At 42.3% G+C, this 72,089-nt stretch overlaps 2 protein-coding genes across 4 annotated transcripts; both read left to right on the forward strand.

The window, feature by feature from the left end:
* The first annotated feature begins 6,173 nt into the window (after window positions 1–6,173).
* Window positions 6,174–11,009, forward strand: LOC126291596 (uncharacterized). Its single transcript, XM_049985133.1, has 2 exons — window positions 6,174–6,275; window positions 9,333–11,009. Exons 1-2 carry the CDS (start codon window positions 6,258–6,260, stop codon window positions 10,515–10,517), a joined length of 1,203 nt encoding a protein of 400 aa, XP_049841090.1. The 5' UTR covers window positions 6,174–6,257; the 3' UTR covers window positions 10,518–11,009.
* A 34,091-nt stretch (window positions 11,010–45,100) lies between these two features.
* Window positions 45,101–50,790, forward strand: LOC126291595 (uncharacterized). Of its 3 annotated transcripts, none has more exons than XM_049985132.1 (3): window positions 45,101–45,177; window positions 49,083–49,293; window positions 49,345–50,790. In XM_049985132.1, exons 1-3 carry the CDS (start codon window positions 45,160–45,162, stop codon window positions 50,343–50,345), a joined length of 1,230 nt encoding a protein of 409 aa, XP_049841089.1. In that variant the 5' UTR covers window positions 45,101–45,159; the 3' UTR covers window positions 50,346–50,790. The 3 variants fall into 3 exon arrangements, with proteins under 3 accessions (XP_049841089.1, XP_049841088.1, XP_049841087.1); XM_049985131.1 differs by having other exon boundaries at window positions 49,083–49,271; window positions 49,302–50,790; XM_049985130.1 differs by having other exon boundaries at window positions 49,083–50,790.
* The last annotated feature ends 21,299 nt before the right edge of the window (window positions 50,791–72,089 follow it).

The following is a 72,089-nucleotide window of genomic DNA, read 5'->3' on the forward strand; positions in this document are numbered from 1 at the left end:
TTCTTTCTACCTTTTGTTGGTTGGCTTTTGCAGGTTGTGGACGCAAGAGGTCTCTTAAGAAAATGTAATTATTTGTTAATTATTACTTGAGAACAGATTTCATTATTATTATAAATACGAGTGAATAATTACTTGAAACTTTAATTCCTCTCTCAATTAGCATTATCTGTGTTAATTATTTCTTTCCGCTGCAAGGAGCACAGCCATTGATAGCGATTTATATCGCGTTTTTGTCTGTGTTTTCCTTAGGAAAATATCAAAAGTTTGCTTGATGAAAATTTGTCTAAATAGTGCACAATATGAAAGTAAAGTTTAATAAGCATTTCAAATACTTATCCTGTCAAAAAGAAAATTTAACAATAGACAGTCTCTATCAATTGTCTGCCACCATCTTAACAATTGTCTCAGCGACAAATTCAAATTACGCAACTCTGCAGACATAAATGCCGAAGGTAATGAAATTGTGTAAAAATAAATGAGCACCGGCGGTTTGGAACTCATTTTAATGAAAATAATTCGAATCAGATTGGTTCATTAAAAACAGTGCTCATAGCACTATCAATATAACAAACTTTTCTTGTTGATGTATGGAGCCGAAATTAATTACACACGAGTTGCGAAAAATATTGTTTCAGGTAACATACGTCAGTGTTGTGCGTGGCTGATATTCGGTGGTTTTAATGATCATTTTGCTGAAGATAAATGTTTCCATCATAATCAATAGTTGTATAGAATCTGTTGTATGAACTGAGATTTAGTGACACTTACACAGCTTAAAGACAACACTTTCACACAACGTTAACTTGCATTTCTTTAGCAACTTCACCAAATCTTTAGCTGGAAAAAAATTGTTTAGTAATTACTCAATGTAATGAAATAAGATTATCATTTACATTTACAAATTAGTTAAATACCAAACCACTGAATAACACAGCGAACGCCACACCGCGGAGCCATCAGTTAAATACCAAACCACTGAATAGCACAGCGAACGCCACACCGCGTGGCCATCTTCATTGGTTCCGGAGATAAAGGCACATAAATTTGGCTAATTTAGCATTGACTTCATAGGCCCTGGAAACTCCCCTTGGAGTCAGCTGCAAAAGAAAGTAACAAAATAAAAACGTATTAAAAGTACCAGTGGCGTTACAGTAATCTATGCTGTAGGAGTCTATTGGTCTAAAATTTTCTGTATAATACTGAATTAGACGGATATGAAAGTAGCTAGGATGATTCCAGGTACTAATAGATGGGAACAATGGCAGGAGGGTGTCCACAATGACGAAATCAAAGAAAAACTGGGAATGAACTCCATAGATGTAGCAATCAGGGCGAACAGGCTTAGATGGTGGGGTCATGTTACACGCATGGGAGAAGCAAGGTTACCCAAGAGACTCATGGGTTCAGCAGTAGAGGGTAGGAGGAGTCGGGGCAGACCAAGGAGAAGGTACCTGGATTTGGTTAAGAATGATTTTGAAGTAATAGGTTTAACATCAGAAGAGACACCAATGTTAGCACTGAATTGGGGGACATGGAGGAATTTTATAAGAGGGCTATGCTCCAGACTGAACGCTGAAAGGCATAATCAGTCTTAAATGATGATGATGATAATACTGAATTAGAAAACAAAAACAGGAAGACTGCAGTAATAAAATTTGACATTTGCAGACGCCATTTCGGTGTTATTTATTATATAGCTAACAGTTTCGGTGTCACTACACCATCTTCAGGACTCAACTGATCCAGAGGGTGTGAACTTGATGTAGTGCAGTGGTTCCAATTCTTTCTTTTACACTACTACCCTTACGTAGCCCCCCCCCCCTCTACAGCACTGACAAACTAAAATTTACAATGATAGAATGAAAACACTTTTTTTGGAAAAAATTGTTTTTAAATAATAAAGGACAAACGATATTTACTTTGTGAGTGTGTTATGTGTTTGTGTGCTATAATGAATGTTGAAACTATTCCTGGTAAAGAGGGAGGGCAGTCATGGAAGCTAACTATCCACTGTGAGTGTAGACACTTGTTGCTAAACATCCTTTCTCTGCACTACTCCTCTACCTAGCGGCATATGCTTCACCCACACCATGCATCCCCATTTCAAACTCACTTAGTTAAAATTTGTGCACTATAGTTACTGTATGTAAAACACTTTGCTGCTGGACTCTTTACTTCTCAAAATGCAGACACTGCAAGAAATCAATCTATTAAAGTATTGTATCTGATCGTTCTGATAACACCAATGATGATGATAATTCTGTGTACAGCACCGTAGTGTTGTGCTGCCAGTTAATTCATATACCTGTTTCAAAGTGAGTAATGAAGCAATTTCTGGTCTGTTGCAGGAACTATCTACAACTTGCAAAATATATTTTCATGAGATATTTGTAACTTATGTCTTACTTCTTACCTTCATAGATGTAGAGTTGAAAGAACAAAGTACATTTGCAGTCGGTAGTCTATGTGAGGTACCTGACACCTCCACCGTGTGGTGTCATGCGTTAAAGCTTGTAATTGAGGAAAAAGTGATTACTGATAACTTATACACTGAAGCGCCGACTACTCTTGTATAGAAATGTATATTGAAATACAAAGATATGTGAGCAGGCAGATTACGGCGCTGCGGTCAGCAACGTCTATATAAGACAACAAGTGTCTGGCGCAGTTGTTAGGTCGGTTACTGCTGCTACAAAGACAGGTTATCAAGAGTTAAGTTAGTTTGAATCTCGTGTTCTAGTAGGCGCACGAGCGATGGACGCGGTATCTCCAAGGTAGGGATGAAGTGTGGAGTTTCCTGTACGATCATTTTATGGGGTGAATATCAGGAACCTGTTAAAACATCAAATCCCCGACATCGCTGCGGCCGGAAAAGTATCCGGCGAGAATGGGACCAACGAGGACCGAAGAGAATCGTTCAACGTGACAGAAGTGCAAGCCTTACGCAAATTGCTGAAGATTTCAATGCTGGACCATCAACAAGTGTCAGCATGCGAACCGTTCAACGGAACGTCATGGATATGGGATTTCGAAGCCGAAGACCCACTCGTGTACCCTTGTTGAATGCAGAACACAAAGCTTGTCCGCCCACGGTAGCTGAGTGATCGGGAAGATGCGATTTTTCGCCGTCACGGTAGCTGAGCGTGTTCGGTCAGGGGGTTTAGCTACCCTCTGTAATAAAGAAAACTGAGTGAACAGATCAACGAACAACCTGAACGGATGTCATTGGACGTCCGCCACGAACAAATTCAACGAACAAGATAGAACAAAATGAGATTAAAAAATAAAAAACAGTGGTTAGCGCGATGTCAGTCGTAAGGGCCCGGGTTCGATTCCCGATTGGGTCACAGATTATTTTCCGCTTAAAGACTGGGTGTTGTGTTGTCCTAATCATCATTATTTCAACCCATCGACGCGCAAGTCGCCGAAGCGGCGTCAAATCGAAAAATTTTCATCCGAGGAATGGTCTGCCAGACGAGTGGCCCTAGTCACACGACATTTACTTTTTAACACAAACCTTGACGCCTCGCCTGGGCCCGTCAACACCGACGTTGGACTGTTGATGACTGGAAACATGTTGCCTGGTCGGACGAGACTCGTTTCAAATTGTACCGAGCGGATGGACGTGTACGGGTATGGAGAAAATCTCATGAATCCATGGACCCTGCATGTCAGCAGGAGACTGTTGAAGTTGGTGGAGACTCAGTAATGGTGTGGGGCGTTTGCAGTTGGAGAGATTTGGGAAGCCTGATGCGTCTAGATACGACTCTGGCAGGTGACATACACGCAAGCATCCTGCCTGAGAACCTGCATGCATTCATGTCCACTACATTCCGACGGGCAATTCCAGACAATGCGACACGCCACAAGTCCATAATTGCTGCAGAGTGACTCGGGGAACACTCTTCTGAGCTTAAACACTTCCGCTGGCCACCAAACTCCCCAGACATGAACATTATAGAGAATATCTGGGATGCTTCTGAAACGTGCTGTTCAGATCTCCACCCCCTCGTACTCATATGGATTCATGAACAGCTCTGCAGGCTTCATGATGTCAGTTTCCTCCAGCACTACTTCAGACATTAGTCGAGTCCATGGCACGTCGTGTTGCGGCACTTCTGCCTGCTCGCGGAGGCCCTACAGGATATTAAGAGGGTGTACCAGTGCCTTTGGCTTTTCAGTGTATAATCTGTATTAAGGTCTTCAGAAAATTGTCATAGTAGTATTAATGCTCAATATGGTTCAAATGGCTCTGAGCACTGAGGTCATCAGTCCGCTAGACTTGGAACTACTTAAACCTAACTAACCTAAGGATATCACACAGATTCATGCCCGAGGCAGGATTCGAACCTGCGACCGTAGCACTCGCGCGGTTTCAGGCTGAAGCGCTTAGAACCGCTCGGCCACTGGGGCCGGCAGTACTGATGCGTCAAGGGGGGTAGGACGTCAAAAGGGCTGACTTGGAGCAGGAGAGACATTTTAATTTCCAGTGTCAAAACTGTTACACATAAAGTCATAAAACTTTTTCAGCATCACCAGGAAGGATTCAGGAGTCACACTCATGTCAAAAAAATGGTTTAAGTGGCTCTGAGCAATATGGGACTCAACTTCTGAGGTCATTAGTACCTACAATTTAGAACTAGTTAAACCTAACTAACCTAAAGACATCACACACATCCATGCCCTAGGCAGGATTCGAACCTGCGACCGTTGCCGTCTCGCGGCTCCAGACTCCAGCGCCGGAACCGCACGGCCACCTCGGCCGGCACACTCATTTCAGTGGAATTTTGAAAACGTAACAAAATAATTTTTTTGTCATGTGAAATTTCATCATTTTTTCACTTACTTTCGGCTGTATTTGTTGCTATAGGTAAACTTTTCTTCATAAGTTAGAGAGATTCTTCTATGAATTTTGCACAGCACACATACCATACTTACAGGTGTATGAAACTCTAGAATTTATTTAATTTATGAAAAAGAAAATGAATGAGCTGTTATATTTTAAACTTCACGTTTAGAAGAAAAACAATTTTATAGTTAATTACCGCAATGTTTACCACATTTTCAATAGATGTGGAAAATTCTAGATTTTCATACTCCTTTAAGTATGGTTTGTATGCTGTGCAAAATTCATCGAAGAATCTCTCTTACTTATGAAGAACCGTGTAGCTGTAGCAACAAATACTGCCATTAGTAAATGAAAAAAATGATGAAATTTCACATGTAAAGTAAATTATTTCGTTATGTTTTCGAACTTCCACTGCTATGAGTGTGTGTTCTGAATCCTTCCTGGTCGTGTTGACAAAGTTTTATGAATTTATTTGTAGAAGTATAGACAGTGGAAATTAAAATGTTCTGTGGTGACTCTCCTGCTCCAAGTCGGCCCGTTTGACGTCCTACCCGCCTTAAAAGTAAATTAGTTTCATGAGTGAAACACAATGACGCCCTTACAAAATCTCGTTTTTCCTTTCAAGAGGTAATTGCCCCAGGGTGAGAACCACTGATATAGTGAAACAACAAAAGTGAGAGTTATGTAATAAATATCGGAAGGACGGCTGCAGGTGTTCCATTTTGTTACATAAGTGAACGACCGAAGTCCCTCAAAGCTTCAGTCCGGATGGACGTGCAAAAACGTGACTGCTGAAGCTCGAGCGCTCTCCATGTGTGCAGAATCATCTTCCGCTGCGATGAAAGGCGAACGGCCCGTGTCGCAATGGAAAGCGGAAGCCGGGCCGGCGCAGCTGGGCGACTGGCCAGCCCGCGACAAGCCTGCGGAGGTTCCACTTCGCTGGCCCGAAAGGTCACCCACCACGCCTGGTCCGAGCGGCAAGTGTCCGCGCGTCGCGTCCGCTGCGGCCGAGCGAGCGAGAAAGCTCGCCGGCATCGTCTGGAGGGCCCTGGCCAGTGCGCGCTCCGGTCTGCTCCAGTGAAAGTAGTTCGCCGCCTCCTTTAGTGGCCGCTGCAGCTCGCCGGGAGGTAAGGGGGGAAAAAATGCAGTCCACGCGTGTGTGCGACCTCTTCCCCCGCCAGCGTCCGCCGGTTTCCGATTCCCCAGCCCGCGAGAAGCGCGCCGCACCTCGCTGAGGCTCACTTCGCGGGTGGGGGATGGTTTTGGCCGGCAAACTCCTCCCTTTCTCCGCGACCATCCGCTGCCCGCCCCCGGTCCCGTGGGTTTGTGCGTGTGTATATAAACTGGCGGCACTCTGGTGGAGGCATCAGTTGAGATCCTCTCGCAGCATCCACAGCATCTAAGCAGGATGAGGATAACTGCGCTGGTAAGTTCTAGTAGCACTGCAGGGCTCAGTTCTTGGGCCCTTTCCGCAGTTTCACAAACTCCATTCAAACGGAGAAAATTATAATACTTTTTCTGGTTGGTAGTCAATATCACACCTTTGATCTGTAAGGACTCACAGTCTTCTCCTAGGAAAAATCTTCCATTTCTTAACTTTGCAGTGTATTACTGATATTTAGATTCAGAGCACTGGATGAGCGCAATAGCTCTGGTAGTTTCTTGCAGTACCACAGGGTTCAGTTCAGGGACCAAATCTGACGACTTCCACAGCTTTACAACCCAGTTTCAAAAGAATAAAATAAGAATTCACCTTGCAAATCTTCTCTAAATGATGTACAGAATCCATAACAATTCGCATCCGTCAGGCAAATCTTCTATTTTCTTAATTTTTGTAGTGCATCGTCTGGTACACTCGTGCAGAAAGAAGCCTGTTGAAGAATACAGGACAGATATTGTAGTTCATTCTTGTAGTGTGACTCAGATCATTAGTGTGCAGAATTCGCTATGTTCTGTCTTTTTAAAACGTAATTCAGATTTATAGCAGCATAAATAATATGTAAAACTGGGGGAAGGTTACTACACTGGAGTGTTTCTTTACCACTACTCCGTACTGACTTTCGATCGTACATTCTGTAGACTCCTCTGGACTGGACAGGACTAAAGGAGAGCTGATTGATTTCTATAGTACCTCACGGACCAGTTCAGGGACCAAATTTTCAAAAAAGCACCTTTGGAAATCTGTTTCCAAATCGATTACATCAAAAGAGAGCTCTTAAGCTTGTTCTTTAAATCATATCCTCTGATCATTTCTCTGAACTTTATTCTTTTCTACACTTGCTACATTTAAGAGGGTGAATTTTCTGTTCTCATTCGGTAATCGGTTGGGAAGCTTGTCTGAAGAAGCAGCTAAGATTACAGTGTGTCTTAAATTCGATTATTATAACTCCTCTTCTAAATTTCTCTATCGCTGCAGCACTCAAACTTGAGGAAAATTAAAATGTGCGAATAATTTTGAGTAGGCAAGTTTGTTACATCTCTGCCGTCTTTCGCTTCTAAGTAGCCAGTCTTGTATGACTTCCCAATACACCACTTTTCTTCTTCAGTCTTCCACAGTTTCTTGAACTTTCATAATCTAGTCCCACTTTGCCCACTCTTTTCTTGCTGCATTAATATTTTGCAGCAACAGTCATTAGGTATTCTTTTAATGTGCCTGAACCAACTAAACCACTTTGTTCCAGTTTTTTTCAAATATAACCTCTAGTTCTCATTCTGTCTTTCATTTATTCATTTACTGTTCAAACCCTTCTTCTTATTACAAATTCGCCCTTCCAGTATTCCATTTTCACTGCTCTTACTTTATTTTCTTCCATGACTGTAATTTGTCACGTTTCTTATATTTTTCAACTATTGTTCTACATAACATTCTCTTCGTATTGATTAATCCACAGTATTCTTCTTACATGCTTTATGACGTGCGAGAAATATTTTTCAATGTAATTTGTAAAATCCACTATTTTTTGATATTTATTTATTAATTGCAGGCTATTCCTTGATAATATCAGCGACCTGTTACAGGCCAAATTCCATTTATATAAATTATGAAGAGGATTAATGTTTAGAGAGCTGATTATCTACACTACTCTCATGATGTTTCTCCATGGCACCATTGTCCACTCAATGGGAAAAAGTGGTTGTTTTAGCCTACAGTCCCTTTTTTAGATTTTTCTTTACAGTATTCCCTACCGATTTCGACACATAATGGCGTCCTCAGGCGATTTGCTGGCACGCGGTCAGCATTCTTGCAGCCCTAAAAGTTTCGAACGCAAACTGGACCAAAAAGATAATTATGAGCTCCGCAAGAAACATAAATTACAGTGAAATTAACACCCTTAGCTGCTTACAGGCGTTGACATACGTCAACGGGGACAGGTGAAAATATGTGCCCAGACTGGGACTCGAACCATGGATCTCCTGCTTACATGGCAGACGCTCTATTCATCTTTTTTTTCTTTAATCTCATTTTGTTCGCTTTCGTTCGTTGGATCTTCTCGGGGCGGACGTCGTAAAACATCTGTTTTTAAGTTCGTGTTGATCGATTAACTGAGTTTTTTTATTGCACAGGGCTGCTAACCCTCTGAGCGAACACGCTGAGCTACCGTGCAGGCTCCATCTGAGCCACCGAGGACACAGAGGATAGCGCGACTGCAGGGATTTATCTCTGGCACGCCTCCCACGAAACCCACATTCTCAACGTATTGTCCTGCACTACATTCGTAGTGCCCCCGCCTATTATACTCATTACTCGCGGCCGATTCCCGTAAGAGTTCGGGCACTGTTCGGGCATTCGCACAGAAGAAGAAGATGGTCAAGTGGCCGGTGAGGCTTAACTATGATTTTACAAATGTCCGGAAGAACAGATACCATCTGAGTATATATGCAGAAACATAAATGTTTGCCATTATGGCACTTGTATATTGTAATTACATGTTTGTTGGTCCAAAAATATTTCATTCATTTTCTGCCGCATTTAGGCCACTCATGATACTGAGGAGGAAATGAAACAGGCTGATGGCCAATACAAATTGCCAATATTGCCAATACAAGTCGTGAGATGATATTTTATTTATGATTTGTACGCACCACAGTGTGCAATATCTTGTAACAAACTATGGCACTGAGCTCAAATGGCTCTGAGGACTATGGGACTTAACGTCTGAGGTCATCAGTCCCTTAGAACTTAGAACTACTTAAACCTAACTAACCTAAGAACATCACAGACATCCATGTCCGAGGCAGGATTCGAACCTGCGATCGTAGCGGTCGCGCGGTTACAGACTGAAGCGCTTTAGAACCGCTCGGCCACTGTAGTCGGCGACTATGTCACATCCTTTTAAGATCAGGAATGGTTGAAATGCCTCAGAAAAACCAATAAAAAATTTTCACACATATTATTAAAATTCGAATGTGCAACTATGACACTTGCACCTCCGTCTGCGTTCTGGCAGTGTATTTTTACAGGACTGTTTGTCTGTTCAAACAGGTATGCCTCGCGGCCGTGCTTCTGGCGTCGGCCACAGCTGAGGATGCTGCAGGAAAGGGGGCAGAGGCCACTAAGAAGGACAAGCGTGGGATCCTCTACGGAGGGTACGGCCTGGGAGGTGGTCTAGGAGGCGCTAGCCTCGGGAGCTACGGAGGAAGCCTCGGAGGCAGTTACGGTGGCGGCTACGGAGGCGGCTACGGCGGCGGCTACGGCGGCGGCTACGGCGGCGGCTACGGCGGCGGCTACGGCGGCGGCTACGGATACGGGGGAGGCTACGGCTACGGTGGAGGCATCGGCCTGGCCTCCGGAGGAATCGGTCTGGGCAGTGGGTTAGGCGGTGGCCTCGGAGGAGGTCTCGGCGGCGGTCTCGGCGGTGGCCTCGGAGGAGGTCTCGGCGGTGGTCTTGGAGGTGGTCTCGGAGGAGGTGCGGGCATCGGCCTCGGCGGGGGCGTCGGGGCTGTAGCCATCGCGCCGACCAGGACCGTCGTCCAGACGGTGACCGTCCCGGAACCTCAGCCCGTGCCCGTCCCGGTGGAGCGCCCCGTGCCCGTTCCTCAGCCCGTCCCCGTCCCCGTCAGCCGGCCCGTGCCCGTCCCGGCGCCTTACCCCGTCCGCGTGCCCCACCCCGTGCCTGTCCCAGTCCCCAGGCCTGTTCCAGTTCCAGTGAGTCGCCCCGTCCCCGTGCCCGTTTCCCGTCCAGTGCCCGTCCCAGTCCCACAGCCGTACCCCGTGCGAGTGCCCCACCCCGTCCCGGTGGCTGTACCCCAGCCTTACCCCGTAACCGTGCCTGAACCCCGCCCTGTAGCTGTGCCCGTCCCGGTCTCCAGCGGAATCTCCTCTGTCGGCATCGGCGGCGGAATCGGCGCCGGTGGTATCGGCGGAGGAGCCGCACTCATCAGCTCCGGTATCGGCTCCGGCATCAGTTCCGGCATCGGTTCCGGCATCGGTTCCGGTATCTCCGGAGGCATCATCTCGTCCGGATCACTCGGCGGCGGATACGGTGGCTCCTACGGGTACGGTGGTGGATACGGTGGTGGATACGGAGGTGGTTACGGTGGTGGCTACGGGTCCGGAGCCATCATCTCCTCCGGCATCAGCAGTGGAAGCCTCTACTCTGGCGGCCTCTCGGGCAGCTACGGTGGTGGATACGGCGGTGGCTACAGAGGCCACTCCAAGATCTGGTAGAATCCTCACCACCCACATCGCACCGTGCCATTGATCGACAGTTCTGCACCGCCTCCATCCGCGCTATTGCCCCATGCACCGAGTTGTCACATCGTCGCCGCATTTTCGTAGATGGCCACAACTAGTCCCACTCCAGAAGCGAAGACAGCACCTTCCGAACAGATCTGCAGCTGTGGTTCGGCGGAATGGGCTTCAGATCTCAGTTGACAGATGGAAGCAGCTTTCCTCCCACACAGTATGGCCGCTTGTCTTACCAGCTTCATTTTCACTCTTGTGGCAACAAAATACTGGGTTCATTTTCCTTCTCTTCCTGTAACTGAACATCTCATGCGTTTCTTCAGAGTCATACATCTGCACTTCATCTGCACTTCATAATACCTGCACATTTCTCTTCATGGATATTTTGTACTGTACTGTTTTTGTACCTCTTCTGCGTGTGATATACTTTGTAATTAATTTTAATACCTGAAATACAGGATTTTTTAAAAAAGACACATAGTGACTTAATTTACAATACCATACCTAATCCCATGCAAAGTTTTATGATGTGCCTTTGACAATTTGTTGATCTGGGTTGGAGGACAATATAAAACGGCCGCTGTTCAACAAAACTGTTCTTCTAAAATACTATATATTTTTGATTTTAATTTGTACTTTTAAGTTTCGTGATATCATGAGTGCAATATCACACAGTTAATATTTTTCCGTCATCTTGTATAGTCGTATATACATCTCTAGCGGATGTTATCAGAAGAAATTACAAAAAATACAAATTTTAATTTTTATTATAATTCTGGGAGCTAAGTATCTAGCAGCACAAATAATGAAGTAATGCATTTAACGACTCTTCCCTAAAATGCACCTAGAGGGATATTCGCATTCCACTGTTCATTTAGTAGTCAGACGTTACAAAGTTGAATAATAGGGACACAAAAAATAGAAAAAAATTATTACTCGTATCCACAAACAATGATTTAAAACTTTCTTCCATTGACGTCACATAGCTGGGAAGTAGGATTACAAAAATGTCACAAAGTTGAAAAATATGGATACAAAAACAGAAAAAAATATATTTCTCGTGTCCACATACAATGCTTTAAAAATTCTTCCATTATTCTCGACTTATTTCTTAAAGATACATTTATTATGTTTGAATATAGTGAATGCCTGTTTTACGTACCTTTACTACGATGAGTAATTTTTAACGAAAACGAATTAGTTTAGATCTTCTCCATTATATTTGCTGATTTTGGAAAAACATGACGACGATACTCCTTCAATAATTTACAGATCTTTACTGCCAAATAGCTTACAAATTGGACATTAATCTAAGGTTAATGGTTTTTCATTCCTAAACTTAAAGCTGATGTGTTTCTGTGTCATTTTATTATGGCACAGAAAAGTGTATCCTCTATCAAACACAGCACCTTTCAGTTTATATGTGCAAAACCATTAACCTTAGATTACTGCCCTGTTTATAAGATATTTGGCAATAAAGACCCGTAATTATTTTATTATGGCGCGTTCGCTGAGAGAATTATTTGACACCTCTTTTATTTCTTTTGGTGTGATATCATTTCACCAAGACGGAGAAGAGCCTGGAGCTAGGACTGGTTTCTCTTAAGGTGCACAGTTTTTGCAAACTTCAACATAGCAAGAAGAAACATAACAAGGTGAAGAACAAAGAGTTGGAATTACTTAAACGGGTGACCATCGTGTGCTGATAATGACTGGGACAGAGGTCTTTGTGCTGGTGATGTGCAGGGTTGTGAAACTGCTGGTTCTGCAGCTTGGTTTGAAAGCAGTATCTGGAGGCACCAGGCCAAACTCCAGGTAGAGGAAGGCAGGTATGGTACCATGCTATGATAAACAACGCTGAAATAGGATGCCGACTGCCCGGCTGATATCTGTGGTGGGAGAATAGAATCTGTCTCGCTGTAACCCGAGATTTTGGGTAGGGGAGAGAGGAGCTACAAGTTCCGATTTTTGATTAACCTCAAAATTCTTTAAGACTACTTGATTTTAGTATTCATGCGATGCAATCAAAATTAACTTCTAAATGTAACTTCGATATTAAGACAGTTATTGTTGTCATTTGTTGTGAGATTTTTTTTAGTAATAATGTTTTAATGTCTAAAGTCGTAAAATAACAACTTACCCTGGCTTGTTAACAACTTTCCCAAGTAAAGGTAAGTTGTTACTATATTTGCTAAAACCGTTATTTATGAAATAAAAAACAATACATGATTAAACCATGTCTGTTTATTTAAGTAATAATCAACAATGTCGCACGAATCATCAGGTAAACATTTGTATGTTATATAAGAAGTAACTATATTGTACTCAAACAACTATTAACCCTTTAGTAAGTAACAGCTTCTCAACTAACTTGTAACTACTCAGCCTTGATAGTTACGTCTTCAACCACATTGGCCTTGTCTTAGGCTGAAATTGTCTATCGCCGTCACAAGCAGAAAACATATATACTTATAATTACTTAATCATCACAAGATATATCAATAACAAACACAGTTCGGGCACAGGTAGGTTAATAAGGCGTGATTCTTTCTCCATCTGGAATGGGCCCAGTTGTTACATCCTTGACACAGAAACCATTCTTCGCCAGAAAGTGAGCTAGAGTAACTGTCACAGCACACTAGACGATAATACCCTTAACTGTCCTCTCCACTCTCAGACCTTTCACTACTCGTTCGTAAAACCTGTCGTTTAACAGACTTCACTTCCGAGAATTGAATTTCAGTGCACATTGGTACGCTGACTTTTTGACTCCTGGAGGAAGACCAAAGAAAATTGAAGCACGTTGCAACAGATATTCTGCTAACTTATCTTCCTGTTCTTCAGTAAAGTCCAATTTTAAATTTTTGTAGCCAGTTGCGATATTTCCTACCCCAGATCTTAGCTTTTTGGCAGATCTGTATAACGTCATTTGACAAATATCTAATTCGTTGGAAACAGTTTTCATTTTCCTGCCATCGTTGAGAACTGCGCCTGATGCTTTTTGCATCAACTCCTGCGACACAGAACCTCGTGTTGTTTTTCGGGTATACGTCCTCATACTGCAAATGAAAAAAATAACGATACTTATATTCCATTATTGGTACAAATGAATTGGGGCAAGTTGTTCCGAGGTCGCAACGTACCCCTGAAAAACGGAACATCTAGCCCTAATCACAGGTGTTGAAATAAAAGCAAGATATTGGTTACGTTACGAAACATAGGTAATTTACGCATTGTGTAGCAAAACAGTAGATAAATCCTTACCATGAAACACTGAAACACTAAAGGCTACTCGTTGAAATCCGTGAGATAGATCAAAAATACCAAATAAGAAAATATTTACTTGCGTGAACCAGCGATGCACGTGCTGTCGTTCTGGCGTTCCGGGGGCCACTAGCCTGTTTACATTGGCTGCCGTCTTTAATGCGATTCTGTCTGTTTTAATTATTCAGGAGTTGACAGTCTGGTTTTAAACTTTCTTTGCTTTCTGCGTTTAATTTGATTGGCAAACCGTTGAGATTAAACTTAACATCTGCATGGATGGACGTGAGAAATGAAAGGTTACAATAAATTTTTCATTTGTGATTTTTACTTTACGTATGAAATATACTGTTGCAGATTAATAAAAATGAATTTCTTTGAATAGTCACAAAATAATTATTTAAGTTTTTCTTTTATTCAAGTACTAAAGCTGTTTGTACAAGAATGAAAATATTATTATCTATCGAAGTTAGCAAACATTTTTCACGTTGCAGTGCATTTTTGCTTACTGGATATACCCCGACTAGCTTTGAGGCATAAGACTATCTTTAATATATGAAAATGTTTTCTTTTATATTGCTAAGCTCTCATGAAAAATTATCCACTTTTGAATACGCTGTACAATACGTTCAGACTTTATCACTTTTTGAATGAAAATTTACAAAAGCTGCAGCTTGTATCCACCTGTGAATGCACAATATAAAATCTACTATCTCTTTTTATTCTGCGTCTTATTATTTTCGTTCACCTCTACCTGTACCCTTTTTAGGATGTGATCGTACATTTAAATCTGCCGCTGCTGCAGACTGCTCGCTCGCCAGCGATATCCAATAAAATGCTGCAATTTCTTAAATAAAATGGGTAACGTCCGGTGCGAACTTTGCAGTAACTGTTACAAACAGATTTTACTAGGTAAAGATATTTTAACAGAAACAATTAAAATCTTTACCTACCTTTTACAATCCCAGATACAAATGGCGTCGATCATCGACTTATGACAAATGAAGACTACGTAAGAGCCTAATCCAGCGTTACAGGTTCCTCTCCCATTCAGTCCGTGCAGAAGACAAGCGATTCTATTTCAAAATATTGCCTATTTATATCTTAACTAATTCTTCTACAGTCTTTGTCATTTCTCATTACATATTGTTTCTTCTGTGGCGGTTTCCGCGTCCTCCGCCACTGATAGTATTTCACACTATTTGAATAATCATTTATAATAACAAAATTCGTAATTTTACTTTTACTCACAAAATTAAGTGTCCTTTTGAAATTAAATTAACAGGAATACATATAAATTATGTGTTACAGTGAGAATTATACATCGAAATGTTCCTTTAACTTTCACTTTGGATGCGTGCTGCCAGAGATGCGTTGTGGTGTTTCATTCCACGACATGTTTACTTCATATTCATAACTTATTCCATCACGGAGTTATTTCAGTCGGAAAAACTTACCTCTGTACTTTTGCCCCGCTCTCACGTGATCGAACATGATGTGTTTATGATTGTACTGGGAGACTGAGTCCATTATGATCAGGATATGATTTACATGTACCAAATAAGGGTATTTATGACCTGCGTATTTTTTTTTTTTCGTGGGAAATGTGTGTAACAGTTTTTCTGTGTTCACTACTCGTCGTATATAAGTTCAACCAGGAGCTTTCGAAGATATTCCACTCCGCGTTCTTTTTCATTAAATGTACGAAGAAGATGGTGAATAGCTTTGGAAGCTCCTGCTGTGACTCGGACGTAACAGATCCTGAAGACCGACTAAATTTTGTGGGAGCGTGTGAAGTCGAATGAAAGTAAAATGAGACTGACTGCGAATGAAGCAAACGACTGCCAAGTGTAATGTTCAACTGACAACCAGTGTGACAACTTGCGATGGTTTGGCCAATGTTTGTGGCAAAACGAAATCTTTGAGACTGAACTGAACACTTACTAGCAAATGCGACACAGCATGTCGTTGTTAGCGGAGTGAATCTTCAAAGGTGACGCGATAAGGAAAGAATGTAAACTGAGCAGAGACGAATGAGAAATCATTTTCAGTGATGATGCGGGACCCCAGTAGATACAAGCGACTTCCACAAACAGTTGATTGGTACAGAGAGCGTGTGGGAATAAACATCTCGGAAAACGGGAAGCTGATTCGCTGTTCACGTGCCACTGGGCGCCGAACCGTACACAATAACCCTGGGTTCAGTGTGGGGCGGCGCTGGGGTGGGTGGACTGCTGTGGCCTGTTGTGGGGTTGTGACCCACTGAGGGCTACAGGGGGACGAAACCTCTCCGTCATTTCTAGGTCCCAGGTGTAAATACACAATACACAATACACACCTAATCTCAGTAACTTTCTACACTACGGTGTTGAGAACTTAAGGGAAGAAAGAAGCATGGGATCTGGAAAAGACTCCAGCTTCTTAAACAATATTGATGAAGTAGGCTCGGTGTGTCAAGGAGGTGATAACATTGTTTTATTCATCAGTGAATATTTACATGGTGACCCTGAACACCGCTGAGAAAATGTATGAGATTTTCAGCGATGTATTCGAAGTATTTCGGCAACGGGAAGACGTGATCTGAGGTGACCGGTTTGAGAGTAGTTGCATTTCACCTGGTTTCTTAACCGGATTTATTTTTGTGTCTGAAGTGTACTGAAACAGTCTGCCCAACAGTGCAAATGTCGACAGTACTCGCTGTGTGTCTTGCTTGAAATCAAACTTGTTCATTTAGACCGCTGTTCTTGGTGTTATGCCCACATTACTCCTCGCATCCACAATTGTATTCAGTACAGCTCGTATGTGGGTCGGATGTTTACTCTGCAGCGTTAGTTGCACGAGGGAATTAGTATTTAGCAGTATGATTAACTTGACTGATGAATAGGTGCCTGTACGCTCCTCATGCACTGCTTCACTAAACGCAGTGGAACAGCGTATTACATTATTACTCTTTATCGAGCCACCTCAGACCACAGGTCTCTTATACGAGGGTTGGAACTTTAATAGTGGCAACTGTTTATTTACAGCTCGTACAAAACAGATACTTGTTTAAAAGTTTTACTGACCATCAAAGTAATCACCAGCATTGTGTATAACCCATTGCCGGCGATGTGGAAGTCGTAGGATAGTCTTAGCAGTGCCAGCTGTGTTGTGTTGTGCGACTGGATTCGTGATTTCCTGTCAGGAAGGTCGCAGTTCGTAGTAATAGACGGCAAATCATCGAGTAAAACTGAAGTGATATCAGGTGTTCCCCAGGGAAGCGTCCTGGGACCTCTACTGTTCCTGATCTATATAAATGACCTGGGTGACAATCTGAGCAGTTCTCTTAGACTGTTCGCAGATGATGCTGTAATTTACCGTCTAGTAAGGTCATCCGAAGACCAGTATCAGCTGCAAAGCGATTTAGAAAAGATTGCTGTATGGTGTGTCAGGTGGCAGTTGACGCTAAATAACGAAAAGTGTGAGATGATCCACATGAGTTCCAAAAGAAATCCGTTGGAATTCGATTACTCGATAAATAGTACAATTCTCAAGGCTGTCAATTCAACTAAATACCTGGGTGTTAAAATTACGAACAACTTCAGTTGGAAGGACCACATAGATAATATTGTCGGGAAGGCGAGCCAAAGGTTGCGTTTCATTGGCAGGACACTTAGAAGATGCAACAAGTCCACTAAAGAGACAGCTTACACTACACTCGTTCGTCCTCTGTTAGAATATTGCTAGGCGGTGTGGGATCCTTACCAGGTGGGATTGACGGAGGACATCGAAAGGGTGCAAAAAAGGGCAGCTCGTTTTGTATTATCGCGTTATAGGGGAGAGAGTGTGGCAGATATGATACACGAGTTGGGATGGAAGTCATTACAGCATAGACGTTTTTCGTCGCGGCGAGACCTTTTTACGAAATTTCAGTCACCAACTTTCTCTTCCGAATGGGAAAATATTTTGTTGAGCCCAACCTACATAGGTAGGAATGATCATCAAAATAAAGTAAGAGAAGTCATAGCTCGAACAGAAAGGTTTAGATGTTCGTTTTCCCCGCTCGCTGTTCGGGAGTGGAATAGTAGAGAGATAGTATAATTGTGGTTCGATGAACCCTCTGCCAAGCACTTAAATGTGAATTGCAGAGTAGTCATGTAGATGTAGATGTAGATAGTTCGAGCGGCGCGGTCTATTGCCCGACGAATTGGTAGCAGTTCTGAAAAGAATCTCTTCAAGTGATTCCTCCAGTTTAGAAATCGAGTTGAACTCACGAGGGCTTAAGTCAGGGGTGTTCAGTAGGTGGTACAGCACTTAGCAGCCCCATCAGTCATACAAATCATTAACAGCTTGCACTATACGTGCTTGAGCATTGTCCTGCAAAATGATAGTAGGGTCCTGCAGAATGTGTGATCACTTCTATCTCTAAGCTGGTCGTAGGTTGTGTTCCAAAAATGAAGAGCATAGAGACAGAAGTGATGACACTTTCTGCAGGACCTGACCATCATTTTGCAGGAAAATGCTCGAGCGCGTTCAGTGCAAGCTGTTACTGATATGTTGCCGGCCGGAGTGGCCGAGCGGTTCTGGGCGCTACAGTCTGGGACCGCGCGACCGCTACGGTCGCAGGTTCGAATCCTGCCTCGGGCATGGACGTGTGTGATGTCCTTAGGTTTAAGTAGTTCTAAGTTCTAGGGGACTGATGATCTCAGCAGTTAAGTCCCATAATGCTCAGAGCCATTTGAACCATTGCAATCATATTTGTAAATCACTCTGTCCGTCAAAACAGACCTTTGCAAAACGAGTTTTGGATTCGAAGATGATCTGTGCACTAGGACTGTTGATATTTATAAAAATATCTCGAATCAGATATATCGGTATTTAGAATGATATCGTAATCGGCTCTCGATATATGGAGAAAACATATCGATGTATGGATATATAGAGGGAGAAAAAATCAACGTACGTGCCCACAAAAATATCGGCTTCATATTGTGAATATACTGCGGGTTTCACAACTGTACGTTAAACTATTGTATTATTATTAGATGTTCTGTATATCTACGAACTAGCTGCCTGTGTGTCCGCATTAGAGCAAGAATTGAAAGGAAAACGATGCACGTTCACGTTTGGTGAAGAGCACTTTGCTAGTGACGATAACTGCAAATAATGGCACCATAACAATTGTCCGAATGATCTTTCATCCGGATCCGTCTCATATCGAATTTGCCTCGAACTCTTCATATCGACTGCCCTCTTTTTTTATTTATTTTTTTTATTTCTGCCAACGCCAGTGATCTAGCAGTTGTAGTGCAAAATTGTGTTGTGGAGTTAAACGTTACCGTTTCTGTTGATAGCGCCAAGCGCCCATTACGTCAACATTTCCCGTCACACGTCTGCACCCATCACAAAGGTCAATCTTACCAACGGCGATGTGAAAAAACAGGACACTAGTTTCGTTAAAAATTTCTACACGTCGGAAATCTTCTTACACTGTTCACCTCCCTCCAGTGCCCTCGGACGTCTACTTTTGTGCCACATACACGAGGTGCATTCAAGATCTAAGGTCGCCGATTTTTTTTTTCTCCGGACTGGAAAGAGATAGAAACATGCGCATTGTTTTAAAATGAGGCCGCGTTCATTGTCAATACGTCCCAGAGATGGCAGCACCGTACGGCAGATGGAATTTTACAGCCAGCGGCGAGGATAAGAACTGTTTTAAATACTTAAAATGGCGACGTTTTCCTTACTTGAACAGCGTGCAATCACTCGTTTTCTGAATTTGCGTGGTGTGATACCAATTGACATTCATCGACAGTTGAAGGAGACATGTGGTGATGGAGTTACGGACGTGTTGAAAGTGCGTTCGTGGGTGCGACAGTTTAATGAAGGCAGAACATCGTGTGACAACAAATCGAAACAACCTCGGGCTCGCACAAGCCGGTCTGACGACACGATCGAGAAAGTGGAGAGAATTTTTGGGGGGGGGGGGGGGGGATCGCCGAATGACTGTTGAACAGATCGCCTCCAGAGTTGGCATTTCTGTGGGTTCTGTGCACACAATCCTGGACGACGACCTGAAAATGCGAAAAGTGTCATCCAGGTGGGTGCCACGAATGCTGACGGACGACCACATGGCTGCCCGCGTGGCATGTTGCCAAGCAATGTTGACGCGCAACGACAGCATGAATGGGACTTTCTTTTCGTCTGTTGTGACAATGGATGAGACGTGGATGCCATTTTTCAATCCAGAAACAAAGCGGCAGTCAGCGCAATGGAAGCACCCAGATTCACCGCCACCAAAAAAATTTCGGGTAACCGCCAGTGCTGAAAAAATGATGGTGTCCATGTTCCGGGACAGCGAGGGCGTAATCCTTACCCATTGCGTTCCAAAGGGCACTACAGTAACAGGTGCATCCTACGAAAAGAACAAATTCCTTCCTGCACTGCAACAAAAACGTCCGTGAAGGGCTGCGCGTGTGCTGTTTCACCAAGACAACGCACCCGCACATCGAACTAACGTTACGCAACAGTTTCTTCGTGATAACAACTTTCAAGTGATTCCTCATGCTCCCTACTCACCTGACCTGGCTCCTAGTGACTTTTGGATTTTTCCATCAATGAAAGACACTCTCCGTGGCCGCACATTCACCAGCCGTGCTGCTATTGCTTCAGCGATTTTACAGTGGTCAAAACAGACTGCTAAAGAAGCCTTCTCTGCTGCCATGGAATCATGGCGTCGGCGTTGTGAAAAATATGTTCGTCTGCAGGGCGATTACGTCGAGAAGTAACGCCAGTTTCATCGATTTCGGGTGAGTAGTTAACTAGAAAAAAAATCGGAGGCCTTAGAACTTGAACGCACCTCGTAGTATCTTCACACAGTCAAAGAGAAAGACCGAAAGTGATGAAAGCTCAGAAAGTAGTAAGACTCCTTCTCAAAGTTAAAATAAAATTAGGTTCTAATGCAATTTCGAAAGAAAAACTTCAAATATGTCCCGAAAATTGTTAAAAAAATAAATTAAAAATATCGGCACTCGAAACTGCCTTTTTGATATCGATGTATCGGGGGTAGAATGTCACCGACAATACCAGTATTTGTTGAAAAAAAATATCGGTATCTTATCATCAGCCATACTGTGTACCACATCGAAAACGGTTTTCAAAATAAAATGGTAATAGAATGACTCGGTATTTGTCCATTAAAAAAATTACTTATCGGTACTGAAAGTTGCAAAGTAGCAGATTTACACAAAAGGTATTGCCTACGAAACTGTTTTCGAGGCGTCGTACAAACACGAAACTTTCACTCTTTGCCTCTCAGCCTTTTGGTGCCGTACCTGCCAATTTGCGATGCGCCAGGTTAGGCACGCTCCATTTACAGCGCCCCACACCACACGTCAACTAACGGCGTGTAATCTGCACGGTTTGAAAAGATGATCACGTTGCACAGGTACTCAGGCGGTAGTTTGCATAATTTCCTGACAATCCGAACAGCTGAAAGCAATAAATGCGTATGTAAGAGATATTTGCAGAGAGTACTATGCGAATCGAGTACTGTCTATTGACAAATCGTTCTGTGGCAGTCAATTATTTGTCTGTTCACCCATAGACAGTACTCAAATCTTTTTCAGTGAATGCACGGCGCGATGAAATGAAGATGAATTATTTAGCCGAGCGGTTCCAGGCGCTTCAGTCTGGAACCGCGCGACCGTTACGGTCGCAGGTTCGAATCCTGCCTCGGGCATGGATGTGTGTGATGTCCTTAGGTTAGTTAGGTTTAAGTAGTTCTAAGTTCTAGGGGATTGATGCCCTCAGATGTTCAGTCCTATAGTGTTCAGAGCCATTTTTTTAATTATTTAAAGGAATTGTTAATTGATGTAATAGTGATATTCGCAACTATTTTTCTGTCTGACCTCAATTCCCTAATTGTCCATTTACATTACTTTAGCTTCCCACTCCACACAGGGTGGTACACATAATCATAAGTGACACGTCAGAAATACCCATAAGGCTTCCTACTGTAGGCTCTCGAAAGATGTTTGCCAGAAAAATGCAGCTTCTCCGTCACAGCTGATTTGTGATACAAGTTGACAGTAGGAAGAGAAGAGGAACTAATGGCGTGACGACGCGGACATTGAGCTTCTGTCTTTCAAATGTCAACCTCACCTGTCAGAGATGTACCCCTCGAAGCTAACATAGTTTTGAGGGGAGAATGAGCGGTATAACTCTAAGATAGAGGGAAGAGGAAATGCTGCACCACTACTCATTTAAGAAGAGTTACAGGTCTGAACGATAAGAAAACGGCGACCCTAACGTCAGTCTTACCCACCAGGCTTGCCTGCTCTGGGTTAGTAATCCATTCAGAGACATTTCAAAATTTATTACCTGCTGAATAATCTTTCATCTACACCAAGTTTGCATGTATTTGATTTTACAGATAAGAGGTGGAATCCAAAATTTTAGGGACTAGTGCTGCCATCTGGAAAGTAGGAGTTCTTTGCACCGCTAGGTGGCGAGAGCTGCGTATCTGAGGAGTCAGTGTGCGGGAGTGGCATTCAGCTGGGGGTGACGTGCTGTGTGTCCACAGAGATTTCCGTAATACTCTGAGTTTGGCGTGTGGCGATTTTACGATGGATCTGCGAACGGAAGTGTGCACGCACCTTCGTCAGACCGCATCTAATGATCGAACCTTCTTGTCACGAGTTATCACTGGCGACGGGAGCTGGATTTCGGTTATGACCCAGAGACAAAGCAAAAGTCGTCTCAGTGGAAGAGTCCGGGCTCTCCAAAACCCAAAAAACCGAGACAAGTGAAGAGCAAAGTGAAGATCATGATCATCGTTTTCTTTGATAGCAAGGGGATTTTGCACAAAGAATTCATCCCACCCAACCAAACAGTAAATTCCGCCTACTAGTGTGACGTTTTGCGACGGCTCCGTGAAAACGTGCGGCGACGACGGCCCGGACTTTGGCGTCGAGGGAACTGGCTGCTGCATCACGGCAACGCACCCTGTCACACGTCCTTGCTCACCAGGACATTTTTGGCACAAAAACAACATTGGGTTGTAACCCACAAACCAAACTGGCCAGATTTGGCACCTTGCGACTTCGCTCTATTCCCAAAACTGAAACTGGAGTTGAAAGGCCGTCGGTTCGTCACTCTACAGAGGATTCAACATGCACCGCTGGCGGTGGTGAACACCCTCAAGGAAGAGGACTTCCAGAAAACGTTTGACCAGTGGCGGAAACGCTGGGACCGGTGTGTAAGTGCGGATGGGAGCTACTTCGATGGTGATGGTGACCGTTAGTCCAAAGGTAAGGTTTCGAACAGATGGCAGCACCAGTCCCGAAAATTTTGGATAGCACCTCGTATGGTCTTACATTTGGTTTTTGGAGTAGATTTTACGATATTCGGGTTTTTGACTGTCACTCTAGACATATGTTTTTGCAGGATGTGTTCACTGTTTGCCAACAGAACTGCATTGCAAGCATAACAAACAATTTTTATTTCTTCGTCCCTCGCTCTATGATCTCCAAAGGCCTCGTCTGTGACTGTTTTGAAAAGTAGCGGGCTCAGTGAGACACCTTGTCCAATGCCACTATTAACAGGTACAGTGCCAGTTAAGTTGGGGACGGTGTTCTACTGGATGTGATTGCTGGAATAAATGTCTTAAATTGTTTGTAGTAAGTTGGAAGGAATGCATCGATTATAGAGGAGGTTTATCACATCTGTTAACTGAGTCCTATCGAAAGCTTTCTGTAAGACTATAAAACAGAGATAAGCTGGTCTCCTGTACTCGATGGACTTCTCTACAACATATCTAAGAATGAACACTTCATCTGTGCATGACGTACGAGATCTACCATGGAGTGCTGCAAAGCAATGCCCGCGATTTTTTAATGTGAAACCTCTTAACACTTTTTCAATAAAACAAACGTTAGTAACATTCTACATTTTTATTCTTCATATCTACAAATTTGCAGCCCTCTTCCCGTAGAGGGCTGCGAATTGTAGCACACAATACGCCGGCGTATAACATAACTATGCCTGTGCATGAGAAACAGTCTGCTGTAATTCAGTTTTGAATTCAAAGAGGCCGTCAACACATGGAGCACTTTCTCCTTCACCGTAACAACGCCAGACGACACACCAGCGCTGCAACGTCTGCAACAATCCAATCATGCTCCGTACAGTCAGAACTTGGGTCCATCCGATTTTCATCTGTATCCGTAACTAAAAACATCTTCGGCGATTTCACTTCGATAGTGATGAAGCAACTTTGAGGTTCGTCGATGACATTGTAATTCTGTCAGAGACAGCAAAGGACTTGGAAAAGCAATTGAACGGAATGCACCGTGTGTTGGTTGGTGGTTGTTGGGATGTTTAAGGAGGACTAAACAGCTAAGGTCATCAGTCCCCCAGGACAGTGTCTTGAAAGGAGGATATAATATGAACATCAACAAAAGCAAAACGAGGATAATGGAATGTAGTCGCATTAAGTCGGGTGATGCTGAGGGAATTAGATTAAGAAATGAGACACTTAAAGTAGTAAAGGAGTTTTGCTATTTGGGGAGCAAAATAACTGATGATGGTCCAAATAGAGAGTATATAAAATGTAGACTGACAATGGCAAGGGAATCGTTTCTGAAGAAGAGAAATTTGTTAACATCGAGTATTGATTTAAGTGTCAGGAATTCGTTTCTGAAAGCATTTGTATGGATTGTAGCCATTATGGAAGTGAAACGTGGATGATAACTAGTTTGGACAAGAAGAGAATAGAAGCTTTCGAAATGTGGTGCTACAGAAGAATGCTGAAGATTAGATGGGTAGACCACATAAGTAATGAGGGGGTATTGAATATAATTGGGGAGAAGAGGAGTTTGTGCCACAACTTGACAAGAAGAAGGGACCGGTTGGTAGGACTTGTTCTAAAGCATCAAGGGATCCGAAATTTAGCATTGGAGGGCAGCGTGGAGGGCAAAAATTGTAGAGGGAGACCAAGAGATGAGTACACTAATCAGATTCAGAAGGATGTAGGTTGCAGTAAGTGCTGGGAGATGAAGAAGCTTGCACAGGATAGAGTAGCATGGAGAGCTGTATCGAACCAGTCTCAGGACTGAAGACCACAACAACAACAACAACAGCAACAGTGATGAAGTGAGGCGGTAAAGCTGTAGCTCTGTAAACATAGTGAAACAGTGACAGTATCGACCAACTGGTCTCTCGCTAGAAGAAATGTGTTCGTCACCAGGGTAATAAATATGTAGATACGAATAATAAGGATATACTTGTTGTTTCTTTTATATCAAAAGCTTTAAGAGTTTTGAAGGAAAGAATTCGGAGGAATTACTTTTCAGAACGGCCTCGTACAACCATACCGCTCCTCTGCAAGGGTTCTAATGATTTTTTAAAAGTTTTGTACCCTTTTACTTTTGTTATAAGCTTAATAACTGAACTTAATAGATTTGTCCCCCTGTGACTGGACGGGTCTTTCATGTTTTGAACTTGAGAGTAGTAATATTAGTTCTCTGTTTATGTGGAATTTTATCACGATTTATAATTTTAAAAAACGGTTTAAATGGCTCTGAGCACTGTGGGACTTTACATCTGAGGTCATCGGTCCCCTAGAACTTAGAAACTACTTAAACCTAACTAGCCTAAGGACATCACACACATCCATGTCCGAGGCAGGATTCGAACCTGCTACAGTAGCGGTCGCGCTGTTCCAGGCTGAAGCTTCTAGAACCGCTCGGCTACACCGGCCGGCCGACTTATAATATTGTTAACTAAGTTGCTTAATCGTTCAGTTAGTGGATATCCTCCATAACTCAGTACTTCATTGGTAATTCTATCTCTCCCTTGAGACCCTATGTTTTTTAGCAGCCTCTTCTACCTCTACATGTGATACAGACGCGTCAGCCTTCACTTGTATGCCAAACTCTGATTTCTTTCTTTTTTATGGTAGTTTATAAGGTAATCAGGTAATGAAAACAATTATTATTACTTTTGAATCGTGTTGCTTCTTAGCACCGTCCCACTAGAGCAGGTTCCCACTTTGGGTCAATGAGCGCCATTTCTTACGTCTAACGCTTCATGTGGATTTAGGCCTCTTGATCTTAGATCTGCATTTGTAGTATGTGGGCCGCGCAGTTTAGGTCTTCGACGTTGTTTGTAGCCTTCGACAGTGAAATGATAGGCCGAGCTGATGACTGTAGTAGATGGTGTCCAAATGATGGATCCACACCACCGAAATCGTCATTCTTGCATCTTTTCATTGACTGGAACTACTCCAGTCGAATGATTGCACAGTAAAGGTGATGTCGTGGGGACTCACGCCCTGAGTTTTCACACGGCATCGTCGTCAAAAACCGTTCTCCGGCGCGGACAGAATACAAACCGCTGTATTTCTGCCGGAGAGTGAGTTAAACATCATACTCCCTTCCCCACAGTTTACGGCACTATCACGGAGATTATTTTTTATTACAAACCTTTATCGCACGCAGTGAACAACTGATCGGAACATATTAGCCTTAGGACTATACATACAGGATGTAATGGATCTGCGAGCAGATATTTCTATTGGTGACCAAGGGCGGTGTACTGAACAACATTGCATCGGTATTTACGTCATTTGCAGACTAATAATTATAGCCACTACAAGTCGTAAGTTTTTTTGTTGCTTACTTCCTCCAAGTACGAAGGGCTAGAACAAGCTGTCACTGTTTATTTTCCTCTGGGCAGCAGGTTAGGTGTTGAAGAGTGGACGCGCGAGCGCAAAGCGGTTGGTTTATACTGACAGATGCACTCCACTTAATGGTGCAGTCACGGCCATGCAGAAAACATCAGGTCGTAAAGTTTGTGACGTGTTTGTACAAAGACTATTGGACGCGAGTACTACATATAAAAATATCTGCAATTATACCAATTACATCGTGTGTGTATATCACAATTAATCATTTGCAAATCTAGAAATCAATTATAGAACTGAGCAGTATGTGTGAAGATGAAAAATAACCACGCTGTGTACTGCTTGACGGAATAATACATGAGTTATGTTATTAACGAAATTGCACCTGATACGACTATAGGATTTAGCATATATACCAAATGCGAATATGACAAAAGTCGCAAGTATATGGATCACAAGAAAAAAAATGCTGAAAACATGCTGAAAACTATATTTCAAAGAACGACTCTAGGATGAAAAAAATTTAAAAATGATAATGAAAGAAAAATAATGATGCACTGCAAGCCTCATTACATGGCGTAAACTATGTTTTTCACTAATGAGTATGAATCTCCACTCTCCCTCATATTTATGACAAGGCCGTATTTGACAGCATCACTAAACGAGGTGTTGCGAACATATAGGATCCTTGCGAGATGGGAAACAGCTGGAACAATGTTGATTAAGAAAGAGAAGGAATAAAGACCAGTCATCAACGAAAAGCTATAGGCCCATTTACTTATTGAAAAGCCATAGATACATTTGTTTATTAAAGGTCGCGACCAAAGCTCAGGAGCATCTGCTTTATGACTGTTTATAGGCACACACGGGACTCTTGGGTCTAAACCGATGTTAGTACGTATTAAGCAAAAGGAATTCTATGGCTGAGGCTGTTGGCAGAGCTCTTCAGACTGTAGAAAGTTCAATAATGAAGTATGCGATTGCGCTCTTGACTGACCTCGCAGGCCCATACGATAATCTTTGTTGGCCTGCGATGTTTGCACATCTTAGAGATCTCTGGATACCGAAATGTTTCTATAAGAGCTTAGTCGGTGACTGCACTGTACGTAGTGGCTTGATGGGGAAGAGCAAGGCAATCAAAAAGACTACCGAGGGTTGTAGTGATGGCTATATAAGTGGTCCATTTTTCTGGGAGCTTAGTATTGAACCCCTGTCACATCTATTAGATGGCGCACTTACTGTTAAAAGTGTTGGAGAATACGCTGTTGGCACAGTAGTAGCTATATAAGGAGACTCCAAGCGGGACGTAAAGCGAAGACGAATGTCGTGTTTTCACAGATGCACCATTGGTGCAAGAGTAACAAACTGGCTATAACTGTTCATGAAACTACAAACGGTCTACCGAACTGAAGTCTTTCTCTGGCCAGAAACGGTTCCACGAGGCTTCACGGGATGCCTGTAAAAGACAGCATTGTTTTTAGACGTTTAGGCGTTCTTCTGGACGAGAAAGTGAACTTCCTGGGAGATGTAATATCTGTTACTGGGAAGAGGCCCGTGTTGGCACTGTATAAATTACCGTTGGATATGGTGCAGTGACATCAGGATGCTACAAAACAATACTACGACGAATTCTAAGGATCACCGATGCCTTTCGTACCACACTTGCCGAGGGTTTACTGGTGATTCTCGGCATGTCCCACGGCTGCAGTGGTACCTTACAGGACAGTGTTGTATTGGTTTCGGACGTGAATAAAGCGATCGCGTGTTCAAGGCCCAAACTGCGAGATATATCCCTTCTTATAGACTGGCTCATGTACGTATCTTTCCAGTAAATATATTTCCAGTGTCAGTAATCAACAGAAAAAAAAATCTCCCATTCGAATGAAATTACGGAACGGATGCCTCGGGCATTGATGTGTGTGATGTCCTTAGTTAGGTTTAAGTAGTTCTAAGTCTAGGGAACTGATGACCTCAGATGTTAAGTCCCTTAGTGCTTACAGCCATTTTGTACGAAACGAATCTCGATCTTGAAATCTGTGTGATGAAGGACGTTATGTCAGTGTATTGGTAGGAAATGTAATATCGACAACATCGATATTATACACGGGTAAACTGACAGTAGTTGCTTTACCTTAGCTATACTGAATATGGGATGAAAATGCAAGTGAGTTAACAAAAAACTTCTACTACTGTGTATCTCACACAGTTCAAAAATGGTTCAAATGGCTGTGAGCACTATGGGACTACATCTGTGGTCATCAGTCCCCTAAAACTTCGAACTACTTAAACCTAACTAACCTAAGGACATCACATACATCCATGTCCAAGGCATTCGAACCTGCGACCATAGCGGTCGCGCGGTTCCAGACTGTAGCGACTAGAACCGCTCGGCCACTCTGGCCGGCTCTCAGTTGTGGGGCTTTATGTAGTGTTACCAGCGGCCTTGCCCCAGTGATAACACCGGTCCCCGCCAGTTCACCGATGTTATGTGCTGTCGGGCTTGGGTAGAACTTGGATGGGTCACTGGGTCTTCGGTATTGGTAAGCAGGGTGCACTCAGCCACGGCTGAGAAGTAACGGCTCCACTCACGAAAGGCCAGGAGAGCGGTGTGCTGACCACTTGCCGCTTCGTATCTGCATCCTGTGACGCCTGAGGATGAGACGGCGGTCGGTCGGTACCTTTGGGCCTTCCGAGGCCGGTTCGAAGAGAGCTTGTTAGTTGTGTATTGTTCCTCTACCGGCAGTTCGCTGTTCAAGCGACAACAAGTCCAGAATCTTCTTCGCGGTTGTTTCTGCTCTTCTTCAACAGTCGCTAACCGAGTTAACGCAGCTATTGTAGGCGCGTCCATTTCCGTAATGAAACTCTGGGGTCTGCGAACCAAATAAAGTCGACAACGGGCGGTGGCGAGCGCTGAGAGCTCAAACCATGTCCCGTGCGTCGACGGTGCCTTCTCTCGTGAGGTCGGATGTCCCGTTCGCGTCCACGTCAACTTTAGCTGCATCGTCCCGTGTGGGGAGGACGGCTTAAGAACTGAATGCAAATGAGACGTGTCTAATTTTCGCCTATAAGTTTGGAGCTCCTTCTCAACTACGGCAGGCCATCATCGCAGGCCGCACCTGGCGATGCCTTGCCCAATCCTGTCCCGATCTCAGTAAGTGGTGCGTATCTAAAGACCGCGCCGCCGGCAGAAGGCGTCTCTCTCTCTCTTCTTGTAACTGTGCATGCCAGCTTATTATCTGCCGCAACTGGATCAACGGGTTGCCAGCCGTCAGCTGTTAGGCTTTCAGGAAGCCGCTGAACACGTAACACTCTGACATCTGGGAAATAAACGACGACCAATAGAAAAGGGAATGGCACAGTGACTGGACTGATACGTCGTGAATGCCGCTGGGTTTTTCCGTCTGAGTAGCGCTGAAGCTATTTCCTAAGAAATAAAACAGAGAGCCACTGGGTATAACATACGAAATTTCTTGATTTTAAGACACTGACAACGCCGTATGTAGCTTCATTTTAACTGTCAAGCTAATTTATTAGGATATCTTATGCGCTGGCACATTGGCAAAATTCGCATAAGGAACGCATTTTTTTTCTCTTTTTACTTATGAGCTTCGCATCTGAAAGAGTTGTCCGCGCCCGGTAGTTCACTGGTCAGCGCGACAGAATGCCAATTCTAAGGGCCCGGGTTGGATTCCCAGGTCGGTCGGCTATTTTCTCCGCTCAGGGACTGGCTGTTGTGTTGCCCTAACCGTCATCATTTCATCGTCATCATTTCATCGACGCACAAGTCGCCGAAGTCTCGTCAATTCGAAAGACTTGCACCCGCCGAACGGTCTACGCGATTGGTTCGAGAAAGAAATTTTCGGGGAATGCAAACGTCGAGAGCAACATCGCTTGGCAATGAGTGGGCGACTATGGGGAAACAGGAAAAGAAGACAATCGCAGCGTCTGAGAGGTGGTGTCAGCGAACGATTTTGAAAATTAATTAGCTTGTTAACATAGGGAGTGAGAGATTTCTATGCAGAATTGGCGGAGTACGTGGGAAACAAGTAGACGGGGTAGGACGTGCGTTTAGACATCAGGGAATAGCTTTAAGACTAGCTATAGACCCGCATGAGTGACCTGTGTTGCGAGAAGTACCAGGAGAAATTTTGCGTCAACTCCTACACAGAAATAATATTTTAGTACAATTTTCGACTTAACAGCACAACAGGCAGTATTTATGGTTAATTATTTAATGGTATAAAATTCTACTATAAAATTTATGATTTTACTACAGAATTTATGATTTAGTCAACTGATTAGATAAACAAAACGAAAAAACTGAATTCATGAAGGTATTCAGCACAAGTTATTGACATCACTATATACAATTTAAAAAATGGCCAAATGCCAAAAGGACCCGCGCAATGAGAGTTCCGTACAAACTTAATTATGTGTATATGAGGGGGGTTCAACAAGTGATACAACACAACTTTTTCCACGAAAGCATGTTGGTTTTATTCGGAATTCCAAACCACCATATTTTTACCCACTCTACTGACTACAAAACCATATTTTTCAACGTAATCTCTCCGTTCGGTGCGACGGTCTTAAGTTACCTCACCGAGAGGGTCTTTATGCCCGCATGATACAACTATACTAATCGATGTCGGAGCTAACATCTTGCTGCATCAGTAAACTTCCCTGTTACTATCTTCGACTGAAACTGTCACGATCAGCCTCGTAAGACGGAAGCATTTTTGCACAGATGGTCCATCGCTGATCCATATGATCTTCAGTTAGACTGCAAGGAAGCCAGGGGATACAAAACTGTGAGTACCCAAACTGGTGGAGGAGTGCGCCGGCACTACCAACAGACGTCCAGATGAACAGCGAGGTGTTTGATTGTGATCACCTCGAATGAGAGGGCCCCTACGTTCCAACATTGCAGGAGGCACAGGCTGTGTGGGGCCGGACTTGCGCGGAGGGGATACGGCAGCTTTGCACGACGTTACTGCGAAGGTCAGGAAAGGACTGAAGACGTTCTCCGACAAGCGGTGAGGAAAGGAATCTATGGAAAACTGACAAGATGAAGTGATAGGGTGGCGGGTCTTGTGTAAATACAGCACGTAATAGCTTCCAAGCTACGAGAGGCGAAAACTGTAGAGAAAAGCAGAGATTGGAAAACATCGAGCAAATAATTGAGGGCGTAGGTTGCAGGTGCTACTCTGAGGTGAAGAGGTTGGCACCGGAGAGGAATTCTTGGGGAGCTGCATCAAACCAGTCATAAGATTTTCTGTGATGACAGACTGACCATGCTTTGGCTCCCTGTCGTGTTACCACAGACATTGTGCAAGCGCTTATGAATATGTGCGAGTCTCTGGTTGGAATGCACCCCCCTTACACACGCCATTTTCGAAGATACGTAAATCGCCGCCACCTATCGAAACTTCATGAAACTACAGGGGCTGAAGCGGGAATAGTCCACAATGTCCCAGAAGAACGTCTACGTTTGACAAAAGAAACTGATCGATAAAAAAATACTGAGATACTGTATGTAGGCTGTTTAGGTTTTTTTATTGGTAACGCAAAATAGCACTCTGTATGAAAAATCACTGGCTGTGCTGTGTGCAGTCTGTGGCTGGTTGGCATTGTTGTAATACTCGCCATTGTAGCGTTGGGCAGTTGGCTCTTAACAGCGCGTAGCGTTGCGCAGTTGGAGGTGAGCCGCCAGCAGTGGTGGACGTGGGGAGAGAGATGGCGGAGTTTTGAAATTTGTAAGACTCGATGTCATGAACTGCTATATATATAATGACTATTAAGGTAAATACATTGTTTGTTCTGTATTAAAATCTTTCATTTGCTAACTATGCCTATCAGTAGTTAGTGCCTTCAGTAGTTTGAATCTTTTATTTAGCTGGCAGTAGTGGCGCTCGCTGTATTGCAGTAGCTTGAGTAACGAAGATTTTTGCGAGGTAAGTGATTTGTGAAACGTATAGGTTAATGTTAGTCAGGGCCATTCTTTGGTAGGGATTTTTGGAAGTCAGATTGCGTTGGGCTAAAAATATTGTGTGTCAGTTTAAGCACATTCGTGTATAATTTTTCTAAGGGGACGTTTCAACACTTACTCTAGTTAACTGTTGCTGTTTGAGTTTACATACATCATTTTATTTGTAGGTGGTGTAGCTGTGTACGCTAGAAAATAGAGTGTCAAGCGGAGAGATACGAACATTTCTGACATTCTTTTGTTTGAGTTGGAAAGAGAACTGACAACAGACGAAGCAGATAGAAACATTTGCGCTGTGTGTGGCGATAATGCCCAACGTTGGCAGACTGTTGTGAAGGAGATTTTATTATTTTTGGTAAATATTTGAAGGCCCTGGCAGTAGACAACATTCCATTAGAACTACTGACGGCCTTGAGAGAGCCAGTCCTGACAAAACTCTACCAGCTCGTGAGCAAGATGAATGCGACAGGCGAAATACCCTCAGACTTCAAGAAGAATATAAAAATTCCAATCGCAAAGAAAGCAGGTGTTGACAGATGTGAATATTACCGAACTATCAGTTTAATAAGTCACAGCTGCAAAATACTAACGCGAATTCTTTACACACAAATGGAAAAAATGGTAGAAGCCAACCCCAGGAAAGGTCAGTTTGGATTTCGTAGAAATGTTGGAACATGTGCGGCAATACTGACCTTACGACTTATCTTAGAAGAAAGATTAAGGAAAGGCAAACCTACGATTCTAGCATTTGTAGACTTAGAGAAAGCTTTTGACAATGTTGACTGGAATACTCTCTTTCAAATTCTCAAGGTGGCAGGGGTAAAATACAGGGAGCGAAAGGCTATTTACAATTTGTACAGAAACCAGATGGTAGTTATAAGAGTCGAGGGACATGAAAGGGAAGCAGTGGTTGGGAAGGGAGTGAGACAGGGTTGTAGCCTCTCCCAGATGTTATTCAGTCTGTATATTGAGCAAGCAGTAAAGAAAACAAATGAAAAATTCGGAGTAGGTATTCAAATCCATGAAGACGAAATAAAAACTTTGGGGTTCGCCGATGACATTGTAATTCTATCAGAGGCACCAAAGGACTTGGAAGAGTAGTTGAACGAAGTGGACAGTGTCTTGAATGGAGGATATAAGATGAACATCAACAAAAGGAAAACGAGGATAATGGAATGCGGTCGAATTAAGTCGGGTGATGATGAGGGAATTAGATTAGGAAATGAGACACTTAAACTAGTAAAGAAGTTTTGCTATTTGGGGAGCAAAATAACTGATGATGGTCGAAGTAGAGACGATATAAAATGTAGACTGGCAATGCCAAGGAAAGCGTTTCTGAAGAAGAGAAATTAGTTAACATCGAGTATAGATTTAAGTGTCAGGAAGTCGTTTCTGGAAGTATTTGTATGGAGTGTAGCCATGGATGGAAGTGAAACAAGGACGATAAATAGTTTGGACAAGAAGAGAATAGAAGATTTCGAAATGTGGTGCTACAGAAGAATGCTGAACATTAGATGTGTAGATAAGATAACTAACGAGGAGATATTGAATAGAATTGGAGAGAAGAGGAGTATGTGGCACAGCTTGATAAAAAGAAGGGACCGGTTAGTAGGGTATGTTCTGAGGCACCAAGGGGTCACAAATGTAGCATTGTAGGGCAGCGTGGAGGGTAAAAATCGTAGAGGGAGACCGAGAGATGAGTACACTAAGCAGTATCAGAAGGATGTAGGCTGCAATAGGTACTGGGAGATGATGAAACTTGCACAGGATAGAGTAGCATGGAGAGCTGCATCAAACCAGTCTCAGGACTCAACATCACAACAACAACAAATGGAGTTGATGTTTTAACTACTGACGACGCCTTTGGCACAATTGTTTTATGTATCTCCAGAGCAGGATGTGATTTCAGTGCATTTTACTTCTGATGAAGGTATATTTAGGTATACCGAAACAGTGGTCAAAAATTTTAATAAATCTTTATCCTGCAACTGTTTGGCTGTTATCATTTACCGTGGAATGGATCTATGTTCCAGGGGAATTATGACCTAAATGTTAAGTCCCATAATGCTCAGAGCCATTGAACCACTTTAGTATTAACAGTCGTAACTCACACACACACACACACACACACACACACACACACACACACAATGCTCAGAGCCATTTGAACCACTTTAGTATTAACAGTCGTAACTCACACACACACACACACACACACACACACACACACGCACACACACACATTTTTTATGATATGTATGAGTTATGTGCATATGTTCCACGACCCCTATTCAAAACGGGAATGACCTGCCCTTTTTTTTTCACCATTCGCTCTTCGTTGCTCCAGCGACCTTCGATAAACAACTGTTGGAAGGGAAACAACATCTTTCTCATAGTCCCTGTAGAATCTTGCAGGTATCTCACATAGTCCGTGTGCATTTCCAGTACTAAGCGATTGTAGTTGCTTTTATATCACGCAATAATTTATCTCAACATATTGTGAACGTTGGGTGTAGGTTTGTTTCGTGGATTTGAATAGATTGACACACGAAGGGAAACTCCGGCAGGCCGCATCCAACTATTCAGACAGTTAATGGCTCAATAGATAAATATAAGAAAAAAAGAAGATGATGTCGTTTGAGAAGGTACAGCGAACAAAGCAACGTCTGGATGCTTTTCCCTACTCTTTCATTGTACCGTTTGTGCTGCGTGTCTAACGACTTCGTTGTCGGCAGCTCTTTTTTTTTCACTTTTTTTGCGTGTTGCCGTTCTTCTTAGTGTATTTATTACCCACTGCAAGCAACCAGAACGTTTTATACAATGGCGCCTATTACACTTGCGACTGCAGCACTAATGCTAGTCATATGTTGAAATGAACAGCTATAATGGCGCTGCTGTTATACTTTTGTCCCTCGGATCTTGCAGCCGCTGAAGTAGAACTGCTTAATGGATAACGAGTACTATTGGCAGTAATATGCCAGTATTGCCACAAATGCGAAATGTGTGGCCATACGGAGAAAGCTTTAGAAGATAGAATAGTAAAGGATCGATGACACTGATGGTCGAGAGATCTTGAGGGGAAGGCACAGCCGCCTGATCAGAAAAGTGTTTCCATCCTCGCGGTGTCTGGGAGTTGTATTCTGTGGTATCATCTAAAGACTGCGGCACCACACCACAGTTGGCAGCTCACGTCGATACCATAGAGTAATTATCTCTGGAGTGAGCATTCACATGCGCAGAGCAGTTTTTGTGTCAACATACATTGCCGGCCTGGTCACGTGTTCTCGGGACGTCCTGTGTTTGTCCGTATAGCGCCCTGTATATTTCGAATGTCACTACATCCCTACTACAGACGGATTCTTTTCGTATGTGTCGTGGATTATTTATATATGTTGCGCAGACATTTTAACAGTATCCATTTGATACCGGGAATAAACCAGCCACGTAACTTTTAAGGGCAAGTGATATTGCATTCTGCTTCTTTGTGATAGGTGTCACACTTCAGATGCACTCGATTTTTTGTAGTTTTCGGTATGATCCGGCACTCTATAGTATTACAGAGCCTGACGTACATTTTTGCAGCGATAGTCTTGAAAAACGACTTGACAGTACGCTAGTACTTTTGTAAGTGTCCGAAAAACACCGAATTTGCCACACATTAGCGATTATATCCCTGCTAATCCGCCCTTTTTTCTTCTATTTCTGCGTATTTATTTTCTCATTTTTGCGACCTAAAGCACAAGTTTTCTTACTGGTGCCACTTTGAAGTGTTTATTTAATGCATTTTCGTATTTGCTCCCAGTTTATTAAATAAATAGCAGACTGAGTAAGAAGGGGAAAAAAAGGCGATAGGAGAATAAATGTACTGTAAAGCAAATACAGTTGGTCATGTAACAGTCAACCCATATAACACCATAAAGGGAAGTGGAAAGTGACACAAATGAAACAGTTTGGGGACATGTTTACTACTATTTTACGATTCTTAATCAAATTGTGAAGAAAATAAATTGAAGGCATAGTATACCAGAGAAGACGAATGTGGACTTTAATTAGCAACACTGTTCTGTTTTTTATTTGATTTGTGCAGAAAATGTATTTAAGCTGAATGCAGAAATTGGTAGTAGGTGCTGTGGAAAATTAAAAGTAGTTGATACAGCATCCACCTTCAGCCACACATGTCCAAATTTTTCTCTGTCTAAACATTCCTCTTCAAAGTGTTTTTAACATACTTCGGAATATTTTGTGGGGACAAAATTACTCCTCCTTTTTTTTCTGGAGCTACATCTTTACTCGTTGTTCATCCTTCGGAAACTAAAATATAAATCACACATAATCATTCTTCATGACCTAGACACACTTAACATGGTCTTCTACTGTACCTTTACAGTAAACAAAAAGGTTTGGACACACATATTATACGAAGACAATTACAGACTCCCACTCTATTGAATTTATTTGTCTCCCGTCTTTCATCTGTATATACATAATCGACAAGTCACTGATAAATGCATGGAGGATAGTATTTGCTGAAACAACTAACCATTCCCTTTCCTGTTCCACTAACAAATTTACGAGAGGAAGCGATTGTTTGTAATCTTTCGTACGAGCCGTAATATCTATTACATAGTCATAAAATCGTAGGAAAAATAGGTCTACAGAATCAAGCCTTAATTATAATGCGTCTCGAAATTTTTAAACATAGTACCCATGAAAAGTTACTATCCCTCCATTCACATATTTTTCCTTGCATCCGTAGCAACAACAGTAATTTACCATAGCTATAACACTATCAACAAACGGTGAAAACACAACAAAAACACTTGATATTATAAACGTCAAAGTCTGCGGAAAGCATATACGCACAGCGAAGTCCCGAAAACACGTGAAAATCCCGGTTTAATGTTGACAACATGCACAGAACGCAATGCTCACTCCAGAGAAATTTACTATGTGGTCGATACCACAGATGTTAGTGATGTCTCGTAGCAATTTGCAACGCTGAATGGGAGCGGTTGAAGAATCCACGCCCTCTCCCCACTGCAGCACCAGCCCACAGAGGTCAATATAGAGCTGAGCTTGGAAGCACTCTACCTTGCTCGTAACCTGAGCTGAACCGTTCAACATGATCGAGTAGGATTAAAGAATTATTCAAGGCGGAAATGCACTTTTGTAAATAGTGAATACTAACCTTCCAGAGAAGAGTTCTTTAATTAGTGCTTGAAGTGATGTTTGAACAGTCAGTGACAGCTGTAAATTATCAACCACTCCTGTGCCAAAGAATGGTATCAGGTTTTTTTAAATCTATCATTAATGTAATAAAGTGAAATACGATTAACAGCCAAAGAAACTGGTATAGGCATTCATATTCAAGTACAGAAATATGTAAACAGGCAGAATACGGCACTGCAGTCGGCAACACCTGTGTAAGACAACAGCTGTCTGGCGCAGTTGTTTCATTGGATACTGCTGCTGCAATGGTAGGTTACCACGATTTAGAGTTTGAACATGGTGCTACAGTCGGCGCACGAGCGATGAGACACAGCATCTCCGAGGTCGCGGTGAAATGGAGAGTTTCCCGTACCACCATTTCACGAGTACAGCATGAAATCTCCGACATCGCTGCGGCCGGAAAAATATCCTGCAAGAAAATAGCTGAAGAGAATCGTTCAAAGGCATACAAGTGCAACCCATCCGCAAATCGCTGCAGAATTCAGTGCTGGGCCATCAATATGTGGTAAGCGTGCGAACCATTCAACGAAACATCATCGATAAGGCCTTTCGTAACCCTTGATGACTGCACGACACAAAGCCTTACGCCTCGCCTGGGTCCGTCAACACCGACATTGGACAGCTGATGACTGGAAACATGTTGCCTGGTCGGAAGAGTCACGCATCAAATTGTATCGAGGGGAATCGACGTGTACGAATATGGAGGAAACCTAATGAATCCATGAACCCTGCCTGTCAGCAAGGGACTGTTCAAGGTGTTGAAGGCTCTGTAATGACTTGCGGCGTCTGTAGTTGGAGTAATATGGGACCCCTCATGCGTCTAGATACGACTCTGACAGGTGACAAGTACGAAAGCATCCTGTCTGATCACCTGCATCCATGTCCATTCTGCTAGTAGAACAATGCAACATCCGACACGTCTAGAGCTGCTACAGGGCGGCTCCAGGAACACTCTTCTGAGTTTAAACACTTTCGCTGGTCGCCAAACTCCAAAGACATGAACATCATTGAGCATATCTGGGATCCCTTGCAACGTCTTTCCAGAAGAGATCTCCGCCTCCCCCCCCCCCCACCACCACCACCCCCACCCCCATATTCTTACGCATTTATGGAGAGTATCCAGCGGTACCTTGATTTCAAACAAATGAGTACAGAGCATTTGTCAAGTGGCTAAGAGGACAACATTCTGAAGAAGATAATGAGTACAATTCGAAAGAAGAGGTGAAGACTTTTGCCTTCGCAAGCAAGCTCACTTTCTGTAGCCCATTCCCCAGAAAAGATAAATAGCATGAGGTACAAGTAGAGCTCACGCATTTTTGCCTGTTATCGGCATTGACACTGGCGAGATACAGGTCCCAAGGACTTCAAAAGTTTAGACATTTGTTTAATTTTGGTAAAATTTTGCTGACACAGCTGGCGACAGGTGCCCATTATTACAGTCATCAGTAGTTTTTCATCCAGACAGTCTGGGTCGCAATGGTAAAAGTCTAGCATTACGCAGGCTAGTTTGCTAATGTTTGTTTAACTTACAACTTGAAACGACATATCTACTTCCTGTGGTCAATCGTGGATACCTGATGGTGGATAAATTCCAAAGCGCGTCATATGAGCGTAAAGGCATTCTTCGCTTCATGTTTGACTTTTGCAATTGCACCTAGTCAGCTTGAATGAAGGACTACTGTTAGTCTTAATTTCAAGTTTGACGTCGGATAACAAATGATAAAAGAAATATTTTTTTCATGTGATACAATTACGTTAACCATTTTCTGTTTATTTCCGACCTTGTCTTGTGATACCATACTTCTTGCCAAATTTCAACATTGTAGATCAAAAGGCAGTATCCTACAGGTTTTGAAGAATGAGATCTCGAGTATCAAATGTGTGACATAAATTGACATAAATAACAGTACCTTTTGATTGCCTTGACTTAAACGCTTACAGTTATTAGACCGCCAAGGGCCTGTAGTCCTGTGGTGTGTCATATAATCAAAACTGATACCTCTACTCCTTCCTGCGTGAAGCGGTCTTAACACACGGACGTAGAGAGGGTCTTACAAAAAATGACAAAAAATTTCGTGAGATATAATTACAAATTTACCGTTTTTGAATTTTTTTGTTTAGGTTGTGCTATGGAGCCTTGATTCTTGCCAAATGTCATGGTTATAGGTCAAGGGTTTCGGTGAGTGTTGTTGCGTGTAATAAAATATGTGACATAAACAGCCGTATCTTTTAATTGCATTGACATAGAAGCTTCAACATTTTATACCGGCGAGGGACAACAGATCTTAGTTTGTGACGTAAATTTCAACTTGACATGTCTACCCGTTCCCGAGAAAAACTGTTTTTAACTGTTGGGCAGACGGACTGAAGGCCGACAAAGCGATCATAAAGGATTCGTTTTTACCGATTACGGCACGGAAACCCAGAAAAGCTTCTAAGTCCACTCACGCGAAAGATATGACCATTTATATCACATATTTGGATACTAGCACTCACCAAAGTACAGGGTACTTGGAGTTGAAGTAAAATCACGAAATTTGACGAGACGCACCACAATCAAAGGAAAAAAATCCGAAAATTGTCAGTTTGTGATTATATCACACGAAAAAATGTTTTATCATTTGTCTGCAGACTGTCTGTCCAATCGTCACTTTTTCTCAGGACCGGCTAGACGTATGAAGTTGAAATTATATACTGAGGTCTACAGTCGTTTAAATTTCCTTTACTCCACATGTACGGTCACAAAATGTTTTGTCGTCAGACTACTGGTTTCGGTCTATAATGAACATCTTCAGGTCTGTTTTATAAAAACATTTATAAAACAGATCTGAAGATGTTCATTATAGACCGAAATCGGTGGTCTTACGAGAAAAAAAATTGTGACTATACACGTGAAGTAAAGACAATCTATATTCGGATTACTGTTTAATTTGCGACCATGTCACAGCTTGTGAAACTACAGTCATTAGATAGTGTACAAATTTTAAGCTTCTGAAATCGGCGCAATAACAAAAATTAACGTTTATGTCACTTATTTTGTTACTCGATAACTCACTCATAAGAAGCTATACGTTACTTACACTTGAAGTACAATCATTAAATACGACAAGGGAAAAGTTTTCACAGTACAAGTAAAGGAAGGAATGCGAAAATTGAAATTTAAACATTCTCGAAAGCCTTGAAATTTCTGGGTCAGATAACTTACCAGTAAGTTTATAATAGGCAAGAAACGCCGAGACATTCGATAACCAGAATTAATGAACTCTCTACCTACACTGAAGCGCCAAAGAAACTGGTATAGGCATGCGTATTCAAATATATAGATATGTACACAGACAGGATACGGCGCTACGGTCTTCAACGCCTATCTAACACAAGTGTCTGGCGCAGTTGTTAGATCGGTTACTGCTGCCACAATGGCAGGTTTTCCAAGATTTAAATTCGTTTCAACGTGGTCCTATAGTCGGCGCACAAACGATGAGACACATCATCTCCGAGGTAGCCATGAAGTGGGCATTTTCCCGTACGATCAACTCACGAGTGTACCGTGAATATCAAAAATCCGGTAAAACATCGAATCTCCGACATCGCTGAGGCCGATAAAAGATCTTGCAAGAAAGGGAACAACGACGCTGAGGAAAATCCTTCAACATGACAGAACTGAAATGTTTCCGGAAGTTTTTTCAGATTTCAGTGCCGCGTCATCAACGTCAGCCTACGAACTATTCAACGAAACATCATCGTAAGGGATTTCGGAGCGGAAGGTCCACTCGTGTTGTTGACTGCACGAGACAAAGCCTTACGCCTCGCCTGGGCCCTTCAACACTGACATTGTATTGTTGATGACTGGAAACATGTTGCCTGGTCGCACCAGTCTCGTTTCAAATTGTATCGAGCGGATCGACTGGTATAGCTGTGGAGACGACCTCATGAATTCATAGACCGTGCATGTCAGGGTGGAGGCTCTGTAATGGTGTTGGACGAGTGCAGTTGGAGTGTTTGGGATCCCTGATACGTCTAGACACTACTTTGATAGGTGACATGTACGTAAGCTTTCTGTCTGATCATCTACATCGATTCATGTCCATTGTGCATTCCGACGGACTTGGACAATTCCAGCAGGACAATGCGACACCCCACGTTCAGAATTGCTACAGTCTCCAGGAACACTCTTCTGAGTTTAATCACTTCCGTTGGCCACCAATCTATCCAGATATGAACATTGTTGAGCATATCTGGGATACCTTGCAGCGTGCTGTTGAGAAGAGATCTCCACCTGCTCGTACTATTACGGTTTTATGAACAGCCCTGCAGGATTCGTGGTCTCAATTCCCTCCAGCACTGCTTCCACTGTCCATGTCGCGTCATGTTGCGGCACTTCTGCGTGCTCGCGGGTGCCCTACACGATATTAGGCAGGTGCACCAGTTTCTTTGGTTATTCGTTGTACATAATTAAGTTTCTATGTAACTCTCAGTGCGTGAATCCTACTCACATGTGGCTATTCTTTTAAAATTTATAATTAGTGTTAATATAAGTGACATCTGCCTAATAAGACTGTATTTAGTTATGTAAACTGTCAAGTGGGGGGTGCCCCAGGGATCAGTGTTGGGGCCGCTCCTGTTCCTTATTTATATAAATGATGTGCCCTCTAGTATTATGGGTAACTCTAAAATATTTCTGTTTGCTGATGACACTAGCTTGGTAGTAAATGATGTTGGGTGCAACTTTGACTCGGTTTCAAGTAGTGTAGTACATGACTAACGTTAAATCACAGTAAGACTCAGGTTTTACAATTTCTAACACACAATTCAACAAAACCTGACGTTTTAATCTCACAGAACGGGCAAATAATTTGTGAAACTAAACAGTTGAAATTTTTAGATGTTCGGATAGATAGTAAGCTGTCGTGGAAAGCCCACGTTCGGGATCTTGTTCAAAGACTTAATACTGCCATTTTCACTATTCGAACGGTATCGAAAGTGAGTAATACTTCGACACGTAAATTAATCTACTTTGCTTATTTTCATTCACTTATGTCGTATGGTATTATGTTTTGGGGTAACTCTTCCCATTCTAGAAGGATATTTTTGGCTCAGAAACGGGCGGTTCTGGCAATAAGTGGTGTGAGTTCAGAAACCACTTGTCGGCCTCTGTTCACCAGTCTGGGTATTTTGACATTGGCCTCTCAATATGTATATTCCTTATTGTCGTTTCTTGTTACCAATATGAGTTTATTTCCAAGAATAAGCAGCTTTCACTCGGTTAATACTCGGCAGAAATCAAACCTCCATTTGGATCGGACTTCGTTAACTGTTGTGCAAAAAGATGTGCAGTATACTGCTGCATCCATTTTCAATAATCTGCCACTCGAATTCAAAAATCCACGCGCTTTCAAATCGAAACTGAAGAGTTTCCTCGCGGGCCACTCCTTCTATTCTGTCGAGGAGTTCCTTGAAAAATTAAGCTGATTCTTATTGTATTGCTGATAGCGTTTACTTAAACTTATGGACTGACTTTTTTTGAGGTTCATGAACATTTATTTTTATCTGTTCTTACTTTTATGTTGTAAGTTCATGTACGGACATGTTCCATGACCTGGGAGATTTGCTCCTCAATTTGGTCCTACGGAACTTGACGTGTAAATAAATAAATAAATAAACTACTACATCTTCAGTTTCTTTCTAGTGCTTACTTATATGCCACCAAAACACTCGAGAAAATCTTATTTATTTTGTTAGTTGTAAACTTTTTGTGAATTCACTCGCTTCTGTTTAGCAGGGACATAAAATCTATTTCGAAAACAATTCACGACAGATGCCGCCATTTAAGTGTTAAGCAAGGACTTGCAACTAAGGGCATAGCTGTATCTAGCATTTCTCCTTAGAAATATTTTTTTGCAATAAGGGACAGGTTTTATGTTTACCTTCTACATCATTTCTACTTTGCTCTTTTCTCCGTTCGTAAGTCGAACGACCTTAAATATTGTAGAAGACGAAGACTGCTAAATAAATTGACTCTGACAAGGGAACCTCCCCATCGCATCCCCCTCAGATTTAGTTATAAGTTGGCACAGTGGATAGGCCTTGAAAAACTGAACACAGATCAATCGAGAAAACAGGAAGAAGTTATGTGGAACTATGAAAAAATATACAAACTGAGTAGTCCATGTGGAAGATATGCAACGTGAAGGAGAGTATGAGCTCTGAGCGCCGTGGTCCCGTGGTTAGCGTGAGCGGCTGCGGAACGAGAGGTCATGGTTTAAGTCTTCCCTCGAGTGAAAACCTTAATTTTTTATTTTGAGACAGTTATCAAAGTTCAGGCACTTACACATAATCAAAACCGCTCTCCAAAATTTCAGGACATGTTCAGATTTGCTTGGACATATGCAGGATTTGACGGTCTACACACGGTGAAATTTGAAAAAGTTAAAAACATATGTTTTGACAGCACAGGGAAAACTGTGCGACTGTGAAACTGTTGCATTCATTTGTTGCAGTTTCTGTGATAAACTCTCATGTTTTCATAACTTTTTTGGGAGTGGTTATAACATCAAGAAGAAAACCTAAATCGGACAAGGTAGAAGAGTCTTTTTACTCATTCGCCAAGTGTACAAGTTAGGTGGGTCGACAACATATTCCTGTCATGTGACGCACATGCCGTCACCAGTGTCGTATAGAATATATCAGACGTGTTTTCCTGTGGAGGTTTCGCTTGACCTATGACCTTGCGATCAAATGGTTTCGGTTCCCACTGGAGAGGCACGTCCTTTCGCACGGTTTTGCGGTGCGGTAGCAAAACACAGACACTAAACTTATTACAGTGAACAGAGACGTCACTGAACGAACGGACAGATCATAACTTTGCGAAAATAAACTTTTCCCTCGAGGAAAGACTTGAGCCAAGGACCTCTAGTTCTGCAGCTGCTTACGCTACCACGGGACCACGGTGCTCCTGAGCTCACATTATCCTTGATGTTGCATATCTTGCACATGGACTACTCCGTTTGTATATTTTGCTTATTTTTTCATAGTTCCACACAACTTCTTCCTGTTTTCTCGATTGATCTGTGTTCAGTTTTTCAAGGCCTATCCACTGTGCCAACTAAATCTGACGGGGGTGCGACGGGGATGTTCCCTCGTGAGCACAGAAATTTTTTTTTGTCTCAGTCCTTCGCTCTCTACTTGGACGTTTTCCCTGCAGAGACGCCCCTAGACCCCAACCGGTGCCTGCGTCGCCCGGGTGACCTTCTTGCCGAGTGCCGGGCTGCCCGGCGCATCCAGTTTGGCGCTCATCTCGTGCAGTTCCGGTAGCGGCCGTAGGGGGACCGGGCGGGGCTGCGGCGGGCCAACTCTTCCCTTTCTCCAGGGACGCGACCCGGCAGCTGGTCTGGCGGCAGCACGTGGTCTTGGGTATATATAGCGGGGGTCGCGTCTGGGACGGCATCAGTCGCCTCCTCTCGCAGCATCCACAGCACGCACGCAGCATGAGGACGACTGCGCTGGTAAGTTTGTGACGTCCCTCACGGTTCAGTACACGGACCACTGAAACTCAGAAAGCAGCTGTAGGAGTGAAACTGAGCAACGCTACGACGTTCTCGCGGTCTCTTAGTACTGTAGGGATGGCAGAAACCGACCTGTTTAAACTGATGACCTGTTCTAGTTGTGAATAGCCGTTATTTTTCGATATAAAAAGTGTTTTTCATTTTTTAAACTAACCAAGTAAAAGACCGATATAGCAATTGGCCATAGGAACAGTGCAATTTTTTTTGGTGTTTTAATGAAACTTTATTTAAAAAAAAAATGAAACGGACAATTTTATTCCTAAAATATATAATGCCTTCAAAAGTTGTATTATTGTGGAAAATAACAATCCCAACAGAATTGAGTAACAAACACACTGCAAAAGGACTGGCACAGCATTGTTGAGACAATAATGTCCCTGTTACCATATGGCAAGGCCTACTGGATGGTATGCATGTACGTGCAGTGTGGTAGACATGCCCCATATGGTTCACTTGGTAATTTCTCGCTGTTCTCGTCGGACGTTAGTTGTATAACAGAACACCTCCACCCCTAGCCTGGAAGGCATCCGTGAAGCACAAAGCTCCATTTGCTTTAAAAGATTAAGAGCAGAAGAAGTCACAAAAAATTTGCGACATCATATAGGGAGAAAACTTAAAAATTTAACAACAGTTCACTCATTGTTTATCAAAAAAAAAAAATCCTGGGAAATTACTAATAATCCAATAATGACAGGAAGAATTAGTGTAGAAGCCTATGCCGATGAACATGAAATTTACGAGTAACAGGTTGCTTTATAAGTGGTGTTAAAGGCAAATTAACCCGCCACCCACTCTCTCCCACGCTAATTTAAAAAAATTGTCTAGCTGCTAATGTGGAGATAATGGTTTCCATTCCCGGTGGGCATCTCGTATCTGCATGCAATAAGGGAAGTCTGGAACAAGTACGGTCACCCTCGCGGTGCTAAATCAGGAGCTGCTTCAATAAATAGCCTACGAAAGTTTGCAAGTAGTCAGCTGAAGTGATGTTAAATCGAAATTATTCCACCAATCTGAGAGCCACGAGACGTAGTGGTTTTAGTGAGAACAATATGAGAGAAATCCTTGACGCTGAACACAGTATAACCAACAGAAACATTTCATTTGAACGATTTCTTTAATTGCCAGTGTCAGTAAAATCCGCCAACAGCCGTGTAACTGAAGATGCTATTTTATTTTATTTTGAAGGCTACCAGTTTCAGCAGTTCATAATGCCATGTTCAGGGCTCACATGAATCTCTCCAGATAAACGAAAATACCATGTACAACCATAAATCACTGGATGTCGTGAATTCAATCGTTACACTAGTGTTTCGTTCGAACCCTTGGTGGCATCCTGATGTATTGGTTAAATTCACGACATGCAGTGATTTATGGCTGCATATGATATTTTCGTGTATTTGATGAGATTCATATGGGGCCTGGTGTAATGAAATACTGAAACTGATAGCCTTCAAACAAAATAAAATAATATCTTAAGCTACACTGCTGTTGATGCATTTCATTGGTACTGACAATTACTTAACCAGCCGATGTCCCCTGTCCATAATGGGCCAACAGAGACTTCCTTAATAGTCTTAACTGTCGTTATAGCCCCTTTTGACCTTCAAAGCCGCGATTTAAAACCCGATATCTCTAGAAAAATGAAGTACGCACTACAGTAACTACATCGTCATCTTCTTTTCGTCTCGATACACCGACAATTTCTTTTTTGTGAATCTCATCGTCTTTTCACCCATCAATGCAATCGAGCGTTCACTCGTGTCGTAATATTTGCGCAAACATTCTCTCTGCTCATTTCGTAATTCTCGGAAAGTAATTTCTTCTAGTGGAATCGTACAGGAGTTCTCCATTCGTAGCTAGATCAACTCGTCACTTCCTAAAAATCTCCTGTAATATGAAATTTCAAAGCTTCTAATTGCTTCATTTTTAACTTCCCTCGCTATCTACGTTTTGTGCTCAACGAAGTTGGTTGTAATTGCGTCTTCTCATAGTTATTGAAACCATCTTACCTCGTAATGGGACTTGACCTCCGAAACGCTTCTTAGCGAATAATGGTTCTAATGGCTCTAAGCACTATGGGACTTAACATCTGAGGTCATCAGTGCCCTAGACTTAGAACTACTTAAACCTAACTAACCTAAGAACATCCATGCTCGAGGCAGGATACGAACCAGCGACCGTAGCAGCAGCGCGGTTCCTGACTGAAGCGCCTAGTACCGCTCGACCACAGCGGGCGGCAGCGAATAATGCTTTGAATAAATAATTGGGACTGAGTTCTTAGATATGATAAAACAATACAAAATGCATGATGCAGTTAGAATGTTCGTATTGCATTTATTAACGATAAAGTATGAAGTAACTTGGAAAGTTAACATCGGGGTAATGTAAATGGGTTTCTCTATGCTTCTGTCTAAAGCCATCAACCATATTCTTCGAATAGGAAACTTTATTCGCCGCTTTTCAAAAGTTTCACCATAACTAAGTTTTTCAAATGTCCATATATATGTGATCGTAGATATCCTACCAGAAAAACGTAGATTAAGTCAAAATTAAACAGAAAATCAAGATGCATGTCCGAAGTAAACTATCTGGCCATCTGAGTATAAATCACACTGCTGAACACAATACGAGGTAACATGTTCAGATTTATTTCCAAACGAACTGTGTACGATGCGCACCTGTGTGTTCAGATTGGCAATGACACTGTGTTTTGTAACACAATTTATATTCAGTTAAATTAGTGCCACATTTGGAATACGTCATAGTAAATTCTCTTATTTTTGACTTCATGTACGATCTTCCAAAAGTTCATATAAGGAAAATCTGTACATGTGCACTTTGAAGTGAATCTTACATTAAGCCGACCGGGGTGGCCGAGCGGTTCTAGGCGCTACAGTCTGGAATCGCGGGACCGCTACGGTCACAGGATCGAATCCTGCCTCGGGCATGGATGTGTGTGATGTCCTTAGGTCAGTTAGGTTTAAGTAGTTCTATGGGGCTGATGACCCCAGAAGTTCAGTCCCATAGTGCTCAGAGCCATTTGAACCTATTTTTCTTACATTAAAATTGCCCAATAGTGGCGCATAACGTATATTATTGAAATAATACGAGGGCTGACCAGAAAGTAAGTTACGATCGGTCGCGAAATGGAAACGACTATGAAAATCCGATAAAGCTTTGCAATAATGTGTTGGGCAGTGTCTCTAGTATGACTCTAGGTAAAATTATGTCGCTCTTTTCATTCCTGAGCGTGTAAAGATGTTATAGAAAATAGTGTCTCCCGCCAAATACGAGGGCCTGATGAGAATTTTCCCCTGAAGCTATGCAACCAACATTACAAAACTGTCATGCGGTTTCAAGACAATTCTCAGCCTCATTCTGCAGGGGCAATGAAGATGTTCCTGCATCGTTTCAATTGGAAATGTTTGGTTACCCACAATACAGCCCGTAATTGTCTCCCACTGAGTTTCATCTCTGCTCAAACGAACCGCTGGCTATGAAAACATTTTGGCACAGACAACGAGCTTTAGGCCAGGGTAGAGAATTGGCGGAAAGCACTTGCGGCTTCCTTCTATGACGAGGATATTGGAAAGTTGGTACAACGCTACGACGAATGTCTGATTCAGCACGGCGACTACGTAGAGAAGTAGCTGAAAGATGTAGCTAACTGTTACAAATGAAACATTTCTGATTTTCACTGTGATTTTCATTTCGCGATCAGTCGTAACTTACTTTCTGGACAGCCCTCGTATATAGCCTCTGGGGAACTGTGGCTTCGTTTAAAGATGTTAATGACAGGTTTGATTCGACATCTTGCTTGACATTTGTTTCCTTTTCGGTTGTAGGTGTACCTCACCGCCGTGCTTCTGGCATCGGCCATAGCTGAGGACGCTGCAAAGAAGGACACCCCAAAGAAGGACAAGCGCGGTATTCTGTACGGAGGACTCGGTCTGGGCGGTATAGGAGGAGGCGGCATCGGCGGAGGCTACGGCTACGGTGGAGCCCTCGGTGGCGGTTACGGAGGCAGCTACGGCTACGGTGGCGGCATCAGTAGCAGCTACGGTTACGGTGGCGGCATCAGTAGCAGCTACGGAGGAATCAGCGGTGGCTACGGAGGAATCAGCGGTGGCTACGGAGGAATCAGCGGTGGCTACGGAGGAATCAGCAGTGGATACGGATACGGTGGTGGTATCGGCCTCGGCTCAGGCAGTATCGGATTGAGCTCTGGCGGGATTGGCCTCGGTGGGGGTGCTGGTGGGATCGGCGGAGGCTCCATCGGACTTGCATCAGGTGGGGCTGGCATCGGCTCCTTTGGAGGTGGCCTCGGTGGTGCCGGAATAGGCATCGGGTCAGGAGTGGGGGCCGTAGCGGTTGCTCCAACCCAGACGGTGGTACAGACCGTCGCGGTTCCTGAACCTCGGCCCGTGCCTGTTCCAGTAGATCGCCCAGTGCCTGTCCCCCAGCCCGTTCCAGTTCCAGTCAGCCGCCCTGTACCCGTCCCGCAGCCGTACCCCGTCCACGTGCCCCACCCGGTCCCCGTTCCAGTCAGCCGGCCAGTCCCCGTTCCAGTGAGCCGTCCCGTTCCAGTGCCCATCTCGCGCCCCGTCCCTGTTCCCGTGCCCCAGCCGTACCCCGTGCGAGTGCCCCACCCAGTTCCAGTCGGTGTCCCTCAACCCTACCCCGTGACTGTCCCTGAACCACGACCTGTTCCAGTCCCCGTTCCTGTATCGACTGGAGTCTCCTCTGTCGGCCTCGGAAGTGGAATTGCTTCCGGAGGATCCTTCGCCGGTGGTTCTGGAATAGCATCTGCTGGCCTCATCGGTGGAGCTGTGTCATCTGGCATCTCCAGTGGAATCATCTCGTCCGGTGGTTCCCTGGGTGGTGGATATGGCGGTGGATACGGCAGTGGATATGGGGGCTCGTACGGCTACGGCGGTGGATACGGAGGCTCTTACGGCTACGGCGGTGGTTACGGTGGTGGCTACGGATCTGGAGGGGTGATCTCCTCTGGGATCGGCAGCAGCATCAGCGGTGGAAGCATCTCAAGCGGCCTCTCTGGTGGCTACGGATATGGTGGTGGCTACAGCAGCCATGCTAAGGTCTGGTAAGGTGCCGGACGAGCTGCAGTCTCACAGTTGAGAGTCATCCAGATTGTTCCACTTCATCCTCCCCATGACCATCGAACCATCTGTAGTATCAAAGCAACTTAGTAGTATCCATTGGCCCGATCCCATCCTTCACAAACAGTGAGAGAGAGAATTGACAGTCGGTCATAGGAAAGGGCTTCAGATCTCAGAAACAGATGGAAGCAGCTTTCTTTTACTAAAATCGTGCTGTGATACCAACTACGGATAACAAATGTCAATTCCTGCGGCTGTTTCCTTAGCCCATTATTACATGTACTCATTATATGTGATCATGTCATATGTATACGTTTTCTTAGCACAATCAAACCCTTTCTTCTGTATTTTAGACGTTTTCTATATTTTTTTGTATTAAAACTTAATCAGTGTGTTGTTCTATGACTGAATAAATATATATTTTTTTATTGAATCTTTGCATATATTTTCTTTTCATTGGCCTAATGCCTTTATCCATATACAGTGATTTTCAAACTTGTTACTGATAAAATAATGTGTTGTCCAACACAATCATACTAACTGTTACAGAAAGAATAATGTACTGTCCGATACAATCACACTAATTACTTTTTAAATAGCTAGTAACCACACAATGGGAAGCCGCAAACAGAAGTGTTGTCAACTAGGAGCAGAGGACCACAGCAGACAGCAACGTTACAGTTTTCGGCTTTTTTAGTCATGTCTTCCTCAGTTGGGCGTAATATTATGGTATACTGATAATTTTTACTTATGGGCCGTCTGACAGCAACTGAATAAAACATAATTTTAGTGCCATACGCGTCTCGCCTTTATTTTATGCAAGGCATCATCAATGGCCTGGAATATGTTAGCTATTTAATATAGATTTTTGTCACTGTACGTATAGGTTATAAACAGTTCTGGTGATTGGTATTTCCTATTATTGTTGTTGTGTTTTATTCAGTTCCTGTCAGACGGTCCATAAGTAAAAATTATCAATATACAGCAATATTACAGTTTTCAACACTATCGTCAGCTGTAATCTCAAGATCAACTTATTGGGAATCGATTTCGACGATATACTTCGTCTTCATCAATCCTTCTAGATCTATAGTGGGTGAGTTTTCCTGGAAAACTTCATCAAAAAGGCCCATATGAAAATAGCCTCTATCCGCATCTTCTCCAGTAGTAAGCAACCACATCACAGTATACCGTGAACAGAAGTCACTTCTGTTTGTGGTCTCAACCGTGTGTTCCGACTGTAAATCACATTTCATTCGCAAGTACGCTCGTTCAAGCGATGCTTCCTTTTATATACGTGAATTTTTGTTGCGCTGGTTGCCTTTACTGTACTGGTTCTATATCTGTGATTTGACTTTAGATTTGCTGTCAGTATAGCTCGAAGAGCTCTCTGGTTGAACACTGTGAAACATAAATATTGCTAGAATGAGATTTTCACTCTGCAGCGGAGTGTGCTCTGATATGAAACTTCCTGGCAGATTAAAACTGTGTGCCCAACCGGGACTCGAACTCGGGACCTTTGCCTTTCGCGGGCTAGTGCTCTACCAACTGAGCTACCCAAGCACGACTCACGCCCGCTACTCACAGCTTACTTTCTGCCAGTATCCGTCTCCTACCTTCCAAACTTTACAGAGGCTCTTCTGCGAACCTTGCAGAACTAGCACTCCTGAAAGAAAGGATACTGCGGAGACATGGCTTAGCCACAGCCTGGGGGATGTTTCCAGAAACGAGATTTTCACTCTGCAGCGGAATTTGCGCTGATATGAAACTTCCTGGCAGATTAAAACTGTTAGAGCACTTGTCCGCGAAAAGCAAAGGTTCCGAGTTCGAGTCTCGGTGGGGCAGGAAGTTTCATAAATATTGCTGGTCGTCAAGACAAAGAAAAATATATTCTCAAAATTTTCGGCAAGAGGACGTAGACGGAACACTAATTTGGTTGTTCCGTGTTAGAGACAATGTTGGATTACGGAAGTAGCTTTTCACAGCAGTTACTTCGCTTCTTGGTTATTCGAAAAGTGTAAGAAAGCTAAAAGCGAAATTAACAAGGCTAAATGCGTCGTATCACTGGATCAGATATGACTTTAGGACCAGAAAAAGTAGGAAATGAATCCCTGACATTGTGTTATTCACGAAAGCACTGTTATAGTTACCATATCAAACAACTGTTGCATTGACACGACATACAGGGTGAGTCAGCAGGAAAAGTACATGCTTTAAGGGGTCAGAGTATTAGTGATTCTGAACAAAAAACTCCATATAGACGTATGCCCTATTCCCCATTGTTTCCGAGATAGAGCACATTTAATATCAATTTTGTACGTTTTTCTTGAACAACGCGAAAACTGCACCCTGCAGCGAAACTATATTAAATTTGCTACTGAAAAGGTCCTATTCACTTTTTTTCTCTAGAAGTAAGGGTTTGTGCGAAGAGAGCACGAGAATGTTGAAAACCTTGCTCGACCCTCATGCGATGTAGCTTACGTAGTTTTTGTAGGCCAATTTGAGGTAGTTTCCCGACTAGATAGGCCACAAATGTCCCGTATCAAACTGTTCGTCTCAATTCGCTACCTCAAATTGGCCTACAAAAGCTACGTAAGCTACAGCGCATGGGCGTCGAGCGAGTTTTTCAACTTTCTCGCGCACTCTTCGTGCAAACCATTTGTTCTAGAGGAAAAAATGAATAGGATCTTTTTTTGTAGTAAATTTAATATTGTTCAATTTTTTACTGCGACGCGTTTTCGCTGGAGGGTGTGGTTCTCGAGTTACTCAAGAAAAACATACGAAAGTGATATTAAGTGTGATCTCTCTCGGAAACCATCCGGGATAGGTCATGTGTCCATATGAATCTTTTTTGTTCAGAATCACTAATACTATCACCCGTTGAAGCATGTACCTTTCCTCCTAACTCACCCTGTGCATTAACAACAAGAAGTCTGCTGACGTTTAGGGGCTGGTAACGTGGTGGCTGGCTTAGAAGCAGTGAACAGCACGTCTCTAGTGCCACCTGCCCTAATTACGCTTCCACGTGCAATTCGCTTCGAATTTAATGGTCTCAAACCCCGGTGTCAATTTTTGATAAACACACAACTAAACAAAGTCATTCTAACTGATCTGGGGTCATTAAAACGATCTAATGAATAGTTTAGTCCGATTGCCAAGTGTAACCTCTACCCATACTATTTCACACGAACTATCTACTTCAATTTCGCTACAAAGCAAACTACCTCTGACATCAATAAATACTCTACCACCAACTGTATGTAATCCATCCTTTCTGAACACTGTTAGATCATTTGAAAAAATTTCGGCTGAACTTATTTCCGGCTTTAGCCAGCTCTCTGTACCTACAACTATTTGAGCTTCAGTGCTTTCTAATAGGGTTTGGAGCTCTGGTTCTTCCCCAACACAGCTACGACAACATACAACTACAATAAAAATCATTTCCACAGCTACCTTACTGTGTTTTACCTGAAGTCCCTTCTGTGGTTCCCTGAGACCCTCTAGCCTAAAAAACCGTTCAGTCCCTTCCACACAGCCCCCGCTACGCCTGTAGCCGCCTCCTGTGTGTGGCGGATTGCTGACCTATTAAGCAGAACCCGGAAACCCACCACCTAATGATGCCAGTCAGGGAACCTGCAGCCTACATGGTCACAGACTCGCCTGAGCCTCTGATTCAGAGCCTCCACTTGGCTCTGCACCAAACGACCACAGTCGGTTCTATCGACGATGTTGCAGATGGTGAGTTCCGCCTTAAACTCGGAAGCAAGACTGGAACTCTTTACCATTTCCGCTAGCCGCCCGAAACCGGACAGAATCTGCGCCGATCCAAAGTGACACGTGTCATTTGTACCGACATGAGCCACCAACTGCAGTTGGCTGCACCCTGTGCTCTTCATGGCATCCGTAAGGACCCTCTCCACATCTGGAATGACTCACCACGGAATGCACACGGAGTGCACACTGGCTTCCTTCCCCTCCTTGGCAGCCATGTTCCTAAGGGGACCCATTACGCTCCTATGTTGGAGCACCCAACTACCAGCAAACCCACCTCTGTGAATGTCCAGACCTTGTAGGCTGAAAAGCTGGCTGGACAACTACATCCAGCTCGGAGACATCGTCAGCCACACATAACGCCCAAAACCTGTTTGTCAAACGAATCGGGGAGACCATACGATCGGCCCCTCGGAAAGTTTTTCACTGCCTGCAGGGAATGACCTCCCACTCGACCATGGGTGAGGGGTCAACCTCAGTACAGACAGTACACTGGGTGGTCACGACAGTGCACTGATTGGATGACATGTGAGACGTGCTCGACGTCCCTCGCATCCCCGCATTGGATCCCCCACAGTGGTGCCCCTTGGCAGCAGCCTCAAGCTGTGTGACGGAAGCCAAAGCAGCCTGGAGCTGTGAGCGAAGGGTCGCCAGCTCAGATCGCATCTGTACACAACAATCACAGTTCCTATCCATTACTGCAGTCGCTCCTGTTTGAAGCTCGTAAAAATATGTAACAAGCGAACTGTGTACTCGTCTTATTAGTAGCAGGAACTAATGGTGCTGCTCTCGCTGACTGTCTAACCAACACTGAACGGTTCTAACCAAACAAACAAAAGCCTGTACGATACGAGGGTCGATACCAGCGACGATAGCAACAGCGGTACTGTACACTACACAGTTATTCAAATAAAAGGTTGTGCCTAGTAAGCACTCAGACACGCAGGCAATTACAAAAATAAACTACTAACTACCCAGATAACTGAAAATAAGTCGCTCCTGTTTGAAGCTTGTGAAAATATGTTTCCCGCCACGGAGTTGCGTGGTCCATATACACTCAAGGGCCAAACAAACTGGAACACTTGCCTAACATAGTGTAGGGCCCACGCGAGGACGTATAAGTGCCACAATACGACGTGGCATGGACTCGTCTAATGTCTGGAGTAGTGCTGGAGGGAACTGACACCATCAGTCCTAAAGGGCTGTCCATAAATCAGTAAGACTACGACGGGGTGGAGATATCTTGTGAACAGCACGTTGTGAGACATCCCAGATATGCTCAATAACGTTCATGTATGAGGAATCAGGGACCAGCGGAAGACTGTAAATTCAGAAGAGTGTTTCTGCAGCCGCTCTGTAGCAATTCTGGGCATGTGGGGTGTCGCATTGTACTGATGGAGTTGCCCAAGTCCGTCGGAAAGCACCAGGGACATAAATTGATGCAAGTGGTCAGAATGATACTTATGAACATGTCAATGTCACAGTCGTACCTAGACGTATCAAGAGTCCCATGTCACTCTAACTACACATGTCGCACACCAGTTCAGAGCCTCCACTAGCTTGCTGACATCCAAGGTCCATGGGTTCATGAGGTTGTCTCTATACCCGTACACGTCCATCCGATAGATACAACTAGAAACGAGACTCGTCCGACCATGTTTCGAGTCATCAACAGTCCAATGTTGGCGTTGACGCGCCCAGGCACGGCGTAAAGCTTTGTGTCGGGCAGTCATCAATGTGAGACGACTGGGCCTTCGGCTCCGAAAGGCCATATCGATGATGTTTCGTTGAATGTTTCGCAGGCCGACACTTGTTGCAGGCCCAGCACTGAAATGTGTATAAATTTGCGGAAGGGCTCCACTTATGTCACACTGAACGATTCTCTTCAGTCGTCGTTGGTCCCGTTCTTGCAGGATCTGATGTTTTATCGGATTCCTGAAATTCAAAGTACCCTCGTGAAAAATACCCACTTCATCGCCACCTCGCAAATACAGTGTCCCATCGCTCGTGCTCCGTCTATAACATCATGTTCAAACTCACTTAAATCTTGATAACCTGCCATTGCAGCAGTAGTAATCGATCTAACAACTGCGCCAGACACTTGTTGCTTATATAGGTGTTGCCGACCGAAGCGTCATATTCTGCCTGTTTACATATCTCTGTATTTGAATACGTATGCCACTTCCAGTTTCTTTGGTGCTTCAGTGCTTCAGTTCGGATTCTGCGCGTGCCATAGGCTACGTTTCTTGGAAATTACCATTACGTTACTAAATTATTATGTGGGCCAGTAATGAAGTGATAGTTACTCCATGTTAACCTTCCATTTGTCACAGCGGTTTAGTTGCCAAATTTCAGTATCTGGTCATAAAAGTGGTACTGCGACCGTAGCAACAGCACTGTTCCAGACTGAAGCGCCTAAAACCATTCGGCCACAGAGGCCGGCGCACGTGATGGAATTGGTGGTATAAACAGTAAAATATCTGAAGTCTTGCGTGTTTTCCACTGTCAGTTGTAATAGTTTTCGGTGGAATTGAATGGAGAAGATGGGGACGTTATATATTACTGAAAAGTACCTTTGTTAAGTCCGGGGGCATATGTGGAATGATTTTTAGAATTAAAACTTGCTGCTGAATTGATGAAGGAGAAACGAACGCATGAACTAGAATTAGCACATCCTAAATGTGTAGCAGATATCACGTTTTAAATGGGCTTAACTGAACACTGCCCACAGTAACACGTTGCAAGAGCAGAAAGTGTAATTATGTAATAGGCGTATTTAAACTGTTTTAGCATGTAATTATCTGAACTGTTTCTTATTTAAATTGTTTTGTTAATTAAATTGCATTGTGTATTATTGAGAAAGAGCGGGAAACCGCGCATAGATACATTTTGAGAAAGAGCGGGAAACAGCGCGCAGTAATACATCTGTAATGGTAGCAGGGATTGTCTGCACCAAAAACCATTGTTGGCGGCGAGACCGCACTTTTGTAGCATTGAGCGTTGGAAGCGAGCAGTTGCGAGTAAGATGTGAGACGAGGCAGTCGTAGCTAGCGAGACATGAGAGGAGGTCGCTGTAAGCGAGGTATGAATTAACACTTTGAAAGAAGCGGTGTGCTCGCCAGCCACTCGCTATATGTAGCGCAATGCTAGTTTTTAAGAATTTTTGTAAAGAACTATGCCCCTTGTAATTGTTTGTCAAGATCGTTCTCAGAATATAGTTATGTAATTTTGATGGAAAATTAGGTATGTAGCGCAACGCTACTTTTTAAGAATTTTTGTAAAGAACTATACCCCTTGTAATTGTTTGTCAAGATCGTTCTCAGAATATAGTTAACTTCTACCAGATTAAATGCATTAAGAATTTTCTATCCCAAAATCATTCACGTAAATGCTTTACGGAATTTATTGTTATCTTAAAAGAAAAGTCTAAACTGAGCTTCAGCTTTTATCAAATCTAAATTAACTTCCAATTAAAGAATTCCAGTCACAAAGTATTATGAAACTCCACGAGCAGCTTATAATTATGTTAAAGAGAAGTAAGTATATTCATTCCACAGTTTGCTGTAGCAGTCAGATGGCGATCCAGTATAAATAATTAAAGGTAAGAATCAGTCTTAATAATTTCAGGTAACGACTGAGGGCCACGGCGACAACACATTTTATGTTTCGTCGTAATAATCAGCAGGTAGTCTTGACAGAGCAGCAGTTAAAAGATTTTAAGAGACGCAGCGTTCAGTCAGCAAGCAAACGTTCATCCAATATTAGACGGGAAGGTTTCACTTGGCGATATCCATTCAGTACGACATTTTAGTGAATCTACTGTGGATATGAATATACTGACTTTGATAATAGTGTGAATAAGTTACTGTTAAGTGGCGCAACGCATATACTAAAGTGTATAACTTTTATTCACAGGTCATCGGCAATTCTGTTTGCTTTATTGATTCGGCGTTGAAAAGTGTTTGTTCAGTGTTGAATCCGCTTTGAACAGTGATATATTTTGTTGCGTGTGATGATTATAGACAATGTCCCGCAGAATAATTACTCGTTCTCAAACTGATAAAACTTTTGTTGCGTGTGATGATTATAGACAATGTCCCACAGAATAATTACTCGTTCTCAAACTGATAAAACTGTACAAAATACTGACGAGAGATTCTTTTCTGGAATAGGCAGCAATAATACGTGTGAAAACCCTGATTCTGAAACGTTAGGTGAACAGACATTTAATAACTGTAACAATATGGAAGCGTTTAACGAACAAGTAACTTCAGAAATGCCCACAGACAATGAAACGGTAGTGCAAAATAATTTGGCATTAAATGCAACAGACGGTACACAGTCACAAATTCCGCATAGTAGACATAACAGTTTCAGTAACGAAACCACTACAATGCAGTCAGACAGAGAGACTCCATTAAGCACTGATTTAGATTCAAACGGTACACAGCTACACAACCTGCGTAGCAGATCCAACAGTTCTCATGACCAAAATTCCGAAATTACGGAAAACGTGACGCAGTCACAATCATCTGAGGATGTTCAAATGAACACAGATCTACAGCCTTTAACAACGAATACAAATAAACACAGAAGTCAATCCGAAACGGATCCAATAATGGCATTTTTGCTACAAATGAGACAAGACATGAATCAAAACTTTAACAGATGGTCACAAGAATTAGAAAAAAGGTCACAAGATCTAAAAAACGAAATTAAGGCAGAACACGCACACACAGATCAGAAATTAGACAACATGTACCAAAATCTAAAACACGAAATCAAAGTAGAAATTCAAACAGTCGCTGAAAAATGTTCACAATCAACACAAGAATTACGCGACAAAATTCAAGAAATATCCGATAACCAAGCAACATTTGCAGTTAGTATACGGGAAACAATGACAGAAAACTTTGCTAAACAAAACGCTCAGATTGATGAACGTTTTAACAATCACACAGAAAACTGTTTGATACGTCACCGTAAACTGGTGCGATCGCAGGATAAAGAACGAAAAGAATTACTACAAACAATCACTAAACAGCGTCAGGACGACAAAAAGAAAGTGTTTGCCCAGGGCAAAACATATGTAGACAATCACATACAGTCGATCTCGGAAGAAATCGAAACGGTCAAAGAAACAAATAATCAAATACAAGACAGGCTTACAGAAATCCAAACACAGACAATCGATGTGAAAACTTCTACAGACACTGAAATCCAGAATGTTAAAGATAAATTAACAGAGGACGTTCAGACACTAACTGACAAAATAGAACACATAGAAATTAACCATGACACAGAAAATTTAAAGGCAGATTTTAAGAAAGTCACCAAAAGCAACCGTAAATTACGAAACGAACTGACAGAAAAGATCAATGAACTCACTACAAGAATAGATCTTTTAGATACTAACAATGACGAGAGATCAGACGACACTGCACCAGTCCCAGTGCAACAGAACTCTAATAGTAATAACACGACATTGACAAATATACAACAAACTATCACAGATCTAAAATCGCGTAATGATTCATTGCATCAGCAAATAAATTCTCTACAGCAAGAGATAGCGGACGCACAAGAAACCGCCGCACATAATCATTTTCAACAGATCACACACCGTTACGAAATGCCTCAGATCCATAATACATATAATGTTGGTAGACTTCAGAGAGTAAGAGATTTTACCCAGGAAGAAAGACACCCGAATCCATATTCAAGACAATACGACAACACTTACACACACAGACATGACAGTTTTGATCACAAACATTTTCTTTCAGTTAGAAAGTTTAAAACATTTAAAAACGACAGGGCGCAAATACATCCGTTGGATTTTATCCAACAGTTCAGGGGAGCACTTCCACCATCATGGTCAGTACAACATAAGTTAGAATTTATTGTCAGTTTTCTTGAAGGAGAACCAGCACGACGAATGCGACCAATTGCTAGACAATGTTTTTCCGTAGAAGCATTTGAGGAAGCATTTTTATCAGCATATTGGTCTGACACTACACAAAACAGCATCAAAGATCGGCTACTTAGTTTGCCAAACTTTGAAAATTCTACCTTTCCAACAATCACACAATTTTTCGAGTACATGGTGGAACAGAACCAGTACCTCAACGAGCCATACAGTCAATCGGCATTAATACAGCTTTGCATTTCAAAACTGCCCAGAGCTTTGAAAGTGTCATTACTGACAGGGCAACAAAAGGACAATGTATCCGCTTTTAGAGACATCTTACAACTATTAGAAGCACACCAGGCAGACTACGCATTTGTTAACAAAAATTTTTCACGACAGAACGGAAAACAAACAAACTCAGCTACTTTTGAACAAACACGATTTGGTAATAACAATCCGAGTAAACGCTTTCGCAGCGAAAATGACAACGAAAACAGGAGTAATGAAAAACATTATACTGACACGGTAAATTTATATTCAGGACAGCAACAGAATCCGAGACTTAACACGCAACCGAATAGGTCAAATTTCCATATGAATCATCGCTCAGATAATGCGACCGGGGAAGGCCATTACGCGGGTCGACCGCAAAATGAACAAAAACAAACGTTTCTACGGGGTGCAGGTGGGCTGCCGTACAGTCACAGTTATAACGACAGGAGAAAAGAAAACGAACACAGACCGCCGAGGACGTTCCACAATGACAATTTTAACGGAAACTACAACAGAGCCCAACAGCTGCGTTACCATATGAATGTACCAGACACCAGATGTCATCCACCAGACACTGCTAATAATCAAAACGGCAGAACTGTACAGTTGATAGAACACATACCAAACTCCCAAGCTGAAAATCACATATCGGAAGAATTATGACTAGAGAAAACCTGCAATGAATCTCTTAATGTCGATACTATGAAATCAGAGAAAACATAACGACCGAAAATGCCATTACATTTGACGACGTGAGAGACACATTGTTACAGGAAAAACCAATCCTATAGAAAACAATATATCACCCAATAATAGAGATAAATTTACAGTCGCACAATATTTTAGCGATAATTGATTCAGGTTCACCTATGTGCGTAATTAACGAAGACACATTTAACAGATGCAATAGCAATAATGATTACCCAGTATTTCCTTTAAACAGAACGAAGGTCAAGGGAGCTTTTGCAGGAAAAGGCATTGAAGTTAAAAGACAGACACAATTAACATTTGTTTTTGCAGGGGAAACGTTCCACAGTGATTGTTGGATAGTTCCGAATTTAACAACAGACATGATATTAGGAATAAATTTTCTTGTTCAGTACGATGCGAAGATTGACTTCAAATCGTCATACCTCACACTACAAAAGGAAAACAGGGAAGTGATCGTAAGATTTCAAAACACAGTATCCTCCGAAGAACAAAATATGCACAGGATCGAGATTATTACTGATTCTCAAGATAACGATTGTTATATCGCACTATACACGAACACACTTAATAATGACTTGGTAGAGGAACAGGAGTACAATATGTTCGAGACAATTACACGCAAGGTAGACAATAGTGTAGCAAAATGCGACGCAGAACGCACAGAACTTGAAAATATTCTGGTACAACACAAAGCAGTTTTTGCCAATGTTCCAGGAACAATGACAGGATTTATGTACGAATTTCAGGTGAAACCACACGAGACTTTCAAAGCAAAGCATTATCCAATCCCACACATACACACAGAAGCAGTTAAGAAAGAATTACGAGCAATGATCGATCAAGGAATAATAGAACCAGCAGCCAGCCAATATATAAATCCACTACACATTGTTGAAAAGAAGGATGGATCACTACGTTTAGTTTTAGATTCACGCCAAGTTAATAAAATAATCATTACAGAAACCGACCGACCACAGACGTTAGAAGAGTTACTGCAAAAATTTCATGGCACCTCCATTTATACTACACTCGACCTCAAATCAGGGTTTTGGCAAATCCAACTACACCCAAATTGCCGAAAATATACGGCATTCCTTTGCTTTGGGGAATGCTATCAATTTTGTAAACTTCCGTTTGGACTAACGATTTCGTCTGCCGCCTTTATACGAGGCATGAATACTATTCTACCACAAGATCTGAAAAACAAAATTACTACATATGTCGATGACATTTTAATTGCAGCAGAAAACTGGGAACAACACAATCATACTCTTCAACAATTACTGAATACATTCGAGCAGAATGGTATAACTATAAACTTGCGTAAATCTGAATTTGGTAAAGCGTCAATAAAATTTCTAGGGCACATTATCTCACAAACAGGTATCGCACCAGACCCTGACAAATTGCAAGCACTGAAAGACATCGACGTGCCAACAAACAAAAAGGAACTTCGGAGCTTTTTAGGTCTTATCAATTATTTTAGAAAATTTATCCACTACAAAGTATTAGACACGCCCTTGCTATACCAGCTTACAAGTAAAAACACACTTTGGTCATGGAATGAAGACATTGAAGCTGAATTCGAGAACTTGAAAGAAGCATTATTAAAAGCACCTTTGTTATCACACCCTGACCCAACACAAAACTTTTCCGTTGCAACAGATAGTTCAACCACAGCACTAGGAGTACATATTTTCCAAGAAATAAAGGAAGAAGATAAGACAGTCGTGAAACACATTGCTTTTGGAAGCAGGATACTTTCTCCAGCAGAGCGCAATTATTCTGTAACAGAATTAGAGACACTATGTGTAATTTACGCTTTTAAGCGATTCCGTCATTTTCTATATGGCCGACATACAACAATATATACCGATCACCGAGCAATCCAGTTTTTATTGTCAGCAAAACTTACGCACGATAGATTAAGCCGCTGGAAATTATACTTACAAGAGTTTGATTTTACCATTATACACATTCCAGGCACGCAGAATACTGTTGCCGACGCATTGTCGAGGTCCATTCACAATAAACGCATGGAGAAAGAAAATACCTTTTGCTACAACAACCATAGTATTATGTATATTAAACAAGTAGCTTTCGAAAACTTTATATCAGCAGCATTACAGGATATAGAGAGAGAACAGCAGAAAGATGAAACACTGAAAGAGATTGTAACGCTTTGGAAAGACAGAAGTAACGCTAAAGTCAGACTTCATTACACTGTACATCAAAATATACTCTTTATTCGATCATACCGAGACGGTAATAATTGGCTTTTATGCATTCCGGAAGGGATCGTAAATAAACTGATATGGTATACACATCTAAGTTATGGACACTACGGAGCGAGGAAATGCTTTCTGATTCTGCGACAAAATTGCCACTTTAATAACATGGAAAAACACATAAGAAAAGTAATAGCATCATGCAAGATATGTCTAAAAGCTAAATCATCAACAGTGTCACACATTCCACCATTGTATCCCATCATACCGGTTAAGTTAAGACACATGGCAGCAGTGGATCTTTTCGGTCCAATCCCCAGAACAAATAATGGTTATAGTTATATTTTTGTAGCTGTAGAACTAACATCCAAATTTGTAACATTTTCTCCACTAAGGAAAGCAACAGCAAGAACAGTATCAAGAGCGTTTGTAAGAGATTTTCTATCAGTAGTAGGACGTGTACAGAAGGTTATTTCGGATAACGGTCCGCAGTTTAGGTCAGACGTATGGAAGAAAATGTTAGAAAGTAAGAACATAACACCTATTTACATATCAAGATATCACAGTTCTTCCAACCCATCAGAAAGAATAATGAAAGAGATCGGGAAGTTATGCAGAATTTATTGTCATAAAAGACATACAACATGGGATAAATATATTTTACAGTTTCAAGAAGTGATAAATACAATACCCAATGAATCTACGATGCTATCACCAACCGTAATACTGACAAATAAAGACCCACCGAACAAAATTACCGAACTAATTACTTTTCCTAAGACGCGTAGGCTTCGACATTGTGAAATAATAGACACAGCATTAGCAAACACTAAAAGAGCTGCAGATCGGGGGAAGAAACAACAGAAGCAGGTAAGTCGACTACAGAAGTACGAGATTGGCGACAAAGTACTGATTCGCACTCATTTTCTTTCCAACAAAGGTAAGCACAGATGCCGTAAATTCGAACTTCTGTATGCAGGCCCTTACAGAGTTCGTAATATTCCACACGCTAATGTAGTGCATGTGGAAACGCTACGTAAGAAGAAATCATTAGGGAATCATCATGTATCCAACGTGAAACATTTCTTGACTTAAATTTTTGCATTTCAGCTGACGAAAGGACGGCGTGACACGTAAGTATGCAACAATGGTAGTTTCAGCGCGCTTCAGTAACAAACAAAGCCGTGACACGCAGCGGGCCGCTAATATTTCACCGTACCTTAAAGAACACAGCAGTACTTAATGATGCTACGCCAGCCAAGACAAATAAAAACACGAGAAACATTTCCTAACTTAAAGAGAACATGCAGACAACGACACGACGTATGAATTTGTGCACTGAGAGCTCATAAATGAAAGAATTTTTTTTTATAACGTGACATAATTACTTAAGAAAATGTCGATTTTTGCAATAGCTAAACTGATAATATAGATCGTTCATTAATCAATTATTTTAGTGGTAACATTAACATGTACTCTTTATTCCAGAATGCAGCATTGTTGTCACACGTCATCAAAATGAAACGTAGTTTTAGTTAGAATAAGGATGTGAATCTTTAGGTCACGCAGATAGCTGACGCTAATTGTCATTACAGAAATTTTGTAGGTCATGCCGGGAGCTGACGTGATTTTGCAGCAGTTAATATTATGATAAAGTGTTTTATAGGTCATGCCAGGAGCGGACGAGAAGTACCAGAAGATGTTTATTGAAGTCATGCCGTGCACTGACGATAATTAATACTGAATGTTTTATAATAAGTCATGCCGTGCGCTGACGTTAATTAATGCTGAATGTTTATAACAGGTTATGCAGAGAGTTGACACAGATGCAGAAGAAGAATGTGTATGTTATGTTAGTATATAAGAAATGTATAATGTTAAGAAATAATTTTGCTAGCATGTGACACATTGCAACACTATGGATGGGGACCACACATTACAATGTCTAACCAGAATAATGTTTACCTTAATTTTCAGCTGCAAAAGAATACTTTAAATAATTTTATGACAGTAATTTTATTGTATATTATCACCTGACATTTGACGACTCATAACTGACGACTACACCCCTTAATGGAAGATAAAATTTTAGGACAGTAAGTCAAGAAATGCATTGTCAACAAAATTTATAATTAATGATGTAAGAAACTAAGATATGTAAATACAGAATAAGTAATAATGTACTTGTCTATAACAAATCTGTATACTATCAAATACTGAATAAGTAGGAACTTTTATGTCTTTTATATATGGGAATAATTTTCTGGAAGAATTCTTAAATTAAAACTACATATTGTTACAAATTACGACACAACATATTTTTTCATAGGGAAAATTATTTGGTAGTCAAATTATGGTACCAACAATGTCCGTGAACCCATTGCCAAAACAATTTTACCCGTACCTTAATTCCTGTGCATCCCCATGGTTATTGAGCACAGAATCAGTGAATTGTGAAACACGTGACTTCAACCAATGATGTTCTCGACAAGGTGTTTGCATACCTAGATGCACACCACAGCCCGATGTATGTCAATTGGTGCCTGCATACCTAGATACACACCACAGTATGATGTACGACAATAGGTGTTTGCATACCAAGATGCACACCACCAACCTTAATGGACCATTGGAGATGGAACTTAATCCTGATGTGGCTGCGGCAACTCAGGCTATTCGACGACGTACTTAGTGTTAGGGTACACTAAAACTATGGAGCAAGGCGATGATGGAACCACATGGCGAAACCTGGTGTTGTGCTATGTGAGGGAAAGGAACAGACTTTTGAGTGCATTCACAGACAGTTGCCAGTGCTTTGACCATGCTATCCAATTCCTTTTGTACCTTCCTTAATTGTGGTACTAAGAGATGCCAATTTGAATTAAATGTTTCATAATGTAAACTTTCAATTGCTTCATATGATCTGTATATTGATTTTCACATTTACTCTTATTCTTGTTGTTAAATTTAAGGGAACCAAATTTTACTTGATGTACAATTCCTACTAAAACCCTTTCTATTTACATATTCTCTTTATTAGAGATAGACAAATCATTTCGTATGACAGCATTTGTGTATACACTTTGTTCAAACTATTTTCTATAATCAAATTTTATACTTATGTTGAGTCCATATGACTCAACAACGTAGTAAAATTTTAAGAAAGCCGAGTAGCGGCATATGTAATTATGTAATAGGCGTATTTAAACTGTTTTAGCATGTAATTATCTGAACTGTTTCTTATTTAAATTGTTTTGTTAATTAAATTGCATTGTGTATTATTGAGAAAGAGCGGGAAACCGCGCATAGATACATTTTGAGAAAGAGCGGGAAACAGCGCGCAGTAATACATCTGTAATGGTAGCAGGGATTGTCTGCACCAAAAACCATTGTTGGCGGCGAGACCGCACTTTTGTAGCATTGAGCGTTGGAAGCGAGCAGTTGCGAGTAAGATGTGAGACGAGGCAGTCGTAGCTAGCGAGACATGAGAGGAGGTCGCTGTAAGCGAGGTATGAATTAACACTTTGAAAGAAGCGGTGTGCTCGCCAGCCACTCGCTATATGTAGCGCAATGCTAGTTTTTAAGAATTTTTGTAAAGAACTATGCCCCTTGTAATTGTTTGTCAAGATCGTTCTCAGAATATAGTTATGTAATTTTGATGGAAAATTAGGTATGTAGCGCAACGCTACTTTTTAAGAATTTTTGTAAAGAACTATACCCCTTGTAACTGTTTGTCAAGATCGTTCTCAGAATATAGTTAACTTCTACCAGATTAAATGCATTAAGAATTTTCTATCCCAAAATCATTCACGTAAATGCTTTACGGAATTTATTGTTATCTTAAAAGAAAAGTCTAAACTGAGCTTCAGCTTTTATCAAATCTAAATTAACTTCCAATTAAAGAATTCCAGTCACAAAGTATTATGAAACTCCACCAGCAGCTTATAATTATGTTAAAGAGAAGTAAGTATATTCATTCCACAGTTTGCTGTAGCAGTCAGATGGCGATCCAGTATAAATAATTAAAGGTAAGAATCAGTCTTAATAATTTCAGGTAACGACTGAGGGCCACGGCGACAACACATTTTATGTTTCGTCGTAATAATCAGCAGGTAGTCTTGACAGAGCAGCAGTTAAAAGATTTTAAGAGACGCAGCGTTCAGTCAGCAAGCAAACGTTCATCCAATATTAGACGGGAAGGTTTCAAAAGAAATTCTTTCTATTTTTATGGGGATGCATTTAAAAAGAAAATCTCGTTTAATAGGCGCATTCTGACAAAAACAAAATGGCACTGAGCACTATGGGATTTAACTTCTAAGATCATCAGCCCACTAGAACTTAGAACTACTTAAACCTAACTAACCCAAGGACATCACACACATCCATGCCCGAGGCAGGATTCGAACCTGACAAAAACAGTTCTGTTCCTTTAATTCACCAGCTATAACGAAAATACGTGGTTTGAAGAATTCAGTGTGGCGTTGAATTACAAGACTACTTTCCGGAACGTTTTGAGGAACCTCCCTATCTAACATTTATTATTAAACTATTTCCAAGACCGTTAGCTATGTCATTTGAAATTTCATTTGCAATTTCATTTGCATGAGCAGATGCAACTGACTGATCTGCAAGGTAATTTCCGTTTCAAAGACAATTTCTTTTACGTTCAAACTGTCCAGTATGTCTACACTGCTCTCCTCAGGAAGAGTTTCCACGTCTCCATAAAGGGTTTGCAAAAGTGGTACAACATTTCGATCGACACATGTGTGTGTGAAACCGTTTTTCGAGCATGAAACTAAATAAACCACGATTACGTGGCAACCTGAGTTCAAGAATCTGATACTGTCTGTTTGCCGACAGTTTGTACCAGATAAAAATAATATTTTATACTCAGCAGCCCAAAAATAATTAAATAATACTGAATATTTGTTTCGATTGGGATCCATGTTGTCGAGAAATGTGAAATACGAAACCAAGCCGTATGCAGTGTGATTGCACTTCCATTGAAATGCGCACCTTCGTAACTTCCCATCTTCCCTCCTCACGCTCCGACGTCATGCCACGGCAATGGTGCAAGTGTGCAGCGAGACTGAGCGTTATGGCTCTCGTGCCAGGACGAATTTTTGGAGGCCCCTGATTTACATTATTTTCTGAGACGGACATTATGCGGAGTAGCCCAGTATTTTCTGGAGAAAACCGCTTTAAACCAACGATTAACCAGGCCGGCATAACACACAATGGTGGTTAATCTGCAGGATGGATTCGATCTGTATCCTGCTCACCTCCCTGTATCGCAAGCTAGTGTGGCGTGAGTGAATGTGTGTCGCACAATCAGGAATTTGTACCGCCCTAAATATTAATTTCTCAATAATCGGTTCTAATTACAAAAAGGTGAATTTACTATCATTTATTGGCTGAGTAATTTTGACCATAAGTGCTTTGGGACACCTAATGGAATGCTGCAATAAGGTTCTTCACTTTTCAGTAACCTTGCAGAGGAAGAACACACAACTGTTGTCGGAGAGGACGTGTATTCGGGAGTACCTGGTTTCAAATTCCCATCTGGCAATACCGAGCTAGTTGGCGCAGTGTTTAGCACAATGGACTCGCACAGACCTGCGTCCGACTATCTTGATTTAGGTTTTCCATGATTTCCCCAAATCTCTTCAGGCAAATGCCGAGATGGTTCCCTTGAAAGGGCACGATCGACTTCCTTCTCTAATCCGTTGGGACCAAAGACATTGCTGTTTGCTCCGCTCCCCAAAATCGACCATCCAACTTTCTAACCATCCAAATATAGGTCTTCCGGTGTTTCCCCAAATCGACTCACGCAAATGACGGAATGTCTTCTTTCAAAAAGCAGCTGCTGATTTAATTCCCTAACCTTTCCCTTTCAGGGCTTGGGTGCGCCGTATCTAATCACCTTGCTGGCATGAGTGGCCGTGCGGTTCTAGGTACTACAGTCTGGAAGCGCGAGACCGCTACCGTCGCAGGTTCGAATCCTGCCTCGGCCATGGATCTGTGTGATGTCCTTAGGTTAGTTAGGTTTACGTAGTTCTAAGTTCTAGGGGATTGATGACCTCAGACGTTGAGTCCCATAGTGCTCAGCCATTTGAACCATTTTTTCTAATCACCTTGTAGTCGACGGACCGTTGACCATAATATTCCTTCTTTCCTTATTCGGGTACCTCGTGCAGTGGCCGTTCCTGACAACACTATCAAAAATGTAAGTAACGAACTGTGCAGAACTTTAATGAGATGATAAATAGAGTGCGTGCGGTCAGTGCAGTAAAACGCTACCAAGAGGTTTCCTCAAGGATTTGAATAATGAACATGTAATCGCAAATCCAGCCATTGGAAACTGACACGTCGGCGCAATCACCGTGTCTTCCACTTTCCATTCACTGTCAAACTGTCTGGACAACTCTTATTAGCAGCTTTTACTTCTGTCATTTAAGGTGGCAAGGTTCCCGTCTTCTAGCGCCGATTCAACTCGTCAGTAGCCGTCCACTTAAGGCTCCGCATATTTATAGCCTTCCGTGTTGGTCGGCTGGCTGATCTCGATCTGAACAAGAGGATCACATTAGCAACACGTTCCGCGTCACACAGGAAGCCATGCATCACCGAGGTATTAATCTCTTCCTAAACTGCCTGCGTCGCTTTCGCGGAGCGTTTATGAGTATGGAAAGGAAGTCAAGCATACAAGACGGCTATTCGCGTCACTGTTGTGCAAAAAGTTCACAAACCAAACTAGCAGTTAAATGTGCAAGCGTTTCTTTTCAGACTCCGTCAGGCTATCAGAAACGAAGTTACTTCACCCCGCAATGAGTCACACTATTCATTGTTCACAAAACCTTCCTTAAAAAGCAAAACATTCAAACAGGAGATATGTGATAAAAAAACTAACTAACTAAAGTGAAAAGCTCTAAACATTTACGAGAAACTCTTGTGCAGGTTAATGTTCATGTGTTAAGAGCTGCATTATGCCATACACAGTTGTTTTCTGTCTAGGATCAGTCCAACATCGGGTCACATATGTATTTGCGTAACTGGATGACGGTTGTGTCACAAAAAACGTCAATAAAATTAAATTCACATAACGTCACGTACACAACACTAATGTCAATGATGGAGCAATGTACATCTTACAACTGTTATTCAAATTACGGAAATGCGTAGCTGAGATAGTTTCTGGAACCGCTGACGGCCTCTTGCTAGATCAAAATCGTCTCTAACAAAATATACCGTGAGAGCTGTGTATTACGTAATGCGGTTCTTCAGATTCATTAAACCTGTACAACACCAGCTCCGTAAAATATTTCTATTCGTTATGTGTCGTAAGGACATTAATCAAGCAAGGTCTGGAAATCCTGAGTTCGCAAGAATAAAATCTTCCAGTTCTGTTAAAAGCCTGCAGGCCGGAGTGGCCGAGCGGTTCTAGGTACTACAGTCTGGAACCGCTCGACCGCTACGGTCGCAGGTTCGAATCCTACCACGGGCATGGATGTGTGTGATGTCCTTAGGTTAGTTAGGTTTAAGTAGTTCTGAGTTCTAGGGGACCTCAGAAGTTTTGTGCCATAGTGCTCACAGCCATTTGAACCATTTTTTGTTAAAAGCCTCTTGAAAACTGAGTATAGTACATTTGATAATGCACTTGTTGTTCAACTAAGAATCGTTTCTCCGTTTAATGTTCAATAAATAAATGTGGGGATCACTTTTGTATGACAGTATGTAGAAACCACAAGTGTGTAGATCACAAGTATTTGTTTTATTCATTGGCCGGTTCCAATCGTAGCGATCACCTTGAAAATCTAAGAAGGAATGTACATATTTGTGAATGACAGCAGTATGATAACCCAAGGTTACTAAATTATAACGTTGGGCAGTAAGCGCTCTGTTCTGCCATTGGCTGGCCTAGTGACGTCAGCGAGGAAGCAAGCGCTCACAAGCAGACGACACGGCACGCGCGTTTACGTCAAGTTTTTGGCGGAAGATTTTGTTTATACCAGAATTGAGATGTCTAAACTGCTTTTCTGCTGCTAAAATATTACAGTTAAAACTGATGAGTTATATTCTTTCGCAGCTTATGCCTCACCCATCGGTAAAATATCAGATCACAACCACGCTGACACACACTTGAAATTCGAAACCTCGGCTCAAATAAATCACAAAGTATCCATTTAATCGTATTGAAATGAATTTACTTAAGAGCTCGAAGTTGCACACACTTGTTTGTAAGAACAGCATTCCTTCTTTCTAATGCCGCTATAATATTCATCAAAGTAACTTTATCTGTGTCTGAAAAGAAACTGTCATCTGTACATGTGGTCTTATTATGATGTTTCTTATTTGGTGACAGCTTTTCCAGTGTTAGTGATCTCTTACGTAGTTCTCGTTTCTTATACCGTTTCGTTCTCTCTTCTGTTGTGGGTGACACATTGACAGTCACACTACTGCACGGCAAATTGCACGAAGGAACTGCATCTGGCTTGAGCATTCTTTTTCGGGTCAAATTAAGCAAGTCAGACTGTGAATCCCTTAAGTAATCTGTTTCTGCGAAATAGCGAGAACATATTCGTGCATGCGCAACAAAAAAATGGTTCAAATGGTTCAAATGGCTCTGAGCACTATAGGACTTAACATCTGAGGTCATCAGTCCCCTAGAACATAGAACTACTTAAACCTAACTAACCTAAGGACAGCACACAACACCCAGTCATCACGAGGCGGTTCAAATGGTTCTGAGCACTATGGGAGTTAACATCTGTGGTCATCACTCCCCTAGAACTTAGAACTAATTAAACCTAACTAACCTAAGGACATCACACACATCCATGC

Source organism: Schistocerca gregaria, chromosome 9, assembly GCF_023897955.1.
Source record: "Schistocerca gregaria isolate iqSchGreg1 chromosome 9, iqSchGreg1.2, whole genome shotgun sequence".
NCBI classification, from domain to species: Eukaryota; Metazoa; Arthropoda; class Insecta; order Orthoptera; family Acrididae; genus Schistocerca; species Schistocerca gregaria.